The following is a 72,089-nucleotide window of genomic DNA, read 5'->3' as shown; positions in this document are numbered from 1 at the left end:
ATCTAGCGGTGGCATGAATGAGTAATTTACAAAGCCCATTAAGGCGGCACAGAATTACTTATTTATGGGAACTTTTTGACAGATCTGCGGCTTAATCATTTATCCCTATGAACATTTAGCCAGGGTCATTGGTAAATAATTCACTTATTACACACTTTGGAGTGGTTTATTGTGCTGTGACTTATGATCTCACATGAGCACGCAGCCTGGGAATTGGAATGTGAAGGCCAGGGGAAGGAGGGGGCGGACAAGGGCCTTCTGCCTGCAGGAAGGTGTTCGGGCCTGCTGCTCTACATCAGACTGATGTTACAGTACCGGAAGATTTAGCTCCTGGTCTAATCTTTGGGAAGATAGTGAGAGAAGGAAGTGGGTGTTTACAGTCTGCTCTGAAAATGCCAGGTCTTTGGTTCCAGGCAGAGCGAAGAAAAACTCCATTTTCAATAGCTCTTCAGGGCCTGGTGGGGTTACTATGGGTTAATAATATGAGTTAATAATTTGAATGGACTACTGAGAAGTAGCCCTCCAAAAACTGTCTGCAACCTCTTCCATCTTGTCACTCAGCACAGACATCCAGGCCCCAGACAAGGCACAGGCTGCCCGCTGGCCATGCATCTGCCTCCTGCCTGCGTGGCCCTTCTCTTCTCTTGTCCAGTTGCTGCTTCTCCTCTTTCTCAGCTCACGGCCTATTTCCTGCATGAAGTCTTCCCACTCAACCCAACCAGGTTGACACCTCTGTGAAGTTCTGGAAAATGTATAAAGTGCCAGGCGCACGTTAAGTGTGTTACACTTCGTCTGAGTCAGCCATTTCACTGCTGTGGCTAAATGATCTGACCAGCACAATTATAAAGGAGGAAAAGTTATTTGAGGGCTCTCTGTTTCAGAGGTCTTAGTTCATAGAAGGTGGGCTCCATTCCGTGGGGCTGGAGGTGAGGCAGAACATCGTGGCGGAAGAGTGTGGCAGAGGGAAGCAGCTCCAGCCACACCTTACCACTTCCGTTACCACTCAGTTGATCCCTATCAGGAGATTAATTCACTGATTGAATTAAGACTCTTACAACCCAGCCATTTCTCCTCTGAACCTTCTTGCATTGTCTCACATGTGAGCTTTTGGGGGACACCTCGCATCCAAAGCACAACACACTTGCCACGAATTCCTCTTTGACTAGACTAGGTGTTGCCTCAGGGCCAGGACTCAGATGTCACTAAGCATGTCCCCTGCCATAGCCAGCCCAGGTCCCGGCCCACAGTTAGTTAAATAAACAGCTATTGTTGTTGATGATGATGATGATGGTAATGATGATGATGAAGAGAGTCATCAGGATGACTTTCCAGCAGTCCACCAGTTATGGTTTGGGGTTTCTTTTTTTTTTTTTTTTTTGGTATCCAGGATTGAACTCAGGGACACTTGACCACTGAGCCACATCCCCAGCCCTATTTTGTATTTTATTTAGAGACAGGGTCTCACTGAGTTGATAAGCGCCTCGCTTTTGCTGAGGCTGGCTTTGAACTCTCAATCCTCCTGCCTCAGCCTCCAGAGCTGCTGGAATTACAGGCATGTGCCACTGTGCCTGGCAACCAATTATGGTTTGGATCTGGAATGTTCTGCAAAAGCTCATGTGCTAGGCAATGCGGTAATGCTCAGAAGTGAGAAGATTGGATGGTGAATCTTGTGACCTCATCAGTGGATTAATCCATTTGATAGGTTAATAATTTGAATGGACTATTGGGAAATGGTGAAAACCATAAGCAAGGTGGGACAGGGCTGGAGAAGTAGGGTACAGGGTGTAGCCTAAGGGACTATCTCTGCCCCTGGTTCTCTCTCTCTCTCACTCTTTCTCTTCTTTGCAACTGCCATAAGGTAAGCAACTTTCCTCCACCATGTCCTCCCATCATGATGACCTGCCTCATCTCAGGCTCAGAGGCATGGAGCCAGTCAACCATGGACTGAATCCTCCAAAACCGCAAGCCAAAATAAATCTTCCCTCCTCTAAGCTGTTCTTGTCAGATATTTTGGTCACAGCACTGAAAAGCCAGCTAACATATCACCATGGCTTCCTTTCTTTCTCCTACATATTCCCCAGGCCGGAGACAATAGAAGTATGTTGTCACATCTTTAAGGTTCTTTGGGATTCCGACACTGAATGGATACAGGATTTCATGTTGGGATGAAGGAGAATAGAGTTTGGGCAGGTTCACAGGAGAGGAATCAAGTGGATGAGGGTAGAGAGTTCAAGTGCAAGAGCCAAGCCAAACACTCTCTTGGAAGTTCCCTCCCAAACCACACCTGTCCCACCTACAACCTTCCAGGAAGACCTCGTAGATTCCACATGTTTCCCAGAGACGTGGCCTTAAAGGAGTTAGCTTGGCTCCTGAGGTTAAGACCAGCTATATGAGGTCTCCCTTTGTATCAATACCAATTGCTGCCAGATGGTAGAAAGACTTCAGCAAGATGGTTTTTCCTGTTTTTAGATTTCCAATGAAAGAGACAGGCAATAATTTACCATCTCCCACCTTATGCCTAATGCCTCTTCTCTACCAGGAATTCTTTCCTAAAGTCTAGTCTCAAGCAGTCTCAGTCAAGAAAGTATTAAGCAGCTTGTTTTCCAGAGAGGGAAACCCTGGATCTTCCTGAGTTGGGAGATGAGAAAGGACAGAAGCAAGGTCAGCCCAAGCACAGGGCTTTCTTTCCTCCCTGAAAGTCCTCTTCTCTTAGGGAATTTTAAACAAGTCTCTGGTTTTTGCCCAGAGTCCTATGATTTGCTATCATATTCATATATGTTTATGTGTTCCCCATTAACAATCACACAGACTAGGTATTCTTGTGATTTCTTTTTACTATGGACCAAATTGTGTTCTTCCCAAATCCATTTGTTGAAGCCGTAAGCCCTCATTTAACTGGCTATGTACTTGTCCCTCCATATCCCTGGAGAATTTGTTCTAGGACCCCCAGTGAATACCAAATCCACAGAAGTTCCAGTCCTCTGTATGAAATGGAATAGTATTTGCATATAACCTACATATCCACCTGTATACACTAAACCATCTCTACGTTACTTATAATATCTAACACACATGTAAATAATATGTAAATATATACCATATTGTTCAGAAATAATGACAAAAAAAGTCTGCATATGTTCTCAACAGATGTAAACATGCTAGGTCTGACTACATAGCACATGTCAGTTTCAGCCCATGGTTGAGTTTGGGATACAGAACCCTCAAATATGGAGGGTTGACTTTATTTGAAGTTTGGGCCTTTAAGGAGGTAATTAAGTTTACGTGAGGCTGTACTTTGGATCTGGAATGTCCCCAAAGGCTCATGTTAAAGATTTAGCCCCCAACCCATGGCTCTATTGGGAGATGATGGAAACTTTAAAGATAGGACCTACTGGGAGATCTTCACGTCACCAGAGGGATATCCTTGAAGGGGGTTGTGGGTCCACAGTCTCTTCCTTTCTCTCTTTCCCTTCCTAGCCACGAGGTGAGTGTTTTTGCCACATACCATGATGTGCTGCCTTGCCACAAATCCAAAAGCAATGGGACTAATCAATCATGGACTGAAACCTCTCACACTGTGAGGAACAAACAAATCCTACCTTATTCTTTTTTTTTTTTTTTTTTGTACCGGGAATTGAACCCAGGGGTGCTTAGCCACTGAGCCACATCCCCAGCCCTTTTCATGTTTTATTTAGAGACAGGGTCTTGGTAAGTTGCTTAGGGGCTTGCTAAATTGCTGAGTCTGGCTTGAACTCATGATCCTGTTGCTTCAGCCTCCTGAGCAGCTGGGATTAGAGTCATGTGCCACTGCATCTGCATGGCTCTGCCTTACTCTTTACAAGTTAATTACTCATTTTTTTTGTCTGTGTGTGGGGGGTGGATACTGGGATTGAACCCAGGGGTGTTCTACCAATACACTATATTTCCAGTCCTCTTTTAATTTTGAAATGGTCTGGCTAAGTTGCCCAGTCTGGCCTCAAACTTGCCATCCTCCTGATTCAGCCTCCCAATTTTCTGGGATTATAAAATTGTGCCACACTGCACCTGTATGGGTTATTATTATTATTATTATTATTTTTACAGTGACTAACACACATGAGGTTATAAGGATGGATCCTTAATCTTATAGTACTAGCGTCTTTACAAGAAGAAGGGGTGATATGGAAATAGGGAAAGGTCTCTCTCTTATGTTCTCTTTCTCCTTCTTTTCCTCCTCTTGCACATAGAGGTCAAGCCTATGTGCAGACACAGTAAGAAGGTGGCTACTTGCAAGTCAGAAAAAGAGGTCTCACCAGACACCAATCATGCTTGGCGCCCTGACCTCAGATTTCCATCCTGCAGAACTATGAGAAATAAATTTCTTTAAGACACCTGGTTCGTGGTACTCTGTTAGGGAGGCTTCAGCTGATTAACAACTTCCTTTCACAGGTGAGGAAAAGAAGGGACAGAGACATGAAATGCCTTGTTTCAAAATCACCCGAACAATAGGTATGAAGGTTTGAAATTAGGACTGGATCCCACAGGCTGTGCTGCATCCTATGGACTCCTTCCTGGGAATGGAACTCTGGAGTCTAGCCCCTGCGTTTAGCAGTCGCCCTGCTGCTCCTTGTGCGGCGGGCACCTGTCACAGTTTTTGGAAGTGTTTGGGGATGAGCGCCCATCCTCTGCTTCCCACGGCTCCGCCCCTCAGCAAAGTCGCGCGGCGACCGGTGGCGCAGTGCTGCCACCTGCTGGCCACAGCCTCCAGTCGCTCCGGCTGCCAGGGCAGCAGTTTCTTCACTACGCTCTTTCTCTCTTACTACCATATGTTGTCTACCTCTCCTTCCTAATTCCAATTCCTTTCCCTTGCTCTTGCAGTTAGGTCACTAATAGGATAGGTCCGACACCAAAGAGGGGTGGGGAAGAATGAAAGAAAGATGAAAAGAACTACTCTTTGGGTTTGAGGAGAAAACTGATTCCAAAGGGGAAAATACGCTTGATCCCCATGAGTGTTGAACCCGCCAGACTCTTGGACTCCAGGTCAGAGAGCAGACAGCTCTGCAGCAGTGGGCATGGTGTCCCTCGTCTTTGAACCCAAACAGGAGCACTCCCCACGTGTCTGTCAGAAGTGAGCAGAGAGTCTGGAAAACTGTAGAAGAGGCTATCAGGAGTAAAACACCCTCTTTATTCCAGGTCGTGTGGACCATCTTGTTGTTGGTTTTTGTTGGGGGCCCCTCCCACAGTGACCCGTGTGGTAAGTCATCCCACCTCGTTTGACTGATAAGGAAACTGAGGCGCAGAGAGGTTTAACAATCCACGGATTAGTGTGGATGGATGATATAATATTTGGGAGGGGCATGGTTGCTGAGCCTGGAATGTACTTCAAGGATATTAAAATGCACCGACTTATCTCATAGTGTGAAATATAGATGTCGGTGGTTAAAAGAGATTCCACTTTCTTCTTTCTGCACAAACCCTGGCTTTAGCACCTCTTTGTGAGGTCACCCAGAGTTTGGTTTATCTGGCCATGAGTCACACAGCATAGCATGGCCATATCCAGCAGCTGGTTTCTGCCCTCCTGCGTTGGCAAAGCTTGTGGCAAAGAGAAGCAGATGGCAAATGGGAGCTGGGAGAAGGGTCCAGAAAGGAGAAATGGGCAGGGAGAGCAAGTGAAAAAGCAGGGGAAGTCACACAGAAGAAAAAACAAAAGCAACATATGGAGATAAGACACAAAGACCAGCCCGCCTGGCGGCACATGCCTGTAATTCTAGTGGCTCTGGAGGCTGAGGCAGGAGGAATGCAAGTTCAAAGCCAGCCTCAGAAATTTAGTGAGACCCTGTCTCTAAATAAAAAATAAGAAGGTCTGAGGATGTGGCTCAAGTGGTTAAGTGCCCTGGGTTCAATCCCTGGTACCAAAAACAAACAAACAAATAAAAAAACAAAACAGACAAAAAAACAAAAAACAAAAAACAAACAAACAAACAAAAAAAACAAAAAACAAAGATGAGAGCATTTTGACTGTTCTGCAGTTACCAAACTATGTATCTTCAGGGAGTTTTTCATCTAAAAAATGGACATAATGCAACTGCACCTATCTCATAGGACTATTTTGAAAGTGAAATGATATTACACATGTGAATCCCTGTCCCTAGTGTTCTACTTATAGTTAGCTTCCAATAAGTGATAGTTGAACCTGAAATCATGAAAATTAGGGGCTGTCCCTTCATCTTCTGTGACTGCTAACTTATACTCACATTAATTTTTCTGGTAGGCATTCATCACCCAGCACTACAACACCCCACGATTGAAGGCTCCAAACCTGTTCCAGCTGTTCTAGAAACCGAGGGTTGGTCTTGCTCCCTCCAGTGTTGCTCTTTGCAGATATGGGCTTTGCCTCTTTCCTATTTGCATAACCGTTGCAGGAGCAATGTCTTGAACACCAGGATGAAGCAGGTAGTAATTAGGAGACACATGGAGTCACATTCTTCAACTGGAAGCTGGTATTTCTGGTAATTTTGTGTCCTGGGTAGGACAACACATTTGTATGGATCTGCAATATAACTGAAGAGCCTTGCATTAAGAGTCAGGAGTCTGGACGATGGTCCATGTTTGGTTTGGTTACCACCTGTGTTATCTCGGGTAAATCTTTTTCTTCCTTCAGTCATCTATGAAACAAGAGTGTCTCTAAATAGGGTGATTAGCCAGCCATGGAGGCACTTGCCTGTAATCCCAGTAGCTCTGAAAGTTGAGGCAGGAGGAGTCCAAGTTCAAGAGGAGCCTGGGCAACTTAGTGAAACACTGTTTCAACACAAAATTAAAAAGGTGGAGTATGTATCTCAGTGGTAGGGTGCTTCTGCGTTCCATCCCCAGTACCAAAACAAAAAACAAATGAAAAATTTATCCTCCAAGTTCAAAGGTGTACCTAGGATAGATACCCTGGCTGTTTAGTTGGCTGGAGCATCAGGGACTCCAAATGTGTATTTATCCCTGCGGAGCTCCAGGAAGCCCGGCAGTGATAACCTTTTCTTTCCTCCTTCTCCCCAGGGCTGTGGAACCTTCCAGTGCTCAGATCTCTGCAGCAAATGGTTGTTGCTGAGTCCTGTAAGTGACATTCCCATAGGTGCTGCCCCTTAGGTGCTCGACTAGTTTCTGACCCCACTGAAGTGGCCACACAGGTTCTTCCCATCCTTGAACACCTGTGACCATAGGACCTCTATAAAGCAGGCCATTGCTTTCTTCACATGAAGCATAGGTACCGTTTATTGAGGGTCAATTTATATCTGAGACTGCACTAAGCCCCTTATGTAGGCTTTATCTTTGTTATCCTGGGAAGGGAATTTGGAATTATCCTGGGAAGGGAATTTGGAATTATCCCTGGCCTAAAGATTAGGAAATAATTCAGAGATGACTAGTCAGCCAGCCCAGCATTACACAAGGACAGAGCTAGTTTCCAACCCAGGCCAGTCTGATTCCATGACCTGATGGTTGCTGTTATAACAGCCCAACTTCAGAGTGATTCTTCTAGACTTTGTACAATATCTGGCACATGGTAGGCACTCAATATATGTGTGAGATGGCCAACTTTCTCCACCAATTCTTCATTTTCTGGTTTCTGAAGAACTTAACTTTTTGTATGAAAAAACTATGTCCCCAACACTTTTCAAAATAGTGCCTGGCACATAGTAATACACATTTGTGGGATGATATTTACATATAAAAAGTTCTCATTTCCCAGACTTTTAAAAAAAGATATTTGCACAGATAAAGAAAAATGTGTCTATCTGTATAATATATTGGTCTGTCATTCTTACAGATCACATAACTGAACTTTCTATTTTTGTAAGTGAGAAACCAAGACTAAGAGAGAGAAAATGATATGTCTAAAGCTCATGTAGCTAAGTTTGAAAATTCCTTTACTCTGTGCTACCCCATGTAGCACTAAGAGCCAGGCCAAATATTCCTCTCCTGAAGGGGACAACCAGACCTGACATTCAGGTTAGAAGGCAGCATCCAGTGATGGATCTTGGTTTACTTTTGAAGATTTTGCTTCATATCTATCTGGGATTTAATAAAACAAAGAATAAATTTAGCTTTCTTCTGGAATAAAATATCAGGTGGAATCTTGGTTTTACCAGTAACTAGCTAGATGATCTTGTTTCACCTAAGTCTCAGATTCTGCTAAAAAGTGGAACTAATAAAAGTGCTCACCTTGTCTGATTGCTTTGAGGAGAAAATGAGAGGCTCTACCTGAAGTGTTTCAGTACAAGCACATCTCACAGTGTTAGCATTGGATAACCTGTAGCTCTTATAATGGTTACTATTATTATTAAACTGTGGCATGCTGATGTACAACATTCAACTCGTATGATGTTCAATATTCAATGTGACTTGCCCACATTTTCTTTATCCTTGCTCTGGGAGGGTGGTATAGCTGCAGAAGGTCACTGAGGTCTGAGATTTGGTTTTCCATTGTTCCTCTGCCTCTTTCCAACACACCCTGCAGCCTGTTTCTGTCTTCCCACCCCCCAGATCCTCCCACTTGGCCCATATAAGCAGCTTGTTGGGGTCAGGATGCTAGCCTGCCAGAATGCCCTGGCATTTTGTTCTTGTACCTGGTGACCCTTCATTAATCCTGGGCAGAAACTGACCTGTCAGTCAACTGGTCATTAACAGAGACTGGAAATGACACCACAGAAAGGACAGGGACCACCACCTCCCACACATGCTTTCCTGCTGTGTTGGGGCCAGTTTAAGATTATGGTTAGCTACTGAAGAGTTTGGTAAGATGGTTGTTAAACTGTGAAATATCCAGAATTTTGTGAACTTGTTAAATTGTTAGTAGCCAGAAACCAATCGTGGTGAGCTGGATGCAGTGGTGCAGGCCTGTAATCCCAGCTTCTCCAAAAGACTAAGGTGGGAGGCCCACTAATTTGAGGCCAGCCTGAGCAACTATGTGAGACCCTGCTTCAAATTTTGATAGTAATAATAAAGGAACTAGGGAATTCAGCTCAGTAGCAGAGCACCCTTGGGTTCAATCACCAGTACTACAAAAAGAAAAAAAGAAAAAAGAAAGAAAGAGGCCAGGCTGGCCTCAAACTTGCAATCCTTTTGCTTCAGCCTTCCAAGTCACAGGGTACAGATGTGTGGCATGGCGCCTGTCTAGAAAATTAATTCTTTAAATTATAACAGTAATTAAATTATAACAGTAATACAGACTTGTGAAACATGCAGATAATATAGGATGACAAAGGCTGGAAACTTACAGTGTTTTTCCATTGATCCCTCCAGTTGCAGAGATATCCACTCTTCTTTTCTTTTATGTCTCTCTAGAACCCTTGTAGATATAGAAAAATAGCTATTTTATATATATACTGGCTTATTGAATGGGCTGAACTTGAAACAAGAAACTGCCTCATTTTTTTCTTATTTCTGCTACTGCTATTCATCCTGTTATATAGAATCCCTCTGACTTGCCCCTGAAGACTGGCTTAAGCAGACACAATGGCTTTCTGGTCACTTCCAGACACTGAAAAAATAGTTCAGTCCAGTTCAATTTAAAACTTAAATCTCACATCCAGTTCAAAGCTCTTCTCATCCTCCAATCTTAGGCCTGACCTGTGGCTCAGAAACCTGCTGTGGGAAACAGATCACTCATTCCCCTTCCATCTCCTTCTCCAGGGGCAGAGGAAGATGGATCAAGTTCTTTTCATTTAGTGGCTTCTCTTTGTAGTTCTCTCTTGGCTCAGGTGTTGACCTGCACACCCTTTAGTATGGCAGTGAGTTATTAGGAGGTTTGTCACAGAGGATCTCCTTACTGCTATTTCTTGCAGGCTGACCTCTCGTGACCCTCACTCCAGTCCTGCCTGTACAGGTGCAATCGTTCAGGGGGTGTCCCTTCCCCCAGCAGGCAGCTTTCTTAGGTGGAATATAATCAGAACAGCCCTAGAATGGCCACCTTCCGCAGCACCCACTGGACTCTCAGGAAATTCAGACAGCCTTGCCCTACCCAATGGTAGATGTGCAGACTCCCCAGCTGCTGACCCCTCTCCTCTTGCCCTCCCATCATGTAGAGCTCCAGCCAGTTACAACAGCAGTTGTTAGCTTAGAATTCTCTTTGTGTTGTTCTGGGGTGCACGTAGGTAAGCAGTTTAGCAAGGAGGCAGTTAGAATAAGGAGATAGTTTCCCTCTCCTATAGGTGCATCCAACTTTTGTGCATTTCTCTTTGGGGACTTTCCTCTACGGGTTTGTGTTAAGGGGGAAGTCCATGATTATTCTTGCTTCCCTGGAAGGAAAAGAAAACATTCTAGGACTCTACCCAGGTGAGTAACCTAAGCTTCCCTCTACAGAGTTGGATTGGAACTGGGGAGGACTGCAGGACAGGTTTTCTCATCTTTTCAAAAATTCAATAAATTGTGCTTGGCACTTCTCTTAAGAATGGAGGGATTGTTGGGTAAGGTGGAACACGATTGTAATTCCAGCAGCTCCAGAGGTTCAGGCAGGAGGCTTGCAAGTTCAAGGCCAGCTTCAGCAACTTAGTGAGGCCCTAAGCAACTTGGTGAGACTCTGCTGCAAAATATAAAATAAAAAGGGCCCTGGGGCCCGGGGTTGTGGCTCAGTGGAAGAGCGGTTGCCTGACATGTGTGATGCCCTGGATTTGATCCTCAGTACCACGTATCAATAAATAAATAAAATTAAGGTCCATCAACAACTAAAAATATTTAAAAAATAAAAAAGGGCTGGGGATGTAGCTCAGTGGTAATTCTCCCCTGGGCTAAATTTCCAGTAAACTGCCCCCTCCCCCCCAAAAAAAGAAAGGAGAGCTATTGACTGGGGCTGTAGCTCAGTGGTAGAATGCTTACTTAGCTTATATGAGGGTTCAATCCATAGCACTGCAAAAAAATAAAACAAAGAAAAACCCAAAACAGTTGTGCAGGCGTGCAGTCCTAAGGACTAGGGAGACTGATCACAAGCTTGAGGTCGGCCTGGACAACTTAGCAAGACCCTATCTCAAAATAACAAGCACTGGGGGTGTCGCTCAGTTGTAGATAAGCCTGGGTTCAAGCCCCAGTACTGAAAAAAAAAAAAAAAAAAAAAAAAACAGGGATATTTATTACCTACTGTTTTTAACTTTAGGGCTTTAGATGAAATTTAAAGGCAGTCTATACATATAATTTTATTAAGCAGATGGGATGATTCTATACATATGGCTCTACAATTTGCTTTACTTGCTAAGCAAAAGTCTACATCTTGGGCAAATTGCTTTGTCATTACATGTAGATCTATCTGCCTCTTTTTAAAAAAAGTGTATCTTATTTTTCCTCAAGCATTTGTCCTGTTTGCTCTCTTGTGTAAGTGACCATTTTGCAATTTAGGGCTTCTGGAATGGCCTAGAACAGCAAGCAAGGCTTCCTCTTCAAGGTTTACTTTCTTTCTTTCTTTTTTTTTTTTTTTAAGAGTTGGCGACTCTGGCATGTTGGGCAAGTGCTTCATGTGGAGCTACAGCCCCAGCAACCTCTCTAAGGTTCTGTGCTTTCTTATTGTTATCAGATGTCTTAAGAAAGGCTGGTGGAAACTTGAATATGTCTATATCCCTTAGCTGGGACCCCAAGCAGCGCAAATCTTTAAAAGCAGTTTATAGTTCCACTAAACATATCGCTAAGCATATATATAATAATATATTTAACGAGTCCTCCATCAATGGACATTTAAACTGTCCCCAGTTCTTCTCAATGATTGACAACATTACCCTGAACATCCATCCATCTTAATTCTTGTTTGGTTATATTCATTAGTTTTAAGTAACCAAAATATCATAAAATTAGACCTCCTCCCCTCGAACACTTTTCCAGATACCTCTATCTTAGTCTGAGGTACATGAGTTCCTAGAAAGGATCGTTAGGTGCTGACTCTGCTAACCTTCCTTTTCAGCAGGAATTGCTCTCAAATAGCACCTGGTGGCTTCTCAGTCTCTGCCAGGGTGCCTTGATCTGAGGTCTGAACAAGACATATGGAATCGAGAGCCCAAGGCCTGACATTTAGCAGGTGCTCAAAAAATTGTTTGTTTAGCCTGAGGCATGTTCACCAACCTTATAGAATGGCAGCCAGCCCAGGAACCGTTGTGCACACAATTACTGCTCGGCCAGATTGACTTCGCTGTAACTTGTGAGCTGGGCTTGCTTTCAACAGCATCCTGCTCCCTGAGCTAGTCTTCACAGCTCACCACACCTGGGGTGCTTACGTCACCCTGCAAAGGGCTCGTGGCCAGAGTGTAAATCCTTAGGGCGCAAGGGAGAAGGTAGCCATGCAAATCATAAGCAGATTATTATTTTTTGAGCTAATCTGTAGGTCAAGTTACATTTAAAGAAATAGTAATCTGGTGGAAAAAATTGCAATTGAAAGCATTTTAAATGTTTAACTAAGAGGCACATGGCCTTACTGTGCAGTTTGGATACCCTCTCAGTTTCAGTCTCTCCTTTGTTAGGAGGAAAGTTGAGAAAAAAAAAACCCTAAACTCTCCTAAACTGTCTCTATTTTTTCCCATGTTTTTATTGGTGCATTATAATTATACGGAACAGTGGGATTTGTTATTACATATTCGTATATGCACACCATATAACAATATAATTTTTTTTTTTTTTTTTTTTTTTGCAGTGCTGGGGATTGAACCCAGGGCCTTGTGCTTACGAGGCAAGCACTCTACCAACTGAGCTATCTCCCCAGCCCTGACAATATAATTTGGTCGACATCATTCCCAAGAATTTTCCCTTTCCCTTCCTTCCTCTCCCTCCCACCCTGTCCCTTTCCTCTACTCTACTCTCTTTCTCTTTTAAAACAAAGTGAAATGAAACAAAATGAACCTCTTATGCTGATAACCTGCAAAGTGTAAGAAATACTGGAACTCATTAATGTCATCTGATATTTGACATTTCTTGAACCCAATGTCATGGCCCTATGCTCTTGACCAATCCACTCAATGGTCACAACCACCTGGCCAGGTAGGGGCCAGCCTTAGAGAGTCTAAGTGATTTCTCTGTAGTCTTGGAGATGGCAAGGGCCTGAGTGACACTGTGGACTCACAAAGTCGGGCTCCAGAGCCTGTGCTCCTAACCACACTCTATACCACTTGTGTGTCTTGGTTTTTTTTTTTTTTTTTTCTTTTTCTTTTTCTTTTGTCTTTTAATTATTTGCTGTGCTGGGGATGGAATCCAAGACCTCAAGCATGTTAGGCAATGTATTTGTCTCTTGCTAAACTGTGTCTATTTTTCACAAACTTTCCTTACCCCCAGTTCACTGGGCTCTCCTGCCCTTCTGGCATCTCCCTCCTGTGGGGCTCTTCCTTGCTGATCTCACACACACACACTCCTTCCCTCCAGACTTGTGACCTCTTCCCTTTTTCTTTGTTGTGCCCTGTCTCTGGGATGTATCGTTTGCCTTCTTTGCTGCATTGCAACTTTTTCTTCTTCTCCTTCCTCCTTCCTCCTCCTCCTCCCTTTTTTCTTGGTATTAGGGATTGAACCCTGGGGTGCTTGCTCTGCCACTGAGCTACATCCCCAGCACTTTATATTTTTTAATTTTAAGGCAGGACCTCCCTAAGTTGCTGAGGCTGGCCTCAAACTTGTGATCCTCTCGCCTTAGCCTCCCAAGTCACTGGGATTACAGGTGTGTACCACTGTTGCCGGTTCATTGCAACTTTTTTCACAGCCATCCACACATTTGGAAATTCCAGGGAAAAAAAATTTTCATTGCTTTACAGGATGGAGTCTAATTAGTACAGCAACGTTCCCCTGACTGTCACACATCCTCATCTCACATCTTTCTCAGCCCACTTGGCAGACATTCTCATCAGACATTTCCTCCAAATCCTCTTGTAAAATAATCAGAAAACTCCCAAGTAATGATTTTGAGCATCCTGAAGTCTGGCACTGACCTTTGATTTCTAGGTTCTGAGGAACATTCCTTACTGTCTCCTTTCCAGTATTCAGGTCCCTGTAATTTTTTTTTTTTTTTTTTTTAAGGTACTGGAGACTGAACCCATGGATGCTCTCCCACTGGGTTAATTCCCCAGTCCCTTTTATGTTTTATTTTGAGACAAGGTCTTACTAAGTTGCCCAGGTTGACCCTAAACATGCAATTCCCCTGGTCTCTTCCTTCTGAATCTCTGGAATTGCAGGTGTTGCAGCCTCAGGAGGCACCAAGTCTCTGGTTTTAAACCTTGTGTTAATCCCGAGTTCAGACTTCTCCATAGTGCCATTTTTTTTTTTTTTTTTTTTACCTTTAAATTGTTTATTTAGTTTTATGTGGTGCTGGGAACCAGTGCCTCACATGTGCTAGGCAAACACTACCACTGAGCCACAACCCCAGCCCCCACTTTTTTTTTTCCTTTTTTTTATTGTAAACAAATGGGATACATGTTGTTTCTCTGTTTGTACATGAAGTAAAGGCATACCATTTGTGTAATCATAAATTTACATAGGGTAATGTTGTTTGATTCATTCTGTTATTTTTTCCCCTTCCCCCCACCTCTCCCACCCCTCTTTTCCCTCTATACAGTCCTTCCTTCCTCCATTCTTGCCCCCCTCCCTAACCCTAACTCTAACCCTAACACTAACCCTTCCCTCCCCCCATTATGTGTCATCATCCACTTATTAGTGATATCATTCGTCCTTTGGCTTTTTGAGATTGGCTTATCTCACTTAGCATGATATTCTCCAATTTCATCCATTTGCCTGCAAATGCCATAATTTTATCATTCTTTATGGCTGAGTAATATTCCATTGTATATATATACCACAGTTTCTTGATCCATTCATCAATGAAGGACATTTGGGTTGGTTCCACAGTCTGGCTATTGTGAATTGAGCAGCTATGAACATTGATGTGGCTGTATCTCTGTAGTATGCTGATTTTAAGTCCTTTGGGTATAGACCAAGGAGTGGGATAGCTGGGTCAAATGGTGGTTCCATTCCAAGTTTTCTAAGGAATCTCCACACTGCTTTCCAGAGTGGCTGCACTAATTTGCAGCCCCACCAGCAATGTATGAGTGTACCTTTCTCCCCACATCCTCGCCAACACATGTTGTTGCTCGTATTCTTGATAATCGCCATTCTAATTGGGGTGAGATGGAATCTTAGGGTGGTTTTGATTTGCATTTCTCTTATTACTAGAGATGTTGAACATTTTTCCATATGTTTGTTGATTGCTTGTAGATCTTCTTCTGTGAAGTGTCTATTCATTTCCTTAGCCCATTTGTCGATTGAATTATTTGTATTCTTGGTGTAGAGTTCTTTGAGTTCTTTATAGATTCTAGAGATTAGTGCTCTATCTGAAGTATGATTGGCAAAGATTTTCTCCCACTCTGTAGGCTCTTTCTTCGCATTGCTGGTAGTTTCCTTTGCTGAGAGAAAGCTTTTTAGTTTAAATCTATCCCAGTTATTGATTCTTGCTTTTATTTCTTGTGCTATGGGAGTCCTCTTAAGGAAGTCTGGTCCTAAGCCGACATGGACCTACTTTTTCTTCTATAAGATGCAGGGTCTCTGGTCTGATTCCGAGGTCCTTCATCCATTTTGAGTTTAGTTTTGTGCATGGTGAGAGATATGGGTTTAGTTTCATTCTGTTGCATATGGATTTCCAGTTTTCCCAGCACCATTGGTTGAAGAGGCTATCTTTTCTCCATTGCATATTTTTGGCACGTTTGTCTAGTATGAGAAAATTTTATTTATTTGAGTTTTTGTCCGTGTCCTCTATTCTGTACCATTGATCTATCTTTCTATTTTGGTACCAATACCATGCCGTTTTGCTACTATTGCTTTGTAGTAGAGTTGAAGATTTGGTATTGCGATACCCCCTGTTTCACTCTCCCTGCTAAGGATTGCTTTAGCTATTCTGGGTTTCTTATTCTTCCAGATGAATTTCATAATTGCTTGCTCTATTTCTGTAAGGTACGTCATTGGGATTTTAATTGGAATTGCATTGAATTTGTATAGCACTTTAGGTAGTATGGCCATTTTGACAATATTAATTCTTCCTATCCAAGAACATGGAAGATCTTTCCATCTTCTAAGGTGTTCTTTAATTTCTTTCTTTAGTGTTGTATAGTTCTCATTGTAGAGGTCTTTCACCTCTTTTGTGAGATTGATTCCCAAGTATTTTATTTTTTTTCGAGGCTATTGTGAATGGGGTAGTTTTCCTAATTTCTCTTTCTGAAGATTCATCACTTATGTATAAAAATGCGTTGGATTTATGAGCATTGATCTTGTAACCTGCTACTTTACTGAATTCACTTGTGAGTTCTAAAAGTTTTCTGGTGGAATTTCCAGGTTCCTCTAAATATATAATCATGTCATCAGCGAATAGGGATAGTTTGAGTTCTTCTTTTCCTATTTGTATCCCTTTAATTTCTTTGGTTTGTCCAATTGCTCTGGCCAGAGTCTCAAGAACGATGTTGAATAGAAGTGGTGAAAGAGGGCATCCCTGCCTTGTTCCAGTTTTTAGGGGGAATGCTTTCAGTTTTTCACCATTTAGAATGATATTAGCCGTGGGCTTAGGGTAGACGGCCTTCACAATGTTAAGGAATGTTCCCACTATCCCTATTTTTTCTAGTGTTTTGAGCATGAAGGGGTGCTGTATTTTATCAAATGCTTTTTCTGCATCTATTGAAATAATCATGTGATTCTTGACTTTAAGTCTATTGATATGGTGAATTACATTTATTGATTTCCTGATGTTGAACCAACCTTGCATCCCTGGGATGAAGCCCACTTGATCATGGTGCACTATCTTTTTAATATGTTTTTGTATGTGATTTGCTAAAATTTTGTTGAGAATTTTTGCGTCGATGTTCATTAAGGATATTGGTCTGAAATTTTCTTTCCTTGATGAGTCTCTGTCTGGTTTAGGTATCAGTGTGATATTGGCTTCATAGAATGAGTTTGGGAGGGTTCCCTCCTCTTATATTTTATGGAATACTTGGAGAAGTATTAGAATGAGCTCTTCTTTAAAGGTTTTGTAGAACTCAGCTGAGAACCCATCTGGTCCCGGACTTTTCTTTGTTGGTAGGCTTTTGATGACTTCTTCTATTTCAGTACTTGAAATTGGTCTATTTAAATTGTGTATGTCCTCCTCGTTCAGTTTAGGCAATTCATATGTCTCTAGAAACCTGTTGATGTCTTCAAAATTTTCTATTTTGTTGGAGTATAGATTTTCAAAATAGCTTCTAATTATGTTTTGTATTTCAATCCTGTCTGTTGTGATATTTCCTTGTTCATTCCGAATTTTAGTGATTTGGGTTTTCTCTCGTCTTCTCTTTGTTAGTGTGGCTAAAGGTTTATCAATTTTGTTTATTTTTCGAAGAACCAACTATTTATTTTGTCAATTTTTTGTATTGTTTCTTTTGTTTCAATTTCATTGATTTCAGCTCTGAGTTTAACTCTTTCCTGTCTTCTACTACTTTTGGTGCTGTTCTGTTCTTCTTTTTCTAGGGCTTTGAGCTGTAGTGTTAGGTCGTTTATTTGTTGAGTTTTACTTTTTTTATTAAATGCGCTCCATGAAATAAATTTCCCACTAAGTACTGCTTTCATAGTGTCCCAGAGATTTTGATATGATGTTTCTTTGTTCTCATTTACCTCTAAGAATTTTTTAATTTCCTTCCTAATATCTTCTGTTATCCATTCATCATATAATAGCATATTGTTTAATCTCCAGATGTTGGAATAGTTTCTGTTTTTTACTCTTTCATTTATTTCTAACTTCAATCCATTATGATCTGATAGAATACAAGGTAGTGTCTCTATCTTCTTGTATTTGCTAACATTAGCTTTGTGGCATAATATATGGTCTATTTTAGAGAAGGATCCATGTGCTGCTGAGAAGAAAGTGTATTTGCTCTTGGTTGGATAGTATATTCTATAAATGTCTGTTAAGTCTAAATTATTGATTGTGTTATTGAGATCTATGGTTTCTTTGTTCAATTTTTGTCTGGAAGATCTGTCCAGTGGTGAGAGAGGCATGTTAAAATCACCTAGTATTATTGTGTTATGGTCTATTTGTTTTCTGAAATTGAGAAGGATTTGTTTGACATACATGGATGAGCCACTGTTTGGGGCATAGATGTGTATGATTGTTATGTCTTGCTGATTTATGCTTCCCTTAAGCAGTATGAAATGTCCTTCTTTATCCCTTCTGACTAACTTTGGCTTGAAGTCCACATTATCGGAAATGAGGATGGATACTCCAGCTTTTTTGCTGAGTCCATGTGCATGGTATGTTTTTCCCCATCCTTTCACCTTTAGTCTCTGGGTATTTTTTTCTATGAGGTGAGTCTCTTGTAGGCAACATATTGTTGGATCTTTCTATGTAATCCAATCTGCCAGTCTATGTCTTTTGATTGATGAATTCAGGCCATTAACATTCAGGGTTATTATTGAGATATGATTTGGTTTCCCGGTCATTTGGTTCATTTTTTAAATTTTATTTATTTATTTATTTATTTATTTGACATGACTTGGTTCTTCCTTTATTTGACAATTCCTTTAGGATAATTCCTCCCTTTGCTGATTTGCTTCTTTGTTTCTCATCTCTTCCTCATGGAATATTTTGCTGAGAATGTTCTGTAGTCCTGGCTTTCTTTTTGTAAATTCTTTTAGCTTTTGCTTATCATGGAAGGATTTTATTTCATCGTCAAATTTGAAGGTAAGTTTTGCTGGGTATAAGATTCTTGGTTGGCATCCATTTTCTTTCAGGGCTTGGTAAATGTTGTTCCAGGCCGTCCTAGCTTTTAGGGTCTGGATTGAAAAATCTGCTGATATCCGTATTGGTTTCCCCCTGAATGTAATTTGGTCCTTTTCTCTCACAGCCTTTAAAATTCTGTCTTTATTTTGTATGTTAGGTATTTTCATTATAATGTGCCTTGGTGTGGGCCTGTTGTAATTTTGTGTATTTGTAGTCCTGTAAGCCTCTTGAACTTGATTTTCCATTTCATTCTTCAGATTTGGGAAATTTTCTGATATGATTTCATTGAATAGATTGTTCATTCCTTTGGTTTGTTTCTCTAAGCCTTCCTCAATCCCAATAATTCTTAAATTTGGCCTTTTCATGATATCCCATAGTTCTTGTAGATTCTGTTCATGATTTCTTTCCATCTTCTCTGTTTGTTCAACTTGTTTTCAAGGTTAAATATTTTGTCTTCAATGTCTGAGGTTCTGTCTTCCAGGTGTTCTATCCTACTGGATATGCTTTCTATGGAGTTCTTAATTTGGTTTATTGTTTCCTTCATGTCAAGGATTTCTGCGTTCAATATCTCTAACTCTTTATTGAAATGATCTTTTGCTTCCTGTATTTGCTCTTTTAACTGTCAATTGGTGCGATCATTCAATGCTTGCATTTGCTCTTTCATCTCATCGTTTGCTTCCCTGATCATTTTAATTATGTACATTCTGAACTCCTTTTCTGTCATTTCTTCTGCCATGCTGTCATTGGGTTTTATTGATGTAACATCTAGATTGGTTTGCGGAATTTTCTTCCCTGGTTTTCTCATATTGTTCAGTTATTAGTGGACTGATGAGATATTGCAGATTTCCTCTATTGACTTATAATGTCCCTGAAGATTTCTATATATCCCCTCTTAGCCTTCAGTAAGCTGAAGTCTTGGAGGAAGTTGATAATGCAGTGCTCCACAAGGAAGCTGCCTCTCTAGGAGTGGTGGCCTTCAGGTGGGGTATATTCCCTGCTGGTGGGCAGAGGTGCCTCCACTTGTTGACCAATGGTCATCCAAAGGGGAACTAGGCTGCGGGCTGAGGCAAGACCTGTTTGGGCCTATGTCTCTGGTTTTACCATCCTTGTGGGGAAACCTCACCCGGCAGGGAAGACTCACCCAGTGGGGAGGTCTCGCTGGTCAGTTCCCCTCCTAGAGGTTCCCCTCAATTTTACAGCTACCGCCCGCCTGGGCTGGGCTGCCTTCCCAAAGTTCCCAGGGGCCCGGCCCTACCTCCTGGGCCTGGGAGCCTCACCCTTCACAGATGAATCTCCTTAGGCTGCCCCTCCTCAGAGAATCTGCCCGCAGTCCTGGAACCTTCGCTCCGCCCCTAAGCGTGTCTCTGTGTGGCTCTTCCACCAAGAAGCCTCCTAGGTCCTGGGACCCTGCTCTGCACCTAATAGCCTGGCTATGTGGTCCCTCCTCTGAGCAGCCACCTGTACAATCGCTCTGAGTCCCCGAGACCCACCGCACACCTCTTCCTCCAGATAGCCGGCCGGTGTTCCAATGCGGTCACTAGGAGTCCAAGCAACTCACTGCGCGCCTCCTCCTCCCACCAACCGCCCGTAGCCCTGGGCAGTCACACCGAGTCAAAGTGACCCGCCTCGTTCCTCCTCCTCCTCCAGGTAACCCCCCCGGGTGTTCAGAAGCGGTCACTCTGAGTGGCTCTGAATCCACATGACCTGCTGCACGCCTCCTCTGGGCAGCCCCCCGGAGCTCTGGTGCGGCCACTTGAGACCAAGCGACCCACCGCGCTTCTCCTCCAGGCAGCCCCTCGGTGTTCAGGAGCGGTCGCTTTGAGTCCAAACAACTCACCACTCGCCTCCTCCTCTGAGCAGCCACCTGGAGCTCTAATGCAGTCACTGTGAGTCCAAACGACCCGCTGCGTTCCTCCTCCTCCTCCTCCTCCTCCTCCTCCTCCTCCTCCTCCGGGCAGGCCCCGGTGTTCAGAAGGGGTCGCTCTGTGTCCAAACAGCTCTCCGCGTAGCTCCTCCTCTGGCAACTGCCTGTAGCTCTGGTATAGTCACTCCGAATCCAAGCGGCCACGGTCCTCCTCCTCCTCCTCTGGGCCGGCCCTGGTGTTCAGGAATGGTTGCTCTGAGTCCACACAGCTCTCCTCGCCACTCCTCCCCTGGGCAGCTGCCAAAGCCTCAGTGGTTGCTCCGAGTCCCAGTGCTGTGCTGAGTGGCCTCCTCTACGACGCTCCCAGTTGTCCGAGTTCACTGCTCCAGCGGGGGAAGGGGTGTCTCGCCAGGCAGCTCTACTTCACAAAGTTCCCTGCCAGGACTACCGTCCCATCCGGGACGCCTCCCCAACGGGAGAGACTCACCCGGCTGCTTTGAGTTGGTCCCAAGTCTCTCAATATCTCCTATTTTGAATCCTGAGTCCTGGAGCAACATGAAATGCAGCCACCCTCTAGTCCGCCATCTTTTCTAGCCATAGTGCCATTTTTGCCCAGATAACTCAATTCCCACTTCAAGACTCAGCTCAGGTGTCTTCTACTCCAGGAAGTTCATCTTGAGCACTTAGGTGGGGAAATGACCTATGAATCTTTGAGGATGCAGGTACACAGAAAAATAACAAATAGAAAAACAGGGACTGGGGTGTGGTTCAGTGGTAGACTGCTTACCTGGCATGCAGGAGGCCCTGGGTTCCATTCCCAGCACCACAAAAAAAGAAAAAATAAAAATAATAAAAGCTAATTATAAAAACTCGAAAATACTGAAAAGCAGGGGAAAGGGGAAACAGAACATCCTTAGCTCCCAGTTGAAAAGCAGCCAAATAATATTTTAATATATTTCCTACTAGTCCATTTACTGCAAGATTTCGATTTAATTGTGATCAAGTAACAAACACAAAGGAGTACATGATGACACACACACACTAACTAGTCAAGCACATAAAATACACATAAATATAGAGCAAAATACAAAGAAAGCAAGAGTAGCATCCTCTACTCTAGTACAATCCCAAACAGAAAAATTCTAGTTTGCATTTTATTCTATTTTCATAAAACCATCAACAAAATGTATGGTTGCATAATCTTATACCTTGTGTCCTGAATTTCAGTCATAGCTAACAAAGGAACATTCATAGAATTTGGTTGGTAGATCTTACGTAAAGTTTTGGGGTGACATGTCTTTTCCACCTGGTGGTTTATGAGCCTGGTTTAATTAAAAAATGACTAAGGCTCTACTGATTGGGTTCCAAGATGTAGAAAGTTATTAATATTATTCTTTGGCAATGAAAACGATCATGCTCTTTTGTGCCCTTGTACTTTTGAGAGGGAGAAAAAAAATAAAGGTTTTTAGATTAACTATTATCTCAGCTCAGTGTCCCAACCATACAAATTGCTTGGCCATGCCCATCAAAGTTGGAATAGAAGAGACTCAGTTAGTGTCTTATGTAGTCTTTTATCAATCTGGCAAGAGATTATCTGTGAACTGCATTTCCTGTTTCTTCAGGGGAGTGGGGAAGGGAGATGGGTTTGTCGGGGCGGAACGCAAAAGCGAAATAGAATCTGTAAGAAAGCAGACAATCTTAGCAAATACAAGGGTCTGACTTTGACCTCAGGCGGGTCGTGCACTTGAGGGCACATGTTCAATTGTTCTTCCTGGTTTTGAGTCTAACCTAAGTAAGGGAAGATCTGTCAGTTTTTCATATGACTACATCTCCATTCTCTACTTTTAAATTTTGGTTTCTTTCTTTATGGACTGGAGAATACCTTCGAGTGATTTGTTTCAAGATGAGCCGATGCCTGATGAGTATATATGTTCATTTCGGATATGTGTTTTTATCGTTTGGTCTCACAAGAAGAGGATAGTTAGGCTGAGCACATAATTTGGGGGGATAACTGTTTTCCCATAATACTCTCTAGATCTTTTCATTGAAAACTAAGGACAAAGAAATCTGATGTCAGCCTTCAGGAGAGCTCTTTTGGTGAAGAGATTGAGGATTTAGGTGGGGGAAGGGCATCCTTCTTGTTTCCCCAGAGGCACCTGCATGCAGAAGTCATGTGTGGGTACCTGGTAGAAACATGGTATTTCTGAACTGGGTGTGGGGAATGTGATGGGGGTGGGTGGGGTAGGAAAGTGACTTTTCTATTTACTTTTAGATGTCACCTGTTTTGTTTTTCTCAACCAAGATGTCTCTCTGCTCTGTATACCCCTCCCTAACCCTTCAGTTCAATTTTTAAAAACATACATGAAAATTCCTTTTGCTTTCTGACCGTGAGTTTGTTTATTTATTTATTTATTTATTTATTTATTTATTGGTACTGGGAATTGAACCAAGGGGAACTCTACCACTGAACTATACCCCCTCATCCTTTTTATTTTTTATTTTGAGAAGGAGTCTCACTAAGTTGCTCAGGCTAGCCTCCAATTTGCAATTGCTGAGATTAAAAGGGTGCACCGCCATACCCAGTTTGGGTTATCATTTCTAGTGTCACTATTAGATATCGTCCCCCACTCCCAGGTTTTATAGATATTTTGTAAGAAGGTGTAAGAGATCAAGCTAGGAATTGCCGATCAGATATTATTTTAATTCATAAGTCTAGCTATGAAATTCAGAAGCTTTAATCAATCTGCCACAAAATTATCATTGGTTTCCTGGGGAAGATCACTCAGGTCTATAATGAGAAGTGACTTTTGAACCGTGCAGGGGTGGGGACAAGCATAGAGCAGAGTTGCTAGGTCCTGGACTGTGTTGTTTCCATGAGGCTGTTGCACCTGAAGATCTCTTGGGAAGAATCATGAGCAGTGGGGTGCATTTTTTCGTCTCTGTCATTGTCTTCAAGCAGAGGATGTTTCTATGGAACTGATGGGTTCAGCACAGAGACTTTGTCAGTAATGGTTTGATACAACAGCATTTCAGCCAGGATGGAAGAGGGCCCATGTGAGTTCATTAGCTTGTTGGTGCAAGAAATGAAGTGTTTTCTCAAAAAGTAAGTTCAACCTTCAGCTGGGCTCTGGGCTACCCAGAGGCTCATCTAAGCAGACTGGCCACATCACCTGAAGTGGAACATTATTGCCCCTGGAGACAATTTACTCTAAGTTGCCTACTCAGCTCTGCCAACATGCAGCTGCTGGGGCCTCCTTTGAGTGGATCTACTTATTTTCATCCAGCTACGGGCAAATGTACTTAGCCACCAGCCTCTAGCAGCAGCACTATTAGGATCTGCTGCAACACTTGAACCAGAGCTAAACCTTCCCCAGGCAACTTTAGCTACTGAGCACAGCCAGGCAGCAGGGCTATTTTCTGTTCAACGTGGCCATTCCCTCAACAGAGGGTCCCTGTATGAGCAATCTGTATTGAAGCTCCCCATTGGGCTGGGAAATCTTGCAGCAGCCAGCATGGGGGCTCACACCTGTAATTCCAGCTACTTGGGAGGCTGAGGCAGGAAGATCACAAGTTCAAGGTCAGCTTGGCAATTTAGTAAGACTCTGTCTCAAAGTAAAAAATACAATGGGTTGAGGGTCTAGCTCAGTGGTAGAGCTCCTCAGGTTTGATTCCCAGTACCACAAAATCTCTTGCAGATTTAATTCGAACTTTAGCATCTTTTGGCAGATTGTAGGAGACAACTTCAAGCAAGTGTTCTTCTAGAACAATGGTGTTCAACTTCAGGTGATGTGTTTGCTTAGATGGGTTCCCAGTGCAGGTCAGAGCCAAGCTGAATGGTCAACTTATTTTTGAGCATTTCATTTCTTGCACCAATAATAATATTGAGTAGTTACTATGAGGTAAACTATGTGCTGGTTACATGTGATGTAGCAGAGAGCAAGATGAAGCTTCTGCCCTCAACTTACCAGCAGTCTTACGTGGAAGAATTAATACTAAAACTAAGAATGCTGATAAGCACAGTGAGCATTTGTGATCCAGCATTGCAGATGCAGTAGGAAAAAGAAAAGAGGGGAGATGGTTCTTCTAACAAGATTCATCGATTTGCTGCTTGGAAATGAAATATGAAAAGCAGTCGGATTTTGGAGTCATGGAGGAGAGTCACCCAAGACCCCATCTCTGCTCTATCCCATTGATATCCATGAGCATGGACATTGGAAGGAACTGTCATCATGACCGGCAGAGCAAGTAGAGGTAACAGGTGACACTCCACCCTGGATGTGGATATGGTAGAAGGCTTGAGATCAATAAAGATTCAGGGAGAACGTTAACTCTCTGCCTACTCACCTCCTGGCTTCTGCATCATGAGACACTGCATTTTTCTTCCTCCAATCCTCTAATGCAGATGGTCAGGACTGGAATGTCAGAGAGCACACTCCCAACGGCTTCTCAGGGAATTGCACGCTAGTGTGCAATTGACCCCTCGCCTGCTCTGTGAGGGGTCAAGAATTAGGCATGCTGTAACTGGACCATGGCTACTGGGGAGATTCTTATTCATATTTGTCAATTTTTTTTTGAACTAGGGATTGGACCTAGGAGTATTTTATCACAGAGCTACATCCCAGCCCTTTTTATTTATTTATTTACTTTTATTTTGAGACAGGGGCTTGCCAAGTTGCCCAGGCTGGCCTCAAACTTGGGATCCTCCTGCCTAAGCCTCCAGAGTCACTGGAATTACAGGCATGCACCACCATACCCCACCAAATTTGTCAGTCTTTTTCTTCCTTTACCACTGCCCCTCTACTCCCTTTTTACACCACTTCAACAAAAATTATGAGAGGGAAATCGTCTCAGATGAGTGACATTAATATCACTTGTGGTCATACTGGGGATTGAACCCAGGGCTTGTGCTTGCAAGGCAAGCACTCTACCATCTGAACTATCTCCTCAGCCTGCTGTTGTTATTCTTGACCTAAGAACCTCAGTAGGGTCAAGGTAGTGAGGGAACCCCTCCAGTGCTCACCCCACTCTCTTCCCCCATCTTGGGTCTGGAACATGAGCCCAAGGAAGCCATGGTCATCTTCACTTACTGACAGCTCCACTGGGGTATGGACATTGGAGCAGGTGGATCCTGGGCAGCCATCTTGGTCTGAGATGACCCCTCTGACAGCAAGGAAACAGAACAGGACTTTAGCTGACAGGAAGCAGGAATGGATAGAGGCTGGGAAGAAAAAAATAGGTTGGAAAAAAGGATCAGATAGATCAAAGGTCAAAAAACAATGACCCTTATAGATAAATGGGTGACTTAATTTATGTAGGATCCTTCACTATGGATCCTAGGTTGAAGGAGGAAGAGGAAGAGGACAGAGGATGGTCAAGGAGCAGAAGGGCAACTGGACAGAGGGTAAAGGACACTTGTCACTCATAGCCCCAGTTCTTCATCTGGTTTGGCTTCAAGATTTACCTGGATGCAATAACAGGAGTGGTTCAGAAGTCTCCGATTGCTCCAGCTGGGAGTGGCTGATTTTCTAGCAGCCCTCTCTGCTACAGGCATGGTCCTTCCCCGTTTATACTTGGTATTGAGACAGCAGGACCTTATCTTTGTCAGCAGAGGGCACTCTTTCCTAACAGACGATCTGGGCTTCCTGAGAAAGACTGAGCTGCAGGAGGAAGACCCAGCGGGAATAAGAGCCACATTAGCCTGTCCCCTCAGGCAGAGGGGATCCAGGGTTCCTTGTTCAGTGCTGGGATTTCCTGTTTTTGGAAGGGTGGTAGACTTGGGTTTTTGTCTGATTGCATGCTATTTATTTTTACAAATATATCCTGAGAGCTGGTTGTATGTCAGTAGTCAGTACTCTTTAACGTTGAGGTACAAAAGAGATGGATGAAGAGGCAGTCGTCCGTGGTGATAAGAGAATGCCATCTGAAACACAAAGCCTGCATTAGAATTGCAGGTCTTCTAGTCCCTGTGTGATCCTGGGCAATTTAATTAGCCTCCTTGGGTTGCATTGTCTTTATCTACAAGGAGGCAAAAATGACATGAGCACTGACCCAGAATTATTCTGAGAGTTAGTAATAAATAATAGGGTGACTCATGAGCTTTAAGCTCACAGAAGCCTTCATAAAAGGATTCTTGTTCTTAAGAAGCTCACATCCCAGAGGACCTGTCAACAAATACTTGTTGAGCATTCTGCTCTATTCTGGGGCGGAGGGCGGGGGTCTGTCAGGTGCTGAGAACTGTGTGAAGACAGACCTAATAGAACCTATGGATATTACAATCTAGATGGTAAGACAGATGTACTTCATTAGAAAATTGAAAGCATTCTAAATGCCATAGAAAATATGGAGGTTACAGGAGATAGTGCTGGCTCTGTTCCTACCAAACAATGTGAACTTGGGTCTGCCTCCTTGCCCTGTAGAGGAAAGGGATTAGACTCCATCAGAGGTCCTTGATGGTGATTATTGCAGGCTGGTCACCATGACAATAATAGTATCCTCAGATCCACCTGGAAATCCAAAAGGTCCATTGTGGGGAGGTTCCTCAGACTCAGAAGCCCTCTATACATCTTTCTTGTCTCCTCTCCACACACATCAGCAGTCCTGTGGTCTCTCATTCTGCTTTCAGAGTTATCTGTGTTTTCCTACCCACAAAGAAAGAGTGAACCCTTGTTCAAGCTGGTCTCTAAGAATCCTTCTAGCTTCAATATAGTCCATGAAAAATTCTTTCCCTTTGGACCAGCTGCCAGCTCTGGAATCTTCTTGTTACTTCTTGTTACTCTGTCAAAATGCAATTATTGGGGCTGGGGTTGTGGCTCATTGGCAGGGTGCTTGCCTAGCATGTGTGAGGCACTGGGTTCAATTCTCAGCACCATATAGAAACAAAATAAAGGCCCATTGACAACTAAAAAATATTTTTAAAAAAATGCAATTATTACTTGCATACAGTACTATCTTTCCTGGTCATTTCATTTGATTGGAAGCAAGTTAATAGGTCTGTGGCCATAGGAGTCCTTGAGAATGGCAGGTTATGAAGGGGGACAGTTTTGTGATAGAGGACCCCTGTGTCCTGACTGTCAGAGCCAGCTGAGTGTGACACTGACAGCTTGTTTCTGAATAACAAGTGACCCATTGGTTGCACACAGAAAGGCTCAAAGGGACAATGACAGCTCTGGCTGCTGTTTTCAGAGTATCTGGTCGATCCGATCCTTGTCTGATGTTAAAACCACACTGTTCTCTGAATCACCCCATGAGCAGCATAAAGCTTTGCGTGACATCCTACCCCAAAAGTGAGATAGGAAGATGGGATTTGGGCACTGGCATAAAGAGAAGGCAGCTCATACTTCCCCTTCAGTCATGGAGGATATGTGTGAACTTGAAGGGACCAATTCTCCCCGAGATTCCTCATACACCTGATAGCTCAATTGCTTTGATTAAATTCAGGCTGTATAAGTCAACTTTGCTGGGATTTCTGGTTCTTTCTAGCTATGAAAAGGAGATCTTGGTGCTTATTGTTTGCTGACCTGTCCCAAAGTTGCACTGGCACTTGAGTCAGATGCCTGACTACTCTCAAGTCACTGAGTCTTCCGTGCGCCATGCTGCTGACACACAAGTGTACATGCAAGGACTTGGTCAGGCCTGCAGTGCTGGCCCAAGCTTGGCAAAAGCATAGAGCATGGCAAATCCCTGCCCGCAAATCCTTCGTAAGTCCCTTTATCCTTCAGATTCTCCTTTGTACATCCACTAGTGGGGTCTCCCACCAACCTTCAGTGGGTCTCTATCACCAACAAAGCAAAAAACTCCTTACCAAAGCATTCAATGTCATTTACTGTTAAGTTCCAATTTTCCATGTCTCTTCCAAGCCTTTCCAATGTCTTTACATCAATTTACTCACCGATTTCTGAACACAGCCTCTTGTGTATATGTGGCTTTCTCTCCCTCCAGTCCAGAGTATATCCTGCTCCCATCTGCTATCCACTGAACTCCATCTTATTCTGCCCAATTTAAATGCACCTTTTGGGGAGGGTATAGAGAGCAGTGGTTATTAGTGGGAGAAACAGACCTCAGTGAACCCTAACCTTGTCATCTCAGGAGGGGACTTTGAGCAGATTACCTGTTTCTTACTTTATAAAATGGAGAAAACATTATCTTACTTATGGAGTTGTTACGAGAGTTATATGTGATAAAGCTAGTAAAATTTCTTGGTTCAGTGTGGTCACACAGTAAGTCACTAAAGGAGCTATTATTGGTAATTTTATAGATATTTGCTTCAGTTCATACTGCTATAACAAACTACAATAGACTGGGTGACCTATAAACAAAAAATATTTCTCACAGTTCTGGAGGCTGGAAAGTCTAGGATCAAGGCACTGGCAGATTTGATGTCTGGTGAGGACCTGCTTTTTGGTGGGGACAGTGGTCCTCTTGCTGTGTCCTCACATAGTGGAAGGGGCAAGGGCATTTTCTGGGATTTCTTTTAAAAGGGTGCTAATCCTACCCACATGACCTAATTCCTTCCCCAAGGCCTCACCCAATACCATCACTTGGGAGTTAGAATTTCAACATAGGAATTGGGGAGGGGGCAGACATAAGCATTCCTCTATAACAAATCTCAATAAACCTTAGCTTCTAGAATGATAGACAATACTTCTATCATAGCATTGCATTTATTCTTCATAGTGGACTCTACATATATGCATCTTACAGCAGATTCTGAAATTCCCTCCAAGTGAAAGACTATGCCAGACTCACCTCTCTCTCACTATGCCTTATGCCATGCATGTTATACAACACAGGCTTGATAACAGCTGCTCCAAGGTGTTTATAGTTGATAAGTCAGTTCTGAACATTCTGGAGGAAGTTTAACACTAGCCTAGTGGCACTGAAAATATCATGTTTCCTCCAGTTTTTCTCATAACTCAGCAAAAATGAATCTCTTTGAGAATGTCTCTCTCTCTCTCTCTCTCTCTCTCTCTCTCTCTCTCTCTCTCTCTCTCTCCACCAAGAGAGTGCAGGTCTATTCAGGACAGTTTCAGCATTTAAAAACAGTAGCCAGTGATCATTATGGTCAACCTGAGACAAAAGAACAACTTAACCTAATGTGGGCTTTGTAAAAACTGAGGGCCCAGGTGTCCTTGCAAGACAAGTTTTCCTCTATTTGGATTTTATTGCTTACTTTTAGCTCTCAATGTTTAAAATGGAGTGGGGAGGGAGACATGCTTTGAGGTTGATTTTTCTTGCCTTTCTCACTGAAGCCCACTCTGTGATAGAGTGTAAGTTCTCAGCCTCGGAGATCCCAAGAAGATGGAGGGGTGTGGAATAGACATCTGGTCACCCGGAAGACAAAGTTTCAAATCATTCCCACCCCAAACACATAGAAGTGTGCTTTTGCATGCAGAGAGGAAATGCTCATATTTACATGAGGGTAAGGGGTCTTGTCTCAGTGACCAGAGACTGTCCTGTGAGTCCAAGGCCCTCAGCAACCCAGAATTACAGCCTAGATGGCAATTTACATGGGGCTCAGAGTTAATGGACTCTGAGTACCAGAGACTACTAACGGACTCTCTGTTCTACTAAAGGAGAACTTCAGCTCCATACTGGTGGGAACACTTTTTGGGAGAGACTGTGGTATAGGAAAGTGGGGAGAAGTGTGATGAAAGAAAATTATAAGAGTCTAGAATAGGGAAGTGATGATAAATGCTGTCATTGTTTGGCATCAAAGAAAAGGGAAGTGAGAGAATGCTGAGATCTATGATAGGGAGAAAGGGAACTAGTTTTGTGGAACAAGAGGTTTTTGGTCTAAGATAGGTTGAGTTGAAGTAACTACAGAATGCCTAGACAATAATTTCTAGTAGCTGAAAATTCTTTTAAATCTGAAACTCAAAATGGAGCATGGTGACTGGAGTTAGCAATATTATACCATATACTTGAAATTTTCTAAGAGGGTAGATCTTAAGTGTCCTAATTATGAAGAAGAAGAGGAAGAGGAAAAGGAGGAGGAAGAATACAGAAGAAAAGAATATGGTAACCTTGTGAGGTGATGTATTTGTTAATGAGTTTGATTGTGGTGGTCGTCCCACAAAGTATACATACACCAAAACATCAGGTAGGTATCTTAAATGTAAACAATTTTAATTTGTTAATTATAATTTGATAAAGTTAAAAAAAAAACTGGGACCCAGGAGAAAAAAGATACAGGTTTTCAAATCACTTGCTGAGAAGCCATAGTTAAAGCTGTGACCGTGGTAGGATACTTGAGAGTGGGAGGGTCAGAGGGGACCCTGAGAAAAGATTAACACGAAAGGACAGAGATGACAAAGAAAAAGCAAAGATGGTGTTAGAGCTAGAGTCTGCCCTGAGAGTGTCCAGGGAACTGGGCAGAAAGGCCGCTAGAGGGATCACCTCTTTAAAGAGGTAATTAAGTTAAAATGAGGCCATTAAAGTGGGCTCTATTACAATCCCACTGGTATACTGGTAAGAAGAGATTAGGGCACAGACACACACAAAGGAAAGACCACATGAAGACAGAGGAAGAGGACAGTCATTTGCAAACAAAGGAGAGAGACCTCCAAACAAATCAACCGTGCTAATACCTCAATCCTGGACTTACAACCTCTGGACTTATGAGAAAAAAAATGTGTATTGTTTAAATCACCAAATCTGTGGTACTTTGTTATGGCAGCTTAATAATATCAAATATGATTTATAAACAATCCAAAGAAAATAAACAGCAGAGACTGATCATCATGAATAAGGCGACGTTTCATCATGGGACAGCAATTTTCCGGGGTCCTATAAGATCTAAAGTCATGGTTTTCACTTTGACTGCATATTAGCATCACCTGGGGATTAATCCAAAGTAAAAAATCCTGAAGCATCACCTCGGACTCCCTGAGGATTTGTATGTGGGACCCAAGTATCAGCACTCTTTTATAACTTCTGGGATGGTTCCAACATATAGAAAAGTTGAGAACCAATGATCTAAAAAGCAAATCATCCACCAAGTCCAGAGGACATAGACTGGGTGTTTGAACGTTCCTTTGGGTAACAAAGGCCCAGCCATACTGTGAAGTCCAGTGGAAGGGAGCCTGTGGGACACAGGCGTATTGTAAGTGTTCCTTGCGTTGACTTGAGGACTACATATAGAAGAGCCATGGCTTGGGCAGGACCTGTGAGTGAGAAAGGACACCTCCTTCTATCGTGTACCCACATGTGCCAAAGTCCCAAGAGGTCGTCAGGAGGGAAGGATGACAGGTGTCCATTGAGTGATAGAGCTATCATTCAGTCCTTGCCAGATTCTGGGAGAGTAAATAATTCATGGAAAAGAAAGGGAAGCTGGATGTGTTGGTATAGGCCTGTAATTCCAGCTACTCAGGAGGTTGAGGTAGGGGGATTGTAAGTTTTGATACCGGTTTGGGTAACACAGTGAGACCTTGTTTCAGAATAAACTAACAAAGACTGGGGATGTAGCTCAGTGGCACAGTGCTTGCGTAGCATGTGTTGGGCTCTGGGTTTCATCCTTAGAACTGAAGAAAGAAAGAGAGAAGAAAGGAAGAAAGGAAGAAAGGAAGAAAGAAAGAAAGAAAGAAAGAAAGAAAGAGAAAAAAAGAGGGAGGGAGGGAGGGAAAGAGGAGGGAGGGGGAGAGAGAGTGAGGGAAGGAGAGAGAGGGGGGAGGGAGGGACAGAGGGAAGGAAAGAAAAAGAAAAAGAAAAAGTGAGGGAGGGAAGGAAGGAAAGGAAAGAAAAGAGGAAAAGTAAAGGAACTAGTGCTTAGTAAGGGAACTTTATGTTTTCACACTCAAGTCCAACTTGATTTCAACAAAATAGCAACATGGGAATTAACATGCTCATGTTATCCAAGAGGAAACTGAGGGGCTCTATAAGATGAGTTGATTTTCCAAAAGATTTATATCTGGTAAAGTTGGATTTGAACCCAAGTCTTTCTGGCCAACAAAATTCATGATATTACCGTCATATCATGTTTTCAGTTTAGGGGATAGAGTGGGGGGCGGCAGGAGGAGAAATGTGCTAAATGTTGTGGGGCGCAACTTAAGAACAGACTGATCACCACTGAGAAGTCCAAATTTGAGAGTCTTTATTAGCAGGCCAGCTGACCTTCTCACACAATGCCCCAAAAAATGACTATAGGAGAACAGCCCTGATCATAGGGTTGTGGGGGTTTTTATACCATAACTCAGTACATCAATCATAGGTGTCTGTTGCTCTGATTCAAAACTATAAACTAACATGAGATCTAAAATTATAAGCAGAAGGGGAAGTGGGCCAAAATGACCTTAGTTGGGTACAAGTTAAAGAATGGTCACTAACATTTAGACAATCACTGTTGACATGGTACATTGTCTAAGAAAAATAGAATTCATAAAGAGAACAATTTTACATTATAAAAGAATTGCCATTTTGTGTTGCCAAACCTGCTATGCTAAGCAACAGTTGATGGGTACAGAGGTGGGGTATTCCCATGGAAGAAGCATTTCCCATATAACATGGAGTCTCAGGGTAAAATGGAGTCTGTTTAGTCATTGCCCGTAGAACCTGGCCTATAACATTTCCATGGAGTCAAATATGTCAACCTATCACACTAAACATATATTGTGTCAACTTTCCAAACTGAAACTGGGTTTCCCACAATTCCCTGCCCTGAAGAGTTCCAGGTTAGCATGGGCCCCAAGAGACATTTTGCGTAATATTTGGAAGGTGGAAGTGAGGCAGCAGTTACTTTCTTGTTTTACTTAGAAGGCATCATGGATGCCCAAAGCCCTATAGCAGCTCATTCTTATAGCTTATTGGCTGACTCCCTTTGCTGGTATGGGGTAATATTATGGAGAAACTCCAGCTCCTGTGGTCTCCAGCTTCTCTGTCCTGGCCTTCATGTTTAGCTTAGTGATGGAGGGTGTCACCTTCTAAAAGGACACTTTGATCAGGATTTGTCACCTAGAGGTACTGAGAGACTGATGCAGGCTCAGTTCATACTCAGAGGTTTCACCCATTCTTGCAGGTTCCATATATCTTTTCTTCCTTCAACTACCTGCCTATGGACTTTGGGCTGCCCAATCAGACACAGAAGAAATAGTCTTTCATAGACTTTAATAGTCCTCACAAGTGTATAATGCCAACTCCTTATAATAAATTCCTTATTTTATATTGTCTTGTGAGTCTGTTTCTTTCACTGAGAACTGATGGACAGAAAGTGACTATAGAAGCTCTAAATTTTTTAATTAAATTTTAAAATTGATGCATTGTAATTATTCATAATAGTGGGACTCACTGTGATATATTCAAACGTGCACATTATATTCCCCAATACTTACCCTTCCTCTTCTCTTCTTCCTCCCCATATATGCTAGTCTTCTTTCTGTTTTCATGAGATTACACACACACACACACTCACACACACATTTTTCTTTTCCTTTTTTCTCTCTAGCTTCCACATATGAGAGAAAACATTTAACTCTTGACTATCTGAGTCTAGCTTGTTTTGCTTAACATAAGCCTCTCAAGTTCTGTTCATTTTCCTATAAGTGACAGAATTTTGTTCTTTTTATGGCTGAATAAAACTCCATTGTGTTAGATAGCCTTTTTGTTACTGTAACCAAAATACCCATCAGGAACAACTTAGAGGAGGAAAAGTTTGTTCTGGCTCATGGGTTCAGTCCATGGCTAGCTGGTTCCATTGCTCTGGGCCTGAGTGAGGCAGAGCCGCATGGTGAAGGGGTGTGCCAGAGGAAAGCTGCTCAGTGCACGGCTGTCAGGAAGCAGAGAGAGAAAGTGCCAGGGACAAAACAAGCACCAAAGCATGCCCCTGTGACCTCCTTCCTTCAGTCACACCCCACCTGCCTACAGTTATCACCCAGTACACTAGTCCTTTCAAATGATTAACCCGTCAACTGTATTAATCCATCAGTTGGGCTGCAGCTTTCATAAGCTGATCATTTCACCTTTGGACATTACTGCATTGTCCATCTCATGGACTTTTTGGGCGGACACCCCACATCCAAACCATAACATCCATTAACACCTACTGGGTTACAGACAACATTTTATCTGTTCATCTGTTGACAGATAGTTTTGACTCTAGTTTGAGAACTACTGGTTGAGTTGAATGAATGTAAATGTTTGTTTTTTTTGTTTTTTTTTTTTTTTTTACGGGGCTGGGGATTGAACCCAGGGCCTTGTGCTTGCGAGGCAAACACTCTACCAACTGAGCTATCTCCCCAGCCCCGTAAGTGTACTTCTTTATGGTAGTATTTATTCTGCCCACTGAAAATACAGCCACGACTCTTCCCAGGATCATTCTTCCTTACAACATAGGTCATGAGTTCACTCTTGGAGAGATGTGTTCTCTCCCCACCTTTCCTGTGCCCTCTCCATACTAGTAGAATGTGGTGTCCCCTGGGACCTTGACACTGAGCATTCAACACTCTCTGGGGAGGGCGTTGGTCTGGGGCTTGATCATCGATGTCAACATGGAGATCATTGGGTGAGCACAAGATGTTGCAGGTTGGGTTTTAGGGAAGCAGATGCTGAGATGGAAGTTAACAGAGAGGAAGTATGTGACGGAGTATCTCCAAATCAAAAACTGTCAGAAAGGACGGACCAAGCTTGCATGGAGAAACCAAGCTGAGTTTTCATCATGAAGTTCTCATCTCAGCCAACCCCATAGACAGCCTGAGTTCTGAGATGATCTGTCCAAGAGGTCCTGAGGTGGGGTGAAGAGGCCCTGACTTTATACCCTAAAGTTGACTTTGCTCTGGAAAGGAAGGATGACTTTGGATGAAGTGGCCAAGGCACTTTCCTAAAAGGGATGATAGCTGAAGGCTATCGGCTGTCGGAATCCCAGAAGCTAGGGGAAGAAGTGAGTCCTTTATTCCAGACAGGCAATCTGAGTGAAACATCACAGAATCTGCTACATAAAATCAGAATCCGTTTTCAATGAATTTCTGTGGAGGAAGGCACAGTCCCCATCTCCTCATTTGGGAGTATGTGGCATCTAGATGCAAATCACTTTGGGAACTCAGGAAGGTCAGAGTGGGTGACTCCAGAGACCACTGGGCATGCATCTGGGAGCTCACTCGGTAGATATGGAGGTTGTTAACCCTGATTTAAAGGTTACTATTAAATACCCTAAATTCCTCTTTCTTCTCCCATGTTCCAGACTTATCTCAAGACTATTTTCTTGATGTTGTCTTCTCTCTGCTCCAGCCTATTCTGCTCTCTCCCTTTATTTTTCTAGGTTCGTAGAGTGTGGTTCCTAGTTAATTATCAGCTTGGTGATTAACTTGCCCTACCACCTCTATGGCTAACTGATGAGCACTCTATAACTACAGAACATATATATGTGGTGGTTTTACTGACTGAAAAGACAAAGATACAGGGATGCGGAGACATTTAAAATCTTAAAGATTCCTAGAATATTGTATCTGTCTCAGTTCTATGCACCAATGGGAAATAGAGGAGACCAGAATGACTGATAGGACCTAGCTGCTTTCAAGAAGAGTCCCATTTTTAGGAACAAAACAGAAAAGAAGAAACAGGATGAGCTTCTGCTCATTCCCAGTGACAGGCAGTTCCTCTGACACTCACTATTTACATGGATCTGGAATTTCTGTCTCTCTTCCCACACCCTGTGACCTTCATATTCTCTCTCTAACATCAGTATACCTGGAGCCTTTCCACCCCCTATATCTAGAATATGAAGCCAATGAGCTTGCTTCAGCCATGCTCTTGAGCTCTGCCATTTATGACAAAGCAGAAGGAAGCTGTATTTCTCATATCTGGAAAGATCTGGTTCTTGAAACTTCCTCCATGAACTACTAGTATCTGGCTTTTAGGACAGGAGTTTGGATAAACTCAAGAGAAGATTCAAACACATTTCACAGCACAATAAGAATCATGTTTCCAGTAGGAAGCATATTGTGTTCTCAGCACCAGAACGACACACAAACTGCAGGGTACAAAGACTATGACTTACATCTCCCTTTAGAAGATGTGGTCAGAAAGTGCTCTAGTTAAAGAGTGTTCTCCTGTCAGAGTCCTTCTGCCCTCCTTCCATGAAGCAGTCCATTTTCTCTATTCCAGCTCCTAAAGAGAGCTAACTTTGCCATGAACTTTTCCTTTTTTTTTTTTTTTTTTGGTACTGGGAATTGAACCCAGGTGTACTCTATCACTGAGCTACATTGACAACCCTTTCTATTTTTTTATTTTGAGACAGGGTCTAAGCAAGGTCAGGCTGCCCTTGAACTTGAGATCCTCCCGTCTCGGTCTCCTGAGCTGCTAGAATTACAGATGTGTACCACTGAGCTTGGCTTTGAGCTTCATTGTTTAGAAGATGTTTAAGGTTCTGAGATGTTCTTCAGTGGCTGGACCTGGCCACTGGAGCCTATGGTTGATTTGTCAAAGATTGAGTATTTTGTTGCTGTTGTTGTTGTGTTTTGTTTTACCAAAATCCAAATGCTTCCTTTCATTCTTAAAGGATGTCAGAGTAGTTAATGTCTTTTCTTCCATACTCAAGTGTTCAGGTGTCATAGAGATGCAGTGTCTCCTTCAGAGAAAGACTATATGACCCTGAGATTAATTAATTAGTTTACCTTTTAAAATCCTCTCTAATTTTGGTCTATAAGAAAGGAGGCAAGACCCCTAACTGTTCCTGAAAATGGTCTGCTTCCATATTTTGCATAGGACCCATCTGCCTGATCACTTCTCTGTCGAGAGAGTCATCTGCCCAGCCACTTTTCATGAGATGCTACAATTCTATGGATGCTTATGCTTTTCCCTAAGCTCATTCTCAGAAGGAGGTGGTTTCTTAGATTTGACCTTACTCTTCTTCCATCAGGAGAGAAAGCACATAGGGTCATTGGAAGATTAATCTCTACCCTGCGGTACATCTCACTTGAATACTATTTAGAAGAGATTCTTTATTCCAACATCTGTATTGAGGATTGAGCTCATGGCGATTTAGGGGAGAGAAAATCTTTGCATGTTATGTTGATCCTGAGATTGTTTGCTCTCAGATCTATTCTTCACCTTGCTCCTTCTCTGGTCTTTATGGATGATGATATATTTCTGCTGTACATGAGAAAATTTTGGTTTATTAAGTCAAGTACCACTTCATGACAGACAGCCAAGGTCACAAGCAACTTTGTGGTTGATGGTCAAGGGTTCAGTTTCTATTGGGTCCTTGTAACAAAGCCAGAAGTTGTTTTTCAAATTGAAAATAGTTATATACAGAGCTGGAAATGGTTTTGCTCTAAAATTTGTCCTTTGCCTTGGAAGGTGTGTTTGAAGTGTCTAAAAAACCCTGGACCTCCAGAAATTTCCCCAAGATGGAATTTATTTACCACCTTTCTTTGGCTTGCATGTGTCTTGCTACAGTGTCTAGAGTTGCTTCTTTGTTCTCATCAGGTTGAATCAACATGATATCATTGATATAGTAGACTACTGTGATGTCCTGAAAAGTGGAAAAGTAATCAAGGTCCCTGAGATGATATGACAGGGTTGGAGAGTTGATAACAACTCTAAGTTAGGAGAGTGAAAGTGAATTTCAAGTGCCTTTGGTGGTCTCAAACACCAGGACTAAAAGGGGAAAAAAATGCACTTACCAGGTCTGAAGCTACATAGCAGATGCCCCTAGGAAGTGAATTTACTCTAACAAAACCACATCTGGAGTGGCCACTGCAGAGTCATTCTCCAAGACACATCTATCTTTTGCACAGGCCAATAGGTGAGTTGAATAGGGATATGGTAGGAATCAACCAGTCTGCATCTTTCAATTTAATTGATAAATTCAATACAATTCCAGTAGAAATTTCGTCTGGATGTTTTTGAACCATTCAGTATATTAACTATACAGTTTTTATAGAATAACAAAAATCTATAAGAGGCAAGTTTAACTGATAAAAAAGAACAAATAAGGGCCTTCTATTATCAGATGCTAAGGTAGATTAGAAGGTCCAAGCAATAAAGTCAAAGTATACATAAATCAATAATGTATGTATAAGATGAAACAAATTAGCCAGTGGAACAGAACAGAGAGATCATAAGTAGATCCTGCATATGTATGAACACTTGTAATTTTTCTCTTTTGATACTGGGGTTTGAACTCAGGGGTGCTGTGTGATATCCCCAGTCCTTTTTATTTTTGATTTTCAAACAGGGTCTCACTAAGTTGCTGAGAATCTTGCTAAATTGCCCAGACTGGCCTCCATCCTTCTGCCTCAATCTCCTGAGTTAACTGGGATTTCAGGCATGCAGCCACTTTGCCCAGCATAAACTTAAAGTTGATACTTCAAGAAAATGGGAAATGTATGGTCAATATATGATATTGGGAAAACTGGATTATTTTATGGAGAAAAAATTGGACTTATACCTAAAGTCAAATATAAAGGTGGATCCTAAAAGATTTAACACATAAACAGTAGAACTATAAAATTAAGGAAGAGAATCTAGGAAGATATCATTGTGACTTTGGGTCATGAAGGATTCATCTTCTTTTCTCCTTTATTTTTTGCAATACTAGAGATTGAACCCAAGGTCTCTCTACCACTGAGCTACAGCCCTGTTTTATTTTTCATTTTGAGACAGGGTCTCCCAAGTTGGCCTCAACTTGCAATCCTCCAGCCTCAGCCTCCCAAGTCACTGTGATTATAAGCACACACCACTTAGCCTGAAAAGATGCTTACCCTTAGTGATAATTAGAAAAATGAAAACAAAAACACCGATTAGATATGTCTCTTTATCCCATTTGATTGGCAAAATTAGAGTACTAAATAAAAAGTGCCAAGGGCTGATTGGGATTTAGGGCTAGGAAATGCTCACATACTGTTGAGAGTATAAGCAACTTTGGGGACCCACCGGCGTTACTTGTTCCACCAATCATTCTACTGGGTAGAAAAGAAAGTCTCATGCAGGTCGATGACAGGACAAAGAAATTTGTCAGTGCTTATTGTAGTAATCAGTTGGGGGCAAGTGAGGTGTTCATTGCTGGGGGACTGGATGAGGAAAATGTGGCAGAGTAATCTGCAAAGTTAAGAGCAATAACCTAGATGTACATAGGACATGTGTAGATCAAAAAATAGTGCAAAGTGAAAAATAGCACAATACCATATGGAAATAAATATTTTAGGCTCACTAAAAATGATACATATAAATAAAGGACACACATCAAGCACGTTAAAATGATTGAGATGCTAGGAAAAGGGAATAGTGGATAAAGATACAAGGAAATAAAGGAAACGAGAGAGAAAATTGGTGTGGCTCAACAATGGAAGTGAGCCATGAACTGAAGGATTAACTCTGCACCTGAGGTTACAAACTGAAAAGGAAGGAAAACAACAAACAAAACCAAAGAGGGTTAAGAATAGAAAAGATATTGTGGAATGAAATAAAAAGAATTTTATATTCGGTACAAAGCCCAAACTCGACTATACATTATTTTTAAGGGATATAGCTCCAAGAAAGTGGTTCTAGAAAGTTAAAAGTGAAAGAATGGACAAAGATACATAAAGACAAACAGCACTGAATGAATGGAAATGGAAACTGTTAAAATATATGTCTCTAAGCCCCATAAATCTTTAGAATTAAATATTATGACATCAAAGTACCTGATTCATGGGCAGCGGGAAACAAAAGGAGAAATAAACTTGAGCACAATGACAATAACAGATGACACCTTTAGACCTAGCAGATCAAGTGGATAAAAAATGAGGAAGCATATGATTTGAATGGTATGATGACAAGGATTTCCTCAGACATAAATATTGAACTCTGGATCCCAGTAACAGAGAACTCATTTCCTTTTAAGTACTCATGGATCATCTTCAAAAGTCAACCATGTTTTAGGTCATAAAGAGAATCTCTAAAAATTACAAATGCAGTCAAATTAGTTATTTTCTGAAAATCACAAAATTAGGGAGAGGTCTTATCAACAGATAACTAAAAATACCACTTTAAATTAACTTTGAGGACAAAAAAGAAATAAAGCTGATATTGAGACCCCAAAATGATAATAAAAACACTACATATCCAAATCTGAGGGGTAGGATTAAAATTGTTCTCAGGGAAATTCATTAAACACTTGGAAAGAGTAACAAGAGGAAAAAATGGAAATTAATAAAATAAGCATTGATGTTAAGAACTGAAGAAAATATCAACAAAATCAATTAAGATAAGAGCAGATACTAATGAATAAAAAAAACAAAAACTTCACAATAGTATATATGAATAAACTCAAAGGCTTTTCCATGAAAAATAAATAGATACATCGCTGAATAACCTAATCAAGAAGAGGGGACAATGAAGAAATACACAGTGTTTGAAATCCTACATTGAATGGATATTTTTCTAGGAAAATACAAATTACCAAATTTTATGTAACAAGAGACAAATAAATAGAATAATAGTCATGAAAAACATTGAAAATATTATTAGGAAGTCACACCTCCAAGCATATCAAGTCAGATGTTTGCACATTAACTTTTTTTTTTTAATTTTCAGGAAAAAAATTTAGGCATATTTAAATTATTTTTTGATCATAGAGAAAGAAACCTGCTAACATAATAAAAAACCAATATAACATTGTTATCAAAGCTTTTTCAAAGAAAGAATAAAAAGCTGCAGATAAATCATCTTTATGAGCATCTATGCAAAAGTTTTACGTAAGATAATATCAAATAGGATTCAGCAGAATATTAATACACATCACACTCAGGTTGGGTTGCAAAAATTATTCATTATCAGGAAATATGTTAATACAATTCATCATAATAAGTGAAAAGGGAACAAAACAACACCAGGAAGACGTTTTAAAAATTCATCATCTTGCCAGGCATGGTGGCACAGGCTTGTAATCCCAACAACTCAGGAGGCTGAGGCTGGAGAATCACAAGTTCAAGGTCAGAGCCTGGGCAACTTAGTGAGGCCCTGCCTCAAAATAAAATACAAAGGACTGGAAAAGTAGTTCAGTGGTAGAGCATCCCTGGGTTCAATCCCCCCACCCCCCCAATCAACATCTATTTCCAATTAGATAGCAAAAAAAAAAAAAAAATCTTAGTAATTTGCATAGTAGATAATCTCTTGATGTAATAAACAAATCTCTTACTTTAAAAGTCTGCATCACAGTTAGTGGTGAAATCAAAAAGCATACCTGTTACATCTGTGAATAAAGCAAGAATGTCTATTATCATTACAATGATATAATATTGTTCCAAAAAGATCAGCCAATGCCTTTAGGAAGAGAAAGAAGCACACGTGCTATATATTGGTAGAAGAAAGTGGAATTATCCATAGATATGATTGTACACTTAGAAAACCTAAGAGAATTAACTGAGAATATTAGAAGGGATAACTGTGAAATACTTGGGAACAAGATTCAATCAGGATTAGATCCAATATTTATCCAATGTGCTAAAATAAGCATCTGGAAAATATAATGGAATAAAAATTCCAATAATTTCTTTTTCAAAATATTTTTTAGTTGTCGATGGATCTTTTATTTTATTTATTTATTTATATGCAGTATTGAGGCTCTAACTCAGGGCCTTACACATGCCAGGCAAGCGCTCTACCACTGAGCCACAAGTCTAAAATAAAATCAATAAGAAATAGGTAAAATTCATAAGTTTAATTAAAAAATAACTGCTGGGAGATCTAATTAAAGACAACATAAGTGGAGCAACATATCTTATTTTTGGATTGGAAGATTACTTTGTATAAAAATATCAATTTCCCCTAAAAGTAATCAATGATAGTAATAAAATTATAATATAATTCCAATAAAAATATCCAAACTAGTTTTGAAGTTTTCCAAAAATAAAAGCTAACACATAAAACCAAACCCTTAATATATTCTATAAATTATCTGTCAACACAGATATCTGTAAAAAAATATAAGCTACTTTTCTTCTCCCCATATCCACAGATTCAAATTTTAATTACTAACATCTAAATGAAACCATTCACTCAAATATTTTTGAAACTTAGTTATTAGTAAACATTACTAAACACTAACATTAAAGTGTAGGAAGTTCATGGGATGACATGTAACCTTTTCTGTCCCTTAAGTTTGCATGCTTGAATCCTTATTGAATCAGAATAAAAAGCCTGTAGGGATCAAGATTTGGTTTCTTAAGAGGGCAGCATAAGAGCAAAAAATAAGAACTTTAATGCAGTGGTACATATACACAATGAAATATTACTCAGTCCCAATAAAAAAAGAATGAAATTATGACTTTTGCAGGTAAATGGATGGAACTAGAGGCTATCATGCTAAATGAAATAAGTCAATCCCAAAATGAAAAGCTGATATGCAAATGCTGACCCACAATGTGTGGTGGTGTGAAGGTTCACCAGATTGGACAAGGGAGAATGGGGAGAAAGGGAGGGAGGATGGAAAGGGAAAGACAGTAGAATGAATGGGACCTAACTTTCCTATGTTCATATATGAACACAAGACCATTGTAACTCTATATCATGTACAACCACAAGAATGGAAGACCAGTGTAACTCTATATCATGTACAACCATGAATGTATGATATGTGAAAATACATTCTACTGTCATATATAACTAAAAAAATAAAAAAAGAAAAAAAAGAAAAAACTTTAATACAAAAATTTTTACACTACTTTTAGTGTAAAATTACAATTATTTTAAAATTAAAATGACCCTTCAAGAAGGCACACACATACATATACGCATATGTATGTGTATACATGTGCATGTGTGTGTATTTTCTATATGTGTGGACTTTTTGCTAACAGTTCATTGCTAAATTTAAAAAATTATTTATTTATTGCCAAAACCCTAAAAGTTGCTGTGTATAGAAAGCAATGAACATTGTACCTTAAACACTTAACAAAGACAAATATTACCACGATTGGTTAGCAGGCCTACAACTGTGACAACATGTGACAGAGACTTTAATGATGCCATTACTCTGATCTCACCAACAAGTTTAACTTATTAAAGATTTACTTAAGTCATGGGACTCCAAAGGCATTTGGGTTAATTTAACAGTTTTTCATTAATGTCAGCAGTCGTTATCTATAAGCCAATAGACAAATAGCATACAAACATAAGCATACATGTACATTAGCAGACAGAAGATTGACAAAAAGATCCTCAAAGGTTTTATAGCTTTCATTTAGATTTCTCGTTTGCTGGTTTAAAAAGCTAGACCGTTGATCTGATTATCTTCTCCATAACTCTAAGCAGTACTTAAATCCTAAATCTGCATTTTGAAAGGTATGCAACAAGTTAGAATTTTTACTGCTTGAAGACACAGAACTTGATGTAAACATAGAGAAGGACAGAAGTACAAGCCCAGCAATTTTGAATAACTGGTTTTCTTAGCAGAGGAAAAAAATTCCCAGATATAGAGGGAGAGCCAAAACCTTCAATCAGTCAGACAAATAGAATATATCTAATTTAAGTGCATGGAACAAAAAAAAAAAAAAAAAAAAAAAAAAAAAAATTCACCAAATTAAAAAAAAATGAGCTCAAAATAAAGAGGCCAGGAATATCTTAGCTAGAGTTATTTCCAAAAAAAATGGGGTCAATTTGCCCAATTTCATAGGAAGCTTGTCTGATGAGTGGGGCAAGGGTCATGCTCAGGGAGCATCTTGGATCAACATAAGTGCTGCTTATAGGGATTATTTCTCAGTATCTACATTGCTAAATCCAATAAGTAGTACAAAAAGTACTGTACAGTTTACAAAACAATACATTCAAATATGTATTAATTCACATATAGTAACATATTTATAAAAACTTTTTGGAAGTACCAGAACAGCAGTTACTTCTGAATATTAGAAATTTGGCTGATACGTTCTGTTTCTGTCAGACTTGGAACCCAGCCCACCTCAGTTTTATTCCTTGTTTGTTCCATCTCAGGCTGATACATCTGCCCAGGAGACAGCACTGGGATCCTCCAGCCGATCTGAGGGAAGCTAGGAAGGTGGGAACCTAGACAAGATGCCAGTGTGGGCAAACGATTATAACAAGTGTGGTCTCTTTGGGAGTTGGATTATGCCATTAAGGCAGCCAGGTGGGACTCTGGCTCAGGAGAGCAGTGTTTAGAGTCCAGCTGAAGGGGTGAGCTGCAGGCAAGTGTGAAAGCCATTGGGAGTTGTGGGACCATCCAGGCCTCTGAGGCCTGCTGTCACCAGTCTCCAGATGTTCAGAAATTACTCGGCGAGAATGCTGTAGAGAAAAGAGAACAAGAGGACCAGGAGGGAGAGATCCAGGAAAGGTCTTCCAGAAAAACCCAAGGGATCTTCCAAGAGGTCAGACCCAGGATGATGGAGGCTAGCGTGAACCTCAGACCCACTCCCTCATCCAGACCACCCTGAATCAGCCCTTGAACTTCCCAGATTTGGTCCTTCACAAAATGTCTTTGAGTGTGTGCTGTTTGATTTTACCCTGACAGGGTGAGGAAGTTGGACTAGACATTATTCCATTTTATGACAAAGATAATGAGCTTCAGAGAAGTCTGCTACTTAATTGACAGGTAATTGAGAAAGGTGAACTTGGAGCTCTGCACAGTGGACTCCATGTTCCAGAACCTTTCCAGTACCCAATACTGACTCCATTTTCCTGAACTAACCTCAGTTCCTCGAAGTGGGCATGGGCCACTGGTCCTAAAGGTTTTTCTTCTCAGGACCTCTGAAAGGCTATTCCTATATTTCTGGCTTATAGGATCATAGGGTTCCACGGAGGCCTTGCACTGGGACTGGAGAGAACAGTCTCCCTGGCTTCCACTCCAGGCACTGACTGTATGGCATGTTGGGACCTTCAGAGGTCCCAAAATTTCTTCATTTTATTTTCACCCTCAATGAGCTTTATCCTTTATGGTTTATGGCTTGACTTATTTGGCAGACCCAGTGTCTTTCCAACAAGTCCCCCAATCCCCATCCTCTCCCACTAGAATCCAGGGCTTTATTTGGATGAATGGAGTTGTTTAGGACAGCGCTCAGAAGAACTGAAGAGATTACAGAACAATGTGACCTTAAGGTCACCTTGATGAAAATCACTCAGACCACATCATCCTATGGCTTCATAATTATTTTTTTGGCCTTATGCCCCAATCCACACCTGTAAAAATACTAATGGGATGTTTTATAAGATGACAGAAAAGCAGTAATAATATGAGACACAGGAGAGGCCTTTCTGACTCTGGACAATGCGAACTGATGGTTTTGCCCTGATCACATGCAACTGGAGAATGGTGAGGGAGGGGGCAATAGTGAGTCACCTATGGAGGTGGCAGCCTCAGAAGGAAGCCGGTCAGTCCACAGTTCCCGACTGCCCCTAACCACCTTCACACACAGCCCCTGCATCCTCATCGTGTCCACAGTCAGAGGCCTCGATCTGCTCACATTCAGCCAGTGCCTCTTCGGTCCCGTTGCACAAGGCTACCTGAATGAGCACAGGCTGGGCCTTTTCTGCCACTGGTGGATACAACATGCCTGCAGGTGTGTGTTTGCCTGCTCCGCAGCCCAGCTCCCGACACACCACCGTCACATCCTTCATGTCCCAGCCGTCATCACACACAGTACCCCAGCGACCTTCCTGTTCCACTTCCACCCGCCCTTCGCAGCGGTGGGGACCATTCATCAAACGAACTTTGGGAGGAGTATCTGCAAACAGAAAAGGTTAGGTGCATTTGGGAATATACATTCTCTCTCTCTCTCTCTCTCTCTCTCTCTCTCTCTCTCTCTCTCTCTGTCTCTCTCTCTCTCTCTCTCTCTCTTTTTTTTGATATTAGGAATTGAACCCAAGGGTGCTAAACCATTAGAACCACATCCCCAGCCTTTTCTGTTTTTTCTTTTGAGACAAACTCTTGTTAAGTTGCTCAGGGTCTCACTAAGTGGTTGAGGCTGGCCTCGAACTTGTGATCCTCCTGCCTCAACCTGTTGCTGGGAGTTGCTGGGATTACAGGCGTGCACCACACCACTTCTGGCTTAAATTGTGTTTTCAAGGGATGGAAAATTTGAAAAGACTAATAAAAAAGATTTGACAATGGAAGTAAAAATCTAGAAGGCTCAGAAAGTTGTTTAGATTAATTCCAAAGACTCTTTAAGTTGCAGATAATTCCAATATCGTTTTAAATGCTGCAGAATATACAAATTGTGGAAACTCCTGAAATCATTATTATGAGGCTAAGCCAGCCTTAAAAATAGAAAACTCACTTTTAATTAGGATGCAAAGGAGCTGGGCTGTAGCTCAGCAGTAGAGTGCATTCTTAGCTGGGTTCAGTCTCCATCACCAAATAAATAAATGAGATAATCCTAGTAAAAATTTAAACCCCAGAAACTGCTTCGTTCATGGTTTTCCCACTTTTTCCTTAGGTGTTTACAAGAGTTAGGTGTATCTAATCACTCACTGAAAGCTGTGGGTGTGCAAGGTCTTTCCTTGTTTTTCCTCAGGGATGCCTTCCTCCTTCTTCACCTCACCTACCCGACTCCTTACACTGACTTGACCCCAGTACAGTGCCTTGCAAATTGTCTCTTTCACACATATTTTGTTATTTAAGTGAAATGAAAACAAATACGAGGCTTGTGTAAGTAGTGTACCGGTGATGTTGTTCAGACCAGAAGGAGAGCCTAGGAGAGCTGACAGGCTTTCTGATAGACTTCTGATTGCTGGAGGGAGGGGAAATCCAAAGGAAAGGGAGCACACATCATTGTTTGTTATCACTGAAGCTGGTCCTCTGGAAGGAGATATTCAACATGTCCTACCTGTGACGCTGAGTATCACCAGCTCACTGTGCTGGGCCCCCAGACCATTGTCAGCTTTACAGGAGTAGTTTCCAGAATGTTTTGAAGTCAGGGAGAGGTTAAAGGATGCTCCTCCTCCAAAAGGTGCTGAGGTGTTCCCCAGGATGACATTTTCATGGTAAAACCAGTACAGAATTGGGGGAGACGCTCTCCTGTCTTCACAGTGAAGCTCCACCACATCTCCAATGAAGGTCAGGGTCCCAGGAGCACTGAATGTGAGGATAGGATGTGACACTGGAACTGACAGAGGCAGGAGGCTCCATCAGAGAGGGTGGTATGAATCATAAGCACCCCGTTCTCACTTAAGGGTCCTTGCAGAATCCTTCCCTCTTGATTCTTTCTCAAGGTTGCATCTCCTGATCTAACCCTGCAGAGACGGTTCCCCGGCAGAGCTTAGAAGAGCTCTAATGAAGAGTTCTGGATAGCATACCATGTAGCCTGCCTCCTGTCCCATCTTCTCACCCTCCTTCGGCTCCTCTGCTACTGCCATTGCCTCATCCACTCTCACAACAGTGACCCTCCCATGTACCTCTTCCTGCCTCAAAACTTGTCATTTCCTGTAGAGCATCCTCAGTGCTACAGAAGGAAACTGTTGGGAATCGCTGACTAGCTGTTTGAGAGATGCTACTCACCTCTCACAGTGATGTTCACCACCTGGCTCTGGATGGGGCCGTAGCTGTTGTCGGCTGTACAGTAGAAGCCCCCGCCATGGCTTCCCCTGACAACAGGGATCTCCAGCTCTGCTCTCTGGGAACGCTGAGTTTTCCTCCCCAGACTCTCCTTTGTGTCTTCTCTGTGCCAGGAGAATGTGGTGACCCCTGTGCCTTCAGCCACAAAGCAGACAAGGACCAGCATCTCCCCCTCAACTGCCTGGCCCCCTGGTGGATGTGTCTCCATGGAGACCTGAGACACAGGGACCCCTGCATGAACAGAACAGCAGACAGCAGTTGAGGGACAGATGTGGGGAAGGCAGGGCAGTGGTGGAGTCCAGAACCACCTGTGAAGCATTATGGCAAGTAATATTTGAATGCAATGTTTAGGCAGAGGAGAGTCCACTCCACTTGCCTGAGTTTTTTTAGTGGAGAGATAATGTGCTGAGGGACATTATACAGGACCACCCCTGAATGTATCTGTCAATAACAATTTCACATCCTTACTAACGTCCAGTGCCCACAATGATCTTGCTCTCTCCCGACCTCCTGGTATGTTGGGGCATTAGGAGTGGGGGAGAAAACAGCTTAGGGAGTCAGACAGACCTAATTTACAATTCGACTCTGCCAGTCATTCGTGGCATGATCTGGTCCAGTCAATATCTCTCATTCTCATTTTTCTCAAACATAAACATGGGGATAATCATACTAACCTCACCAAGTTCTCATAAAGATTAAATAAGATACAGGTATAAAGTACCTCTCACTTTGAAGCTGTTCAGCAACGTCTATTATTGATACACTCTCCTCTGCCATCATTAGGTAGAAAGTGGTGCAAGAAATTAAAAGTGCATACACTTGGAACTAGAGCAATGAGGGTCAAATCCCACCCTAGGTTCCCTTAGGTTAGTCTCTGAATGGCACTATACCATCAGTTTTCTCATATGCAGAATAGGGATAATAATAGTGCCTACATTACGGTACTAATCACAGTACTATTTCATAGGGCTGAGATAAGAATAAAATGTAAACTGATCTGAAAATTGCCTTCTAAGTGGCAAATGTTCATAAGCCTTCCCTTCTGCAAATATCTATGAGCATCAGAGAGTTTCTTCTAGAACTGAGCACAATAACTTTAATTGGGTTTGTCATATAGTAATCCTTTTATAAGTGCCAGGGATTGTCGTAATCATTTCTCTGATGATGATGATGATGATGATGATGATGATGATGATGATGATGATGATTCTTGGTGCAGGGGCACTTAACCACTGAGCAACATCCCCCCTTTTTATATTTTATTTTGAGACAGGGTCTCACTAAGTTGTTTAGGGTCTTGCTAAGTCGTTGAGGTTGGCTTTGAACTCTCAATCCTCCTGCTTCAGACTCCCAAGCCACTGGGATTACAGGCGTTCACCACTACTCCTGACTCCTCCTCCTCCTCCTCCTATTATTATTATTATTATTATTATTATTATTATTATTATTGCCTTCATTCCTCTGTTAAATGTGCATCTTAGTTGGATCACTCCTTGCAAACAGAGACCATGACTTATTTATTTACTTTTTGGTTTGCTGATCATTCCTCTGTGCTAGTTCTATGGTAAATGCTCCAGAAAGGGATTATTATTATTATTGCTTTTCTGACAGGGAAAGCAAAGTTATTGGGAAATGAAGTCCCTGCAGAAATCAATAGAGAAGAGCCTAGGTGAATCAAGGTAGCTCCCTCACCCATAGGGATTGGGGAGCACAACTAAAAAGAGAGCCCACAGTTCAGCCTGTGCCCGGTTCTTCCCTGCCTGACCCAGCTCTGGCAGCCCAGCACTGATGCTCACTCTGCACTTCTATATAGGTTTGGCGACTCTGCTTGGAGACACTGTGAGATGCTGTCATTGCCTCACACCAGTAATATCCTGAGTCTTCTTTCCGTATCACTGAGATCTCAACCTTTGATGAGCTCCAGTCTGACTTCAGGGTGTGGCCATCTCTGATGAAGAAATAGCGAAGCTGGGTTGATGACCTAGCTGCGGGGAGTCTGGTGTTACAGGACAGCATCACTGAGCTCCCTTCTGTGGGTCGAGTGGGTGTGGCTGTCAGCCCAGGGGCTGGAAACAGCTCTGGAGGGAAAAACGAAACAGAGATTACCTGTTAGCAGTGAAGTGTGGAGTTCCAGATGAGAAGTGGTCCCAATGAACCAAACACACAGACCCAGATTCAAGGACGCTCAGCCCACCTCCCATTTCTCCCTCCCTGTGCGGTCTTCCCTTCCCTGTACCTTCTTCCCATTTAATCCCTGTTCCTTCCCAGATTCATCCACTTGAAGAGTGAGGTCCTCACCTTGGACAGTGAGCCATGAAGTTCTTGTTTTTTCTGTCACATCTATAATAAAGAATAATTTCCTATCTGCCTTACAGAAATAGGAACCGCTGTCGCTGGGTCTTGCATTTGAAATGGTATAGCTTGGGGCATTATGGTGACTTGATATTTGAGAGCCATCCTTGTAGTACATTAGTCTCTTTATCTTGTCATTTTTTTCCCCAGAGCATCTTATAACCACCTGGTCTCCTTCATAGACATCGTTTGGTATGCTGATACTCAGCCAGTCTGCAAAAGAAGTAAAGATACCTAGTGACAGTGCTGCCTCCTGCTCTGGAGCCTTTCCTTCTGTTTATAAGGGGAAGGGATAAAGCTCCATCATGAATCAAGCTGAGCATCTGCAGTTGCCTTGGGACCTGCTGGCTCTGTTAGCCTCCCTGCTAAACAAAGGCTAGATCTACCTCCCTGGCATTTTTGTCCTACAAATACCTTGTTAGTTTTATGACTGCTAACAGGTTTTGATGCCTTTCTTCCCAGCAAATTACAGTCAGAATAAAAATGGATTTGAAATGATTCCACTTGTATCTCCTTACAGTCCTTCCAGGTGACTGCATGTCCCAATAGGAGCCATGATTAACTCTCTCTGTGTGTCTCATTCCTTGGAGACTCTATCTAGTAGTACAATGAACTCAAACACCTTCCCTCTGATATTCTCCCTGTATGAAACAAACCGGGCCACTGAGACACTGGCCTTGGGTCCTACATCTTTAATCTCCAGAGTTCTCCTCTGCAATGCTTTCTTCAGAGACTCCTGAGAATCATTTTCATGAATGGGCCTGGGTGATCACTATGAGAAGGGAAGTGGGCTCCTCCACTTGATCGGGTTATTGTCTTCCCTTGGGAGATAGTGGTCATTAGGGAGATAGTGAGTTTGGTGCTTTGGATCTGCCCCCAGCAGGAAAAGAAAGCACAATAGGAGGAGCCTGTAGACCATTCCCTGCAGAAGGAAAGGAGAGCTATCCACCATGCTGTTCTGTGACCCCGCCCTGCAGTCTTGGCTTTGGGGGAAATTTTTTAGTCCGCAACAGAACTAAAAATTTGAGTTCAAATGTCAATTTGAATTATGGGATTTCAGGGAAAATGTTTGTTGTTCTGATAAGGAAAAACAAAAACAAAATAAACAAACAAACAAACAAAAAAACAAACCCTAATCCCAGACCTGCACATCAGGTCATTCCCCATACAGGGAGGAGACAGGGCATGAAAAGTACTGTTGAGGCTGTCTGCCCAAATCTGGCCATGAGTTTATGAAAGAGGGGTAGCTGGACCCTGTCCAGGGTTCTGTCTCAGAAAAGAGATCATCCTTTCACAATGAGGTCTAGGTCACAGTCTCCAAACTGAAACTTATAAGGAGATGGGGAGAAAGCACCTTGAACTTCTGTAGTATAGAATAGATTTTATCATCTTTTAAATTTTCTGGTTTCATATATATTTACCATGTTAACTAATAATATATTTAAGACACATGCTCAATTTTTTTCTGAATAGTGCAAAGTGATCAAACAAGTTCAAAGACAACTACACCATTTAACCACTTTGAAAGTTCTCCGCGTAGAATAGGTAATGGGGGTGGGTGGCAGGGGCACAAGGACTGATAAAGAGAGAGAAGTGTTGAACCCCAAATATTTTCTTTTTCCATATTGACACCAGAAAAGATTTCTCAATGATGATTATAGAAATATAATCAGTTTGATTAAAGAAATATTTGAGGAGTAATATTTATGTGACCAAGTTGATAATAATGACAGTGCAAGAGACAGGGGGAAATGCTAATACCAGGTTTTACTGAGACTGCAATATTTTTGGGGGAATGAAGCACTTGACCACTGAGCCACATCCCCAGTCTTATTTTGTGTTTTATTAGAGTCAGGGTCTCACTGAGTTGCTCAGCGCCTTGCTTTTGCTGAGGCGGGCTCTGAACTCTCAATCCTCCTTTCTCAACCTCCCTAGCCACTGGGATTAGAGGCTGCACCACTGTGCCCAGCTGCAATAAGTATGTAACTGTAAGGTACTTGGTTAGTGGTCATTAACTGTTGACATTTTACCTACAGATCCATTCTCTAGTTGTGGGCACAACTGTCCATATATATACATTTTACCATAACTTCAGGGAATTTGCTGGATCCCCTGAGGCTGCTCCAGAGACCAGTTTAAGAACATTCTTGCTTAAAGTTACAAGCCTGGCTACACAAGCATTGCCCCCCTTCTTATTAGAGAACGGATGTGTTCTCAAAGGCATGAATAAAGAGGAAAATGTACTTTACCTATCTAATATGAAACCAGACTTTTCCTCTTTATTTATTAGAATTCTATATTAGAATTCTAAGGAAAATCAAGTTAGGTATTGAAGAGTTTACAATCCAATTAAAAGGCCCAGGGACATTCTTGTTCTCTGCAGAACACCGCCTTAGCCCCTTGTTTCTACATCTGTTATAAGTATGCCTTCCCTCCCTGTTTCCAGGGCTTCTGGTGGGAACTTGGAGCACCTGCAGCCTGAACCAGGAGGGTGTTTCCCCAAAAACAGAGTGCATGCTTTGCTCTCCCTTCACAGTCACCTCCTTTTCTATCTCAGGGTTCAACAGTAAAGAGAAAATCATCTGCTGCCTTGAGAAGCTCAGGGCAGGGTCTTCTTGCCCGTAGAGTAAGAAGGTGGCCAAGCAGAGATGCATGCGGCATTGGAGGGTTCCTGCCGTGGCGGACGAGGGGCAGGAGAGGGAGGCATTGTGTCCCTGCTCTCTCCACCCTAGTCTTGGCCCGGATCCTGCAACCCTCAGCTAGGCCAGGCAACCCCTCCCAGGCCTGAGAGAGTGAATCTAATTCCCAGAGATCTAAAAAGAGAAGAAAGAGAAGAGTAACTCACCGGTCTGGACACCGACAGGAGCTGCAAGGGAACAAAGTCAGAGAGATCACTGCGGCACCAGGATCCTTACACGTTTTTAAAAGTTACAGCCCTCTGAGAACTTCCCAATTCTTCCCCTCTTTTCTTCTGTCTCTCCTTTCCCCTCTTTCTTCCCTTACACCCCTGTCCCTCATGCCACCTATTTCTTTCCCCTCTTTTCCCTCCTCCCCTCACTCACAAACACACTCCTATGGGACCCAGAATTCATTTTATAATCCCAATTTATAAACGTTGTCTGACCATTATCAGACAATGTCATTGTGTAGGTTAAATTGTCAGAAGTTTCATTATTTATTGCTCCTTTCCAACCTTTTTAGTTTCCTGCCTATTTTGTCTGAGACACATTGCCTACCTGGGAGTCTCAGAGAGACCAGGGAGGGTCACAAAGGAAAAGAGGGTGCCTTTCATATTCATTGCACTGCTTTTCCCTCCATCCTGATTGGAGACCTAGTATTGTAATCATGTCTATATACAAAAGTCATATTTAGAACAAAAGCCATGATCTCATCTATGATGAGTAAAACTTGAAGCCTACCCAAAAGTCTAGGGAGGTAAGAATTTAGCCAAAAATGCAATAGCTTGGAGTGGAAGTGGGGATTGGGGCAGGGCAGGATCCATGTGGGCTGGAAATGGAATTCACCCTAACAGAAAATTCCTTTGAAGTCCTTTTAAAGAAATCTTCTGATTTTCCTGGAGATCAAAGCAGAAATGATGTTAAAGAGAGATGTCATTAGTATTTGGTAAAGAGATGCAAAGTCCTTTCTTTTTCCTGGGAACCCTGCTTTTCTCAATACCCACTTGTATAATACCTGCTAGTACTAAGGCAGAACCTGAAATCCATTCCTACTCATTGCACCAGAGAGATTTGTGCTCCAGATGGGATGCCCCAGAACAGATAGTTCTCTCCTGGCTCCTACCTTGTACTGCCCTAGCAGCCTACTCACCAAGGACCAGAAGCTGTAGCCACAGCAACATGAAGTTGGAGGCAAGTTCTACCAGATACTGTCAGGTGCAGCTCAGGTCTCTAGAGCAGCTTGTCTGTCTGGATGAAGCTGGGGTTTGACACTGGGGTTTTCCAGTTCAGCAGGAAATTTATCAAAATAGAAAAAAGGAAGTAGGAAACTCTCTCATTTGCCAGCTTTCTCACCACCCCAACTCCATGAGTACCGAGAAAGTAAGTGTTCTTCTCCTTTACAGAGTTGCTCAGATGTGTGTGTATTGATAGAAGTGCTTCTTAAGATGCTAGATGTCTTCATCCTATATGTAAGCTTTCCACCTCTTTCATCTTTACAGAGAATGCTGAGTTCTGGACTTGCTAAGATTCAAAACACTTGCTTGGTCTTTTTCAAAAAGAAACCTCCTTTACTACTCAAGATGCATGTTTTTTTGTTTGCTTTTTGCTCTTCCTAATATTGTGATACCATGCCAACACTGCATTGATGCTGCTCTACAGAGCTTCAGCCAGACCACATGAAAGACAAGTAGGAATTTGTTAGAAATGATGATGGGATTAGGATGGTATTAGATGGCATTATGTATGGTCCAGGGACCCATAAAGATATAAATTCTGCTCAACCAAAGCCACCTGTGTTCATGAAGTGTTTCAGATACATGTAGGAAGGAAGAAGTAATAACACCCTATGGCTACTTGAGATTTTAGTTCCAAACTCCAGTACAGTGGTCTTAACACACATAGGAGAGATCAGATCTGTCTTACACTCCAAAGTTCAATAATAAATTTTGGAACAGCACTCTTGTATCAGGCTGCAAATAGAATTTGCCTTACTTAAAAGGAGGAACTTCAGGGCTGGGAGTGTAACTTCTCATGCATCAGGCCCTGGGTTCAATCCCCAGCTTCTAATGAGAGAGAGAGAGAGGAAAGAAGGCGGAAGTAAAGAAAGAAGTCAAGAATTGTAACAAAAGGGCTGTCAAGAGAAATGTGGCCAGTACAATAGTAATAGGCTAAAGACAATAAACCATCCAGAGACCAGACACACTGCGAAGCTGTTACAACCTTCAGTGCTAAAGTTTGAGGAAGGACCATTACAAAACCCAGTGATCTGTGATTGTGGAGGAGATGGCTACTATCAGAGATGGTGCTGCAGAAACACTGACTCTCTCCCCTGATGTCTGGCCTCCTTTTGGTGTCTTCTATGGATGGAGGCCAACTGTGCACCAGGTCATGCAGGCTGCATGAGAATAGCAAAGAAGGACAGAGGATGCATCTGGGGTAGGGGGGGCTGGGATGGCTCAAGAGGAGAATAACCATCATAGACCTCAATGAGCAAAAACAGTTTCACCAACACCAGGATCTCTTCCCAGCAGAAGTCTTATTTTACCTCATATTGGAATCTGCCCAACTCCACGAGGCCATCATTATGTGGGGTGCTGAGGTAAGATTAAGAAGATATTTAGGTCAGGCAGAAAAGAATGTTTCAATCATCCTGGGTCCACAGCACTAGGGAGGAATATCGACAGAAGCATAAACAAGGTAAAGTCATACTTTTTATTGGTGATTTCAGACCCGAATTCCCCAAAATAGTTCTCTTTAGCTGCATGATGTGACAGTTCCTCTGAGTCATTCTGCCCCTGAAATAAATACATAAGCAAAAGAGGCGAAGCAAACCAGAGCTTGTCCAAGCTACAAGGCATAGGCCTTTCTCTCTGATGTATTCCTGTGTGGGGCCTGGGGGCAGCGGGAGGCCAAGGGGACAGACTCTGCCTTGCTGCATGCATGGGAGATGAGAGGGTGCTAAAGAAATCGCATCCACATGCATGCTATCTTGTGAACCCTTTGATGTTTTGCCCTCTAGAACAGTGGACAGTAAATGTGCTGAGTGAGCTTTTAATCAGAGACAGAAACATGAAAGCAGTTTAAATCAAAGCTGTGTTTGAGAAAACTAGATTATGTGACCAAGAAGGGAATGAATGGGAGGACTAGAGGCAGAAAAAAAGTAATACCACTGGAACATTCCACAGACCCCAGGGTTTAACTGTAAGACATGATGCTGTCTGGCCGTGGATGGATTGCAAATTTGGTGACTATTTAGAAAAATGGCTATTTGTTATTACATGGTAATTTGAGATCTTGCTGTAACACAGGGACACATTATTCCTCCCAAAACATAAACACACAAAGGTTAAAAGTTTTTTAAAGGCAATTTTGGAGGTTCAAAGCTTTCAGAAATGATGGAGGGATATCAGATTAAGAGCTCCTAGTCTATTGATCTATAGCAGCAAAGCCCAGGCAGGACAGAGATGATCCATTATATTTTCAAAGGACAGATTCCTGCAAAACATAACTTTTTTAGCAGTTGATAAAAGCTGGCTCTTGTCTTTGTTAATTACATTAGTATCTAAGCCATGAGGGGAAAATGATATGCTTTTGCCAATTCATGAACCAAGCAAGAGAACAGAGCATCTCTCAGATTTCAGAGTTGCTGTAGCTCTTGTTCTCCAGAGTATCCTTCATCCCTTCTGGAGAGGAGCTCCAGCTGGGGAAAACAGAAAGATTTTTGGAGCATCTGTTAGTCTGTAGAAAATGGATTTTCAACATCCCCCAGCTGCCTATGCATCCTTTGCCCTGTAGATGTCCTGTCTTCCTCCCAGATTTTTGCTTTCCAGGTTGGGTGAAATTTTGTTCACCCAGGATAGTGAGCAAATGTTGGGGGTAAAGATTCATATGTCCTCCTAGCAGTCCTGACTCAGGAAAATTCATCCCTGACAGCCTTTGGAAAAAGAACATAGGCAGGGAACAGCCACTGGCACAGCTATCTGTCTTATGCCACTATAGTATCCAGGGGTTCAAAGGAACCAAGAAAAGGGGAATTCAAATAACCACATACATACTATGGTTGGAAAGATTCTGAGACTTGCCTGGGCAGGGCTTCTCAAATATTAAATCTCACTACTCTGAGAAATTTTATCAACACACACCTATATTGCTTTCATGTCTCCAGTATGAAGAAGATTGCCAGGAGAATGAGAAGATACATGAAGGTAATGAGCAATATTCTTTGATGGTGGGTGATATTTGGAAGGTCTGTCATGTCTGTGAACAGAGGAACTGTGGAGCTTCAGAGAGTAGATACAATTAAATGTGGAACAATACCTCTTTTAGGATCTCAGCACATTTGATTAGATTCCTAGGATCTCTAGCAATATCAATATCTGTCAGCAAACTTCCTATCTGATGTATTCAGCTTCCAAAGGTGCATCTTCTATAGTAATGCCCTGCACCCCACCACACGCAGGTCACTGATGCTGACAGTTAAAGGTTTTCAGAGCAAAGTGGAGTAGTGTCCTTAGGTCTGGCTCAGGCTGTGAAGGGTCGGCCTGGAATAGGTGGTACATGTGGATGGTAGCTGATGGCCATGATGCACATCTTCTCCTAGCTGTACTTTGGGTCTGCCTATTGGACTAAAGTGCATATGGAGAGATTCAGGGTTCAGTCACTGACTACAGGACCATATTCATAGTAATATTCCAAACCCTCAAATTACCAAAGCCCCAATGCACCAATAGGGATTCCTGTCCTTCCCCAGGCTAAAGATGATCAGGAAAGCATACAGATATAAACACAAAAGCTCTGATTCAGAATCCAGAAACGGGTGTCATGCAGATATTGCCCAGGAAGTTGAGGCCATTTTGAAAGAGTGGGGATCCAAGACCACTCCCTAAAATAGAGATCCCCAAGGCATTCAAGGATCTTAACTGATGTTCATAGCCATCTTTCTGCTACCAAGGAAAGAAAATAGGAACACATCAGCAAGTTGCAGCTGCCTGGGAAACAACACTCTAGTGCTTAAAAAAAAAAAAAAAAAAAAAAAACAACATCTGTATAGGAAATCCCCCTATGTAACTATCCCTTCCTTTACTTTTCTCTTCTTTCTGGATGTGTTGAAGATCGAACCCAGGGCTTTCCACATGCAAAGCACATTCTCTGCCACTGGATTATACCCCAATGAAGTATATTATTAAGCCAATCTAGAACCATGTAAATAAGAGCAAGGTCAACTGACGGAGGACAAAGGCCTCCTTTCCCGGGATTAGTAGGACCATGAGCAAATGCAGAAGTCAAGATTTCAGTAATCTTATAATGTGTTATTGCAAACTGGGTTACTATAATTTTTGGAGCTCTCTGACATTAAAATCTGACTTGGCTCCATTACAAGGCCTGAGTGTAGGGCCTTAAGGAATTAAATATTGATACTTATTATTATTGTTATTTTGGCACCAGGGATTAAACTCAGGGGCACTTAACCACTGAGTCGCACCCCCAGTTCTTTTTATTTTTTATTTTTTTAATTTTGAGACGGGGTCTCACCAAGATGCTTAGGGTCTTGCTAAATTGCCAAGGTTGGTTTTGAACTTAGGATCCTCCTGTCTCAGCCTCCCAAGCTGTTGGGATTACAGCCATGTGCAAACCATATCCAGCAAAGCTCACTTATAAACAAACTCCATTTTGGTGAGTTTGGAGTCTTGTAAAGAGATTTTTCAAAGGAAAGAAAGTTGTGGACAATGCTCAAAGGGCAGACTTTGACCCAATGGGGTAAGTCCATGACAAGTTCCAGGTATCTGAATAGATAGAGTAAACGGGGCCTCTCTCACAATGTATCTACATTTTGCTTGGGGATTGGCAAAAAATTGAACCAATTAACTGTTATGCTACTAGAAATCGTAGTGCCCAATTGAAGGGTAATGAATGTGTTCCAAACACAGCATTCCTCAGTGCTAAGAGAATTATTGAATATTAGGAAGAGAAGAAAGAGAAGAAAGCACACAAACCTTCAGTATCATCCAAACTGGCATTGTGTGAGCTTCCCGGATTTTCTTTTGGCCTCAAAAGACTGGGACCTGAAGAAGCCAAGCAACCTCTAACACCAAGGGTTCAGATAAAAGCCTGTGCCCTATAGCCAGAGGGCATGGAAAGGGACAGCATGCCCAGACAGAACACGTTAGAACAATAACTACTCTATTCCAGGCAAACATCACAGAAAATAACTGTGACCCATTCCCATGTCCTTAACACTTTTCCTCCTCCTCCTTCTGCTTCACTTCTTCCTCCTCCTCTCCATCCTCCTCAATTGACTAAATGTACAGATTTATTTCTGGGCTCTCTATTCAGTTAAATTGGTCTATGCATCAGTTTTTATGCCAGTTCTATGTTGTTTTGTTTACTACAGCTTTGTAGTATATTTTTAAATCAGATATTGTGATGTCTCTAGCTTTGTTCTTTTTGTTCAAGATTTCTTTGGCTATTCAGGGTCTTTAGTGATTACTGATACAAATTTTAGGATTCTTTTTCTATTTTTCTGAATAATATCATTGGTATTTTGATAGCAATTGCATTAAATCTGTAGATTACTTTGGATAGTCTGAACATTTTAACAATATTACTTCTAACAATCCATGAACATGGGATATATTTCCATTATTTTTGCCTTCTTCAGTTTTTTTAAAATCAATGTTTTATAATTTTCATTGTAGAGAACTTTCACCTCCTTGGTTAAATTTATTCCTATTTTTTGCAACTATTGTAAAAGGGATGTCTATTTCAGATGCATATAGAGATGCTACTGATTTCTGTATACTTTGTTTTGTATCCTGCAACTTTACTGAGTTCATTTATTCTATTAGATTTTTTAAAAAGTCTTCAGGGCTTTCTATATATAAGATTGTCTTCTGCAAAAGAGACAGTTTGACATCTTCATTTCCAACTTGCATGCCTTTTTTCCTATTTCTCATGCTCAATTGCTTTGTCTAGGACTTCCAGTACTATGTTGGATTGAATTGGTGATTGTGGGTGACCATGTCTTGCTTTAGATCTTAAAGGAAAATCTCTCAACTTTTCTTCTTTCAGTGAGAGGGTTGTCAGATGTGGCCTTCAGGGTGCTGAGGTACATTTCTTTTATACCTAATCTATTGAGAACTTTTATCATAAATGATGTTGGATTTTGTCAAATGCCTTCTCTCATCAACTGAAATGTTCATATGATCATATGATTTTTGTGCTTCATTTTTTAATGTGTTGTATTGGTCATGGTGAATAATATCTTCATGCTGTTGACTACTTGTTGACAATTTTTGCATTTATGTTTATCAGGGATATTGGTCTGTAGTTTTCTTTCATTGTATATTTGCTTGGTTTTTGTATCAGGTAATACCAGCCTTGTAGAATGGGTTAGAAAAATTTCTTTCCATTTTAATTTTTTTGAACTAGTTTGAAGAAAATTTGTATTGATTTTTCTTCAAAGGTTTGGTAGAAACCTTGGGTTTTCTTTGATGGGAGATTCTTTAGTACTGATTCAATTTTCTTACTTATTTTCATCTGTTATGATTGTATATTTCTTCATAGTTCAGTATTGCTAACTTGTATGTACCCAGAGATTTATTCATTTTTTCTAGATTTTCCAATATGTTGGTCTCTTATGATTCTTTGTATTTCTGAAGCATCAGTTGAAATAGCCCCTTTTTCATTTCTTTCTCTCCTTTTTCTTTAGCTGAAGAATTGTTGACATTGGCCAGGCACAGTGGTGCACATCTGTAATCTCAGCAACTCAGGAAGCTGAGGCAGGAGTATCACAAGTTCAAGTTTAGACTGGACAACTTAGCAAAACCCTGTCTCAAAATTTAAAACAGGGTAAGGGATGTAGCTTACTGGTAGAGAGTCCCTGGGTTCCATCCACAGTGCTGTTAAAAAATAGTTATTTTATTTTTATAAAGAACAAACTCTTTGTTTCATTGATCATTTTTATTCTCTTAGTCTTTATTTCATTTATTTCTGCTCTGGTATTTATTATTTCCTTTCATGTACTAATTTTAGGCTTAGTTTTTTTTCCTATTTTAATAATTTCTTGATGTTCATTGTCATGTTATTTATTTGTGATCTTTCTTTTTTTTTTTTTTTTCTATCACTAATTAAACCCAGGGGTGCTTAATCACTGAGTCATATTACCAGACCTTTTTTATTTTTATTTACTTTTATTATGAGGCAGGGTCTTACTAAGTTGCTGAGGGCCTTTCTAAGTTGCTGAGGCTGGCCTCGAACTTATGCTCCTCCTGCCTCAGCCTCCTGAGTCACTGGGATTACAGGCCACCACACCTGGCCTTTCTTCCTTTTTAATGTAGGTATTTATTGCTATAAAACTTCTTAAAACTACTTTTGTTGTATCCCATAGGATTTTCTATGTGTGTTTCTGTTTTCATTTGTCTCAAGGAATTTAGAATTTTCTTTATTGACCCATGGATTGTTCAGGAGCATGCTGCTTCATTCTCATGTATTTGCAAAATTTCGGAGTTCATCCTATAATGAATTTTTAGTTCATACTATTGTGCTTAGAAAATATATTGAAATTATTTTGTTCCTTAAATTTGTTAAGACTTGCTTTGTAGCCTACCATATGGTCCATCTTGGGGAATGTCTTGTGTCTTAAGAAGAATGTGTTTTCTGCTGCTTTTGTGGAGATGTTTTATACAAATCTGTTAGATCCAGATGGCATATAGTGAACTTTAAATACAATATTCCTTTGTTGATTTTCTGTCTGGATGAACTTCTGATTGCTGAAAGTGTGTGTGTTTAAGTCTCCTACTATTATTGTGTCACAGTCTGTCTCTTCCTTTAGATATGATAATATTTGCTTCATATTTTGGGTGCTCCAATGTTGGGTGCATATATATTTCAGATACTTTTGCTGAATTGACCCTTTTATCATTATATAATAATCTTTCTTTTTTTGCAGTGTTTTATGTAAAGTCTAATTTATGTGATTTTAATATTGCCATGTCTGCTCTCTCTTGACTTCCATTTCCATGGAATATCTTTTCCCAATCTTTAATTTTCACTCTGTGTATTTTTTCAGGTGAAGTTAGTCTCTTTTCTTTTTATTTGTTGTTATTAGATATACATGACAGTAGGTTGTATTTTGACATACGTGGAGTGCAACCCATTCCAATTTGGATCCCACTCTTGTGGTTGTACACGATGTGGAGCTACACTGGTCATGTATTCATATATGAACATAGGAAAGTTATGTCCCTTTTATTCTACTGTCTTTCCTATTCCCATCCCACTCCCTTTAGTCTCTTGAAGGAAGCACATAGTTGGGCCTTGTTTTTTTTTTAATACATTCAGCTAACTTTGTATCTTTTAATTGGAAATTCTAATTCATTTACCTTCAAGGTTATTATCGTGTGTGTAAGGATTTACTCCTGTTAGTTTGTGAGTAGTTTTCGAATTGTCTTGTAGCAATTTTGTTCCTTTTCCCTCTTTTGTTGTTTGGCTTCATGGTTTGGTGGTTTCCTGTAGCGCTAAGTTATGTTTCTTCTTTCTCACTTGTGTATCTGTTGTGATTTTTTTTTTTTTTCCCTCTGTGGTGGCTGTGGAGTTTACATTTAAAAAAACCCCTCAGAGTTGTAATAATCTTTAAAGCTGATAGCAACCTAGCTTTGGATGAATACAAATACTCTAGACTTTTACTCCTCCCCACAATTTATAATTTTATGATGCTAATTTACATCTTTTTATTTTGTGTATTCCTTAATGACTTATTGTAGTTATAGTGATTGTCAATCATTTTTATACTTTTAATCTTCATACTAGAGATTTGAATGATTTATAGCCACCATTATAGTAATAGAGTATTCTGAATTTGATCATGAATTTATCTCATTTTCTCTCTACTAAATTGAGCTGTTGCTTTTGTCATATACTGATTCATCATTTACATTAAGGCTTATTTCTGGAATTTCTGTTTTGGTTTCATTTATGTTTTTATTCATGTACTATTCTCAATCTTTTAATTGCCAGAATTTTTTTTAATGTAGTTTTTGTTATGGTTTGGATATGAGGTGTCCCAAAAAATCTCCTGTGTTAATGCAGGAGTATTCAGAGGTTCAAGGATTAGATGAAGAGAACTGTAAACTAATCAGTCCGTCCTGGGTTGAGTGTGCTAACTGGGTTATAACTGTAAGCAGTTGGGGCATGCTGGAGTCGGGGGTCACTGGGGAGTGTGCCCTGGAAGAGTTCATCTTCCGTATGCCCCTTCCCTTCTCTCTCTGTGCCTCTTGGTCACCATGTTCTAAGCTTCTGTCCTCTAACCTGCTCTTGCCAAGATTTCACCCATTATACTTGCATTTATTTGTGCATGCATGTGTGTGTGTTTGTATTTCTATGCAATTATTAGCTTCATGTAATTACCACATCAAGATACTCAATATCAGATACAAGGGTCTCTGATCATACCTGCCATCTTCACACCCATTACCCAGTTCCTGGCAACCCACCTGTTCTCTATTTTAATATTATGTTATTTCAAAAATATTATATAAATGGAATCATGTAGTATGCATCCTTTTGATATTGTTTTTTTCATTCAGTGCAATTTCCTTAACATTTATCCAAGTTTTTGTTTATATCAACAGTTTGTTCCTTCTTATCACAGAGTATACCAGTTTTTTACGCAATACATTTATTTATTTATTTATTTATTTATTTATTTATTTATTTATTTATTTATTTATTTATTTATTTATATGTGGTGCTGAGACTCAAACCCAGTGCCTCCCACATGCTAGGCAAGTGCTCTACCACTGAACCACAACCCCAGCCCTGTACAGTTTGTTTAACCATTCACCCACTGAAGGCCATTGGGTAGTTTTCAGGTTTGGGTTGTTATGAATAAGCTTTTAAAAATATTTATGTACAAGTTTCTGCTTAAAAATAAGTTTTCACAGGGCTGGGGAGATAGCTCAGTTGGTAGAGTGCTTGCCTTGTAAGCACAAGGCCCTGGGTTTGATCCCCAACACACACACACACACACAAAAAAAGTTTTCACTTCCTTGCCTAAGAGTACAAGTGCTGTGTTATACGGCAAGTGGGTTTTTAATAGATGTATTTTAAAGACTAAAAAATTATTTTCTAGAATGAATGTACCACTTTATATTGCCACTACAATTTACAAGTGATATTGTTTCTCCATAATTTCACTGACATTTACTCTCACAATTACTTTCTTTTTAAAATTTTAGTCATTTTGGTAGGTAGGTGGTGATATCTGTGATTTTAACTGGCATTTCTGCTGTAGTTAATGATCTTGCACATTATTTCATGTGCTTATTTGCCATTTGTGTATCCTTTCTGCTGTAGTTCCTTTTGTTCACTTTTAAACTGAACTTTTCATTTTTTTAATGTTTAATTTTGGAGCTTTAAATACATATTATAGATGCTAGCCCTTGACAGAGAATGGGGTGTGAAAGCATGTTTTCCCGGTCTGTAGTTTGTATTTTTATCCTCTTACTGAAACCTTTGGAAAGAAAATGTTTAAAAGTATCATGAAGTCTAATCTATTTTTCCCTTTGTGAATTGTACTTTTATTGTCAAATAGAAGGATTTCTTTGCCTAGTTGTAGGTCCTAAAGGTTTTATTCTCATTTTTCCCTTAGAATTTTTGTAGATTACCTTTTATGTTTAAGTCCATGATTGATTTTGAATCACATAAGGTGTGGCTCCAACATGATTTGTTTAAAAAATTATTTCTCCCCCCAGTTTGTCTTTGTTTCTTTATCAGATGTTAATTGAATGCCTTTGTATTGTTCTATTTCTGGGTTCTTTATTCTGTTCCACTAATCTGTATGTTATCTATCCCTCTGCCAATACCACACAGTCTTATTTACTGTAGTTATAAAGTAGTGCTTAACTTGGGAAGAGTGATTCCTTCTACTTTATTCTCTTTCAACACTGTTTTTGAATATTCTAGAATCTTTCCCTTTCCATATAAATTTTAGAGTAAGCTTGGCCTAGAAAAAAAAAAATTTGCCAGACTTGATCTTAGCCAACAAGTAGAGAAGCAATATACTGTATGTAACAATAATGCACTGTAATTCCAAAAAACTAGAAGAAAGAATTTTGAAAATTTTTACCAAAAAAGAAATGATAAATGTTTGAGGAAATAGATGTCTTACCTGATTTAAATATGATGCAGAATAGACATGTATTGAAACATCATGTTGCTCCATTAATATGTGTAATTTTAATGATTTTATGTATCAGTTAAAAATTAAAATTTAAAAGACCTAACTGGAGTTTGGATAGCAATTTATGAAGCCCATAGATTAATGTAGTAAGAATTGAAATTTTATTATGTCAAGTCTTCCAATTTATATAGTATATTTCTCCAAATATTTAGTTTTCTTTGCTTTCTTTCACCTAAATTTTGTAGTTTTTAGTATCCAGATCAGGTATATTTTATTAGATTGATGCCTAAGTATTTAATTTTCTTTGAAGCTATTATGAATGGTATTGTGTTTTTATATTTTGATTTCACTTTTTTGTCATCACTACATAGAAATGCAACTGATTTTGTGTCATCTTGTATCTCTTCATCTTTCTACATTCACTTATTAGTTCTAAGAGGTTTTTTAGTAGACTCAAGGGGATTTTCTAAGTAGTTAATTAAGTCATCTGCAAATAGAGGCAGTTTATTTCTTCTTTTCCCACCTGCATGCCTTGGTTCTGGCCTTACTGCAGTGGTTAGGAATATACATATTATTGAATGAGAGTGGTGAAATCAGACATCCTATGTTTTAAATACACTTTCACTCATCATAGGACTTGTATGCTCTAGGGCTTCTGCAGAATTTTCCTGACCATCCTTATAAGTTTGTTTCTTTATACAAACTTTACAATGAGATTGTTTAGTATAAAAGACCAATTTTTTTATTTTTACAAGAATTACATTAAATTTATAGGCATAGTTAATATATAATGAATAACAAACAACTATATAAATAATATATGTGAAAAATAAGTACATAAAATTTATACTATTGAGACTGAGAATGGGGTTTGCACTGTCATTTAAATCTCCCACCATCTAACTCTTTAGAAATTGAAAATTGTTTGTATAGGTTCTACAATTTTTTGTTAGGCTTATTCTGAGTTATATTACCATTATTATTATTATGGGGGGGGTACTGGGGTACTGGGGATTGAACTCAGGGGCACTTGACCACTGAGCCACATCCCCAGTTGTATTTCTTATTTGATTTAGAGACAGAGTCTCACTGAGTTGCTTAGAGCCTTTCTTTTGATGAGGTTGGCGTTGAATTCATGATCCTCCTGCCTCAGCCTCCCAAGTCACTGGGATTACAGGTGTGCCCAGTTTACCATTATTTTTTTCTATTTAAAATGTAATTTTTTTTTATTAGTGATTGGTATTGACCATTTAAAGGCTTTTGATCTATATTTTCAAATTGGTAATAGAACAGTTATATAATCACACGTTCACTACTTTAAGACTATACTCAAGCAGCTAACTTAATGTGGGTTAAGAGAAATGCATTAGTCCCATGTTCTAACTCCTTCAAAAATATTAGTATTAACATAAAAGCCCAGAACTTTTCACCACGGTCTGTGGGGTCCTACTTCTATATCATCTCGCCTTGCCTGATGCGCTCATGGGGACCTGCAAACCTTCTTTATCTCCTTACTTACATTCTTTATTTGGTACCAGGGATTGAACATAGGGGCGCTTAACCACTGAGCCACATCCCCAGCCCCTTTTCTGTGTTTTATACAGAGATGAGGTCTTGCTAAGTTGCTTTAGGGCCTCTCTTAAGTTGCTGAGGCTGGCTTTGAACTTCAAATCCTCCTGCCTCAGTCTCCAGAGCCGCTGTACTTATTTTCTCTTTAAAATAGTATTTAACAGTATGTGAGGCTTCTCTGTCTCCACTTGACACCAGGCGTCTGCTTGGCTGCTGGTCTTGTCGCCCTCTGGGTTGCCGGGTTCATGTGGAGGCTCCCCCGTGCCCGCCCTGCACTTGGTGGGGTTCTGAGGACAGTGGAGCATCTCAGCCCGACTGAGGCGGCTACTGAAACCGCGGCTGGTGCGATGCAGCGCGCTGGAGTGCTCTGTGTGTCCTTGGAGTCCAGGCTGAGCTTGTGGTTTGCACAGGCGAAGGCAGCCACAAGCACATGCAGCGCGGCCAGAGCGAGCCGCCGAGTCGCGCCCTGCGCAGGATCGCTACCAACGCCCTCAGGGCCATGCTAAGGCCTGGTAAAAGGAGCCCCAGCTAAAAGCAACAGGAGGAACCGGCCGTCCCCAAGCAGGCCGAGTCGCGGCCTGTGCAGGGTCTGGGTCGGAGACCTGGTTAGCTCGCGAAGGTATACCACCGAGAGGAGGCAGTGGTTGAGCATGTGCTTAATGTGGACGCCTGGCCTGAACGCGCGGTGCTGTAGATCCGTGATGTCAGGGACAAGGTGGAGTGCAACCCGCCCGCCTGCAGCAACTGAAGCTTGGTGTCCAGTGGAGGCCGGGCCTGGTACTTGCACTTTTGACCATCTGCATCTCTGCACCAAGAAGGTGATAGAGGACGCTCTCATCCGCACTGTCTCCTGGACTGTCCTGTACTATGCAGGCTATACCCTGGAGCTTGACTCCCGCCATAATCTTATCCAGAAGGAACCCACAGGTTACAACACCAACCTCATCTGCTTGCAGGAGGTTTACTGCATGGTGTTTTCCGACAACTTGGTACCTGTACTCCATGGTTCGGGCTGGAGCATGTGTTTTGAATCAAGCAGCAGGAAGGAAGGCCTGTGAACTTTCTACCGGAGGTCAAAGTTCAGCCTCCTTAGCCAGCATGACATTTCTTTCCAAAGAGCCCTGAAGTCTGACTCATTTCACAAAGAACTACTGGAGAAACTAGTTTTGTACCCATTGGCACAGAAGAGAGTGCTCCAGAGATCTTCTGTCCTTCAAGTTTCGGTTCTTCAGTCTACAAAGGACTCTTCTAAAAAAAAAAAAAAAAAAAAAAATTTTGCCCATTGGCTCGGGAGGTCGACACAGGAGGATCCCGAGTTCAAAGCTAGCCTCAGCAAAAGTGAGGTGCTAAGCAACTCAGTGAGACCCTGTCTCTAAATAAAATTAGGGCTGGGAATATGGCTCAGTGGTGGAGTGCCCTTGAATTCAATCTCTGGTAACCCCCACCAAAAAAAAAAAAAAAAAGGATAGGTGTTGCTAGTACCCATCTCTACTGGCATCCAAAAGGTGGGTCCATTTGTCTCATTCAAATGGTAGTAGCTTTGGCTCACATTAGACATGTCTCATGTGATCAGTATCCTGACATACAAGTTTATTTTGTGGGGATTTTAATAGTATACCATCAACAGGAATGTATCATTTTGTCATCGTTGGTGACATTCCAGAGGATCATGAAGACTAGGCTTCCAATGCGGAAGAGGAAAGATGCAACAATTCTCTAACATATTTCTTCAAACTGAAAAGCACTGTGGTGAACCTGCTTACACAAATTATGTTGGTTGCTTTCATCGATGTCTAGATTACATTTTCATTGAGTTACATGCTTTAGAGGTTGAACAGGGGATTCCATTACTAGTCATGAAGAAGTTACCACCCACCAGGCCTTACCTAGTATTTCCCATCCTTCTGATCTCATAGCACTTGTATGTGTTCTAAAATGGAAATAGATTTCTGTTTAATGGAATTTAAGTCTAAACAAGGAAGTTAGTTACTTTGTAGAAAATTTGATATGAATCAAAACTTACATGCAACTTTCAAAGAGGAAATCTAGACTCCATGGTAAAATTTTCTGTTCACTGCCTACTAGCTATGTTCCAGATGCCTTTGTTACAAGACTATATATGTTTGCATCATATATAGTCTTTTTCCCCCTGCACTGGAGAAAAAACAAATATATTTATGGGAAAAAAGGAAGTTAAAATATTGTGTACATTTTTATAAATGATTTTTAAGGTAGTAATAAAGAATTTTAAGTACCATTTGAAAGATCTTTTAATTATTTTTTCATGATACACATTTCAGATTGAATCATGTTTATATAATTGAGTGAAAAAATGCATACAGGTTAAGGTTAAAGACCTAAATTCTGACACAGTAGGGTTTACCTCTACCTCAATTTGGTCAGTAGTTCATTATAATTTCAGAGTTTTAACAAAAGATTAAAATTATTATTGTTGATTGCTTCTCCGTTTTTTCTTTTTCCTTTTTTCCCAGTACTAGGGCTCAAACCCAGAGCTTCCCAAACAATAGGCAAGTGCTCTGTCACTGGGCTACATCCCCATCCCTTTTTATTTTATTTTGAGACAGCATCTCTAAGTTGCCCAGGCTGGCCTTGAATTTGGGATGCTCCTGTCTCAGCCTTCCAAGTAGCTAGGATTATAGGCATGCACCACTGCAACCAACTTCCATTTTTCTGCTAACAAAATGTCATCATTCTCTTTAATATTTTTGTTGTTAATTAATGATAAAAATGAACATAATGGATGTAAGCACAATTTAGTATTCAAAGTAAATAGCAACATTTGATCCCATTTTATTTAATTGCTCTTGCCCATGAAAAATCCAAGACAACAGAGTATTTGACCATGTGATATTAAGAATACAGCACAATGTTATTTTTGAGAAAGTGCTTACTGATATGGGTTTGAAACTTTGGATAAATTAATTCAGTATTTCTATGCCAGAAGTATTTTCAAAATTGTCAGGTTTGATAAATAGGGAAAAGTGGAGTAGTTTAACTTTTGAGTATATCTGAAATAAGAAACTATTATTTTTAAAGATGAGCATAATAATTTGAGTTACAGAACAACACTTTATATAATTTATTGAAAAAGAAGATTTAAATAGGAAGCCAAATTCTTTAAGATTAGAATTACAAGCAGTTATATTGATTAGTGTGCAGCCTATTGGTAACCAAGTTATACTAACTCATTTATCACCATACCTTATTTATAAAGCTTAAACTGTTGCTTTTTTAATGTTCATGATAAATATAGTGTTCTCTCATATTTCTGCATTTAATTTTTAGCTCAGGTGTTACAAGCCTACTCACCTCAAGAAGAGTTCTGATTTTCTAGTCATGAAAACCCTTGTTTCAAATTCTTTAATCTCTGAACCCAATACCATAAGAACTTTCCTCTTTTGATAAGGTACTCTGTGTGTTCATATTCTGCTCACTATCAGATGTATTGTTAACTTTTAGTTTAGTAAGTTTGAGAATGAAAGAGTTTTACCTGTACTTCAAATCAAACCTTGAAGTATTTAAAGTACTTGAAGGGAAAACACAAGACAGTGTCTTGTGATCTTATTTAGAAACAGCTATAAATGAAAAAAAAATTGATGCTACCAACTTGTGCCTTCCTAAATACCATTTTCAAGAGTATTTTAACAGCAGTTTATAAATATGCAAATAAAGTCAGTATATGATTCTTTTGCAAAATACTTTTTCTTCCTTTTAAAAATTTGTTTTTGGTCTGCTTCCAAATACACTTGTTGACAAACCCATACAGTAACTTAAGAGAAAACAAGTTTCCCAGCAAAATGTCAAAAACAATTTTGTAAGAAAAAATTGTAATGTGATATATTTACTCACGTTCATGAAAGGAGCACATGGGTCCTGTATTGTACAACTCCTGGCTAGAGTGAAATCTAGTCAGAAAAACTTGTAAGCACTTAACCAAACATTCTATATCCTAAATCCCTAAATTTGGTATTTCCTGACTAAACAGTATAATCAGATTATATATAGATATCTCAAGATGTTAGGACAATGGAATGTTATTTTCAAGTGCTCTACTCTAGTCAGTTCTGTACACAGATATGTTAGAATGATTGGAGTCCCAAGGTAGGCGACACTAAGAAAATTATTATAGGTAACATACCAAAATCTCCTGTACTCACAAGTTAGGATAAAGTGTCATTCGGAAATGTTTAAAACTATCTTTGTGATTGAATTTTTCTATTACATTTGTTATTTTCAGTACATTTAGTTGTAATAAATATGGAAGTCTAGCAACTTTTTATGACAAATCACATTTTATGATGTCATAAGTTCCTGCTGCAGGAATTAACATTTCAAAAATTTATAGGTATAAATGAGGACAAATATTTTGAGACATGTTATTCTGTTAAAATGAACTCTTGCACAGTTGCCAACTATAGCAAATATATACATTGATAGTTCATAATTCATTAGCAAACAATTTCTGGGTACAATGTGTGTTGTGTTTAAATTTTGAATACTAAAATTAGCTGTTTCCAATTTCTGAAAAGGGAAAACAAGCAGTATATGAAACTCTATGTATTTTATTTATGTCATCTCTCCTACTAGAATACAAGTTTCACATAGGCAGACTTTCTCTTTTGTTTACAGTTATATCATGCATACATCATAGTGTCCTGAACACACAAATGCCTAATGGTGGTGGAAAGAACATCGCTGGCTCTTTGCGGTTCCAAAATCCATGGATATTTGTCACCGCCTGCAGCAACAACTTGCACGGGTCTTATGGGTGGTGGAGTGGAAACTGAGGCACTTCCATCTTTCTCTTAGTGCACTGCTTTCTTGCTTGTTTATAGAGGATAGAGGAAATGAGGTTTACTTGCTTTGAGAGGAGAGAGAGAGACTTTGTTTCTTGCTTGTTCATTTATAGAGGATAGAGGAAATGAGGTTTAGAAAGAAACTTTGCTTAAGAGAGAAACTTTGAAAGAAAGACAGGCTTTTCTTAGAGCTTAGAAGGAGAGAGGCCTGCCACGCCTTAAAGTCCTGCATCCTGTGAACTAAGGGTGTGTCTACCTAAGGTGCCCTAGTGATGCGTCTCAGTTCTCCGTTCCGCAATCTGCCTTCCGCCGCTGCCCCTACTCGCTGCTGTGTTCTTTCTTCTGGCTTTTTTGCTAATGGCTGCTGTGGCGTGTCTTCTCTGGCTACTGCCGCGCCGCGTGTCTTCTGCTACTGCTTTTCTGCTAATGGCTGCTGTCCGTGTTTTTCCCTCT

At 40.9% G+C, this 72,089-nt stretch overlaps 1 protein-coding gene and 2 pseudogenes across 3 annotated transcripts; 2 read left to right on the top strand and 1 right to left on the bottom strand.

The window, feature by feature from the left end:
• Positions 1-43,102: 43,102 nt before the first annotated feature.
• On the bottom strand, positions 43,103-54,474 carry LOC306664519 (Fc receptor-like protein 2). The gene is made up of 7 exons (XM_079145448.1): positions 54,223-54,474; positions 53,240-53,260; positions 50,341-50,607; positions 49,839-50,120; positions 47,986-48,273; positions 47,315-47,593; positions 43,103-46,213 (listed from the first exon to the last, which is right to left on the bottom strand). Exons 1-7 carry the CDS (start codon positions 54,251-54,253, stop codon positions 45,885-45,887), a joined length of 1,497 nt encoding a protein of 498 aa, XP_079001574.1. The 5' UTR covers positions 54,254-54,474; the 3' UTR covers positions 43,103-45,884.
• A 12,590-nt stretch (positions 54,475-67,064) lies between these two features.
• On the top strand, positions 67,065-67,567 carry LOC306665106 (2',5'-phosphodiesterase 12-like; annotated as a pseudogene). The gene has a single exon. The product of its transcript is annotated as a 2',5'-phosphodiesterase 12-like (transcript).
• Positions 67,568-67,577: 10 nt separating this feature from the next.
• Positions 67,578-68,787, top strand: LOC306665095 (2',5'-phosphodiesterase 12-like; annotated as a pseudogene). The gene is made up of 2 exons: positions 67,578-68,079; positions 68,289-68,787. The product of its transcript is annotated as a 2',5'-phosphodiesterase 12-like (transcript).
• The last annotated feature ends 3,302 nt before the right edge of the window (positions 68,788-72,089 follow it).

The sequence above is a fragment of the Sciurus vulgaris genome, assembly GCF_902686455.1.
Source record: "Sciurus vulgaris genome assembly, chromosome: 1".
Classification (NCBI taxonomy): domain Eukaryota; kingdom Metazoa; phylum Chordata; class Mammalia; order Rodentia; family Sciuridae; genus Sciurus; species Sciurus vulgaris.
The sequence above is the reverse complement of the archived record's forward strand: the minus strand, read 5'-3'. Positions and strand labels throughout refer to the sequence as shown.

Excerpts from the sequence above, each read along its gene's own strand:
- LOC306664519 (XM_079145448.1), bottom strand. The coding sequence starts at position 54,253 with ATGTTGCTGTGGCTACAGCTTCTGGTCCTTG. Across the intron at positions 50,608-53,239 it reads TCCTGTCGGTGTCCAGACCG|ACTGGCTGAGTATCAGCATA; the intron begins GTGAGTTACTCT and ends CTTCTTTTGCAG. Across the intron at positions 48,274-49,838 it reads AACCTATATAGAAGTGCAGA|GGGTCCCTGTGTCTCAGGTC; the intron begins GTGAGCATCAGT and ends CTGTTCATGCAG.